Here is a 72089-nt window from a genome sequence, read left to right as displayed (position 1 = left end):
ATCTCGCTAGCTCTTTCTGAAACCGCAAAACATAAATGCAGAGCACTTTCAAAGATCAAGGGCTGACTAAACATTGTAATTCATAGCAACGAAGATCCAGTCATAGTCATACTCAATATCAATCAAAATCAAAGCATAAAAATGACAGAGGCGCTCTCTAATTGGTGCTTATATAAGAAGAGGATGACTCAACGGGAAAATAAATAGACAGGCCCTTTGCAAAGGGAAGCATTGATTTGCAGAGGTGCCAGAGCTCAAGCTTTGAAAACAGAGATAATAATTTTGGGTGACATTCTTTCATTGTCAACGCAATGACCAAGAGTTCTCAATATCTTCCACGCTACTCATGCTATAGGCGGTTCTCAAACAGAAAAGTAAAGTTTTAACTCCCCCACCACCAATCAATCACACTCCACGGCTAGCCGAATCCTCGGGTACCGTCCATACTAACATCAATCCGGGGGAGTCTTGTTTTACAGTTATGTTTTCGATTTAAGCGTGGAACTAGGCATTCCAATTACCGGCCCCTTTCTCGTGAATGACAGTGAATAAACACATGTCGAGGATAACATGCCTAACATGGAAGATATCAATAGCCCCCTGTCACCACATGAGCGGTTCGGGCATGCAAAACAGATTATTTCTTGAAGGTTTAGAGAATGGCACATGCAAATTTACTTGGAACGGCAGGTAGATACCACAAATAGGTAGGTATGGTGGACTCTCATGGAAAAACTTTTGGGTTTATGGAAGTGGATGCACAAGCAGTATTCTGCTTAGTACAAGTGAAGGCTAGCAAAAGACTGGGAAGCGACCAACTAGAGAGCGACAACGGTCATCAAGATGCAATGAGTTTGACTAACATGGAGTGCAAGCATGAACATGATATAAATCACCATGAACACGAACATCATAGAGGCTATGTTGATTTTGTTTCAACTACATTCATGAACATGCACCAAGTCAAGCCACTTGAATCATTCAAAGGAGAATACCATCCTATCATACTACATCATAATCATCTCAAAATCTATGTTGGCATTCAAGACAAACCATCATAAGCTCCTAGCTAAATAAACATGGCATCAGAAACTATGATCTCTAAGTTGTCATTGCAAACATGGTTCTCTCACAACAAAGCTGAATCTGGGACGACAAGCTAGTCATATTTACAAAAACAAAATAGATAGAGTTCATACCAGCTTTTCCAGTCTCAGTCACTTCATCATATATCATCATTATTGCCTTTCACTTGCACGATCGAACGATGTGAACAATAATAAGAGTGCTCGTGCATTGGACTAAGCTGAATCTGTAGGCAAACACAAAGGAGAAGACAAAGTGATATGGCTCTTTGGAAGCTAAACAGGTATGCATGCAAGAGCCACTAAACATTGTAACCAATATCTTCTACCTTGACCCAAAGAAAAAGAAAACTATTTACACGGGAAAGCTCCCAACAAGCAAAAGGAGAAAGGAAAATCTTTTTGGGTTTTCTCAAAAGGACACAAAACAAGAAAACAAGAAAACAAAAATAAACTAGCAAGGATAATACAGTGGCAAAGTGTAAACACCGGCGAACAAAGTGAAAACATAAGCATGAATATAAGGTCGGTGTGAACACGTACTCCCCCAAGCTTAGGCTTTTGGCCTGGCTTGGTCTACTCCCAAGGAGGGAAATAACCAGCTCCGGGATACTCCAGAGCGGACTGTGGATGCCACTGCTGTGTGAGCTCCTCTGGCTCCCACTGATAAACTGGCGTCTGGTACTCGACTGGCAGCTCGGGCACGGGCACCTGTGGTTGGGCCAAGCCCCAATATGCATAGATGTCCGAGGGCATAATAGTGTACCTGCCTGCATGAAGATCGAACAAAGAAGGAGCAGGCAAAGTAATAGTCTCTCGAGTACCCTGACTAAATACCAGGTTATAAATCATCCGTCTACTAGCATCTCTATCCAGAAAATCATGGAGAACCATGCTGTCATAATCCAGATATTTCTCAGGAAGAAGCATCTCTTCTTCCTCACGAAGTCTAATGGGTATCTCAGAGTGTCTAGCAAGACGAGTAGCATAGATACCTCCATAGACGACACCTTTGGAACGGTTTGTGTTCAACCGCTGAGCTACTATAGCACCTAGGCTATAAGTCTTAGTGCTATAAAGGCCTTCGCGCAAAACCGCAAGGTCTCGAGAGCTAAGTGATCCAACCTCCCCACGGACAATCAAACATTTTCCCACAAATAATGAGAAGTACCGAAGCACAGGAAAATGTATGCTAGCAATTCTAGCGCGAGACACTCCTCTCTCCTCCCCAACAGCAATAGTACCTATGAAGTCCTCCAAGTCCCGTGGACGAGGATCATGAATATCCCCAACATAAGGTAATTTGCATGCATTGCAAAAATTCTGTAGTGTCATGCACTAGGGGATATCATACAACATGAACTCAACCATGGGAGGATTCTTCCTCGGATAAAAGTTGAAGCTTTAAACGAAAATATTGGTGAAGAGGAGGTATTGTGAGCACTTATCTTCAACGAACGCAGTAAGACCTGCGTTCTCCACCAAGTGATAAAAGTCTTCATAAAGCCCGGCGGCGCGTAAAAATTCATCACTTGGCCACTCGCAAGCTCGAACTTCTGTGACTCGAGGAACCACGTACTTTGGGTGGTTCTTCTCATCCTCCTTGGGGTTACGGCTTGAAGAGCCTCTCAAGAACCTCCTCATCTTTTTCCTTTTCTAGCTCTAAAAAATTCTGAAATTTTTAGAGACTTCGAAAGAAAAGTGAATAAAGATTAAGCCAACTCGTAGTAACTACTCCTACTAGTGCCTAGAGACCGTATCACGCGCTAAAACTACTTGGGACCAGCTAAAATCAACATTTCAAGCTCAAGAATAGGGTCACCAAGGTAGCAAGAATACACGAAGGATAAAGCACTAGAGCAAAAACTAATTGGACCAATGGAGGAGTCACTTACCAAGGAGTAATTTTCCCAAACGGTTTGAGCAAGGAGATCGAAAATCACAGCCAAATGAGCAAGAACACGGGTTTGAGCTGCGAAACATTTTTTTCTGGAGGAAGAAGAAGAGGATGGGAGCTGGAATGAGTGGAGGGAGCCCTGTGGGCCCCACAAGCTTGCTTGCCGCGGCCAGGAGGGGTGGACGCGGTGACAGGGCTTGTGGCCCACTGGGGTGGCCCCCAGGCCAGCTCTCTGTCCTAGTATTTTTCAAATATTCCAGAAAAAATCATACTAGATTTTTAGGACCATAGGAGAACTTTTATTTTCGAGGTATTTTTCTCCGGGACGCTAAAACAGAAAACAGGGAAAACTAAACTAAATCTATCATTTTTCTTCTAAGCAAAACAAAGTGAAAGCTTAAAACAGAGGCATGTGACTCGTTGATTCATCCATTTCATGGTCATCGAAAGAAATACGTCAATGGGGTTGATCAAATCCTTATGACAAAACTTTCTCGAATTGCAAGAGAGAACGGAGAATTTTCGAATAGCCACTAAGTCACCTCAATGGGGATATGAATCTCCCCAACAAGCAAATCATACTTCATCTTGACACGAGGAATGGGGCATTCAAAGCTCCCAATGAGAATCGATGAAGTTTTTCCGATAGCATTGATGCAATGTACTTGATATTGTTTCTTTGGAAAGTGCACGGTATGATCATTACCGTTGACATGGAAAGTGACATTGCCTTTGTTGCAATCTATAACAGCCCCTGCAGTGTTTAAAAATGGTCTTCCGAGGATGAAAGCCATGGCATCGTCCTCGGGAATATCCAAGATAACAAAGTCTGTTAAGATGGTGGTATTAGCAACCACAACAGGCACATCCTCGCAAATGCCAACAGGGCAAGCAGTTGATTTGTCGGCCATTTGCAGAGAAATTTCAGTAGGTGTCAACTTATCCAGTTCAAGTCTACGATAAAGAGAGAGAGGCATAACACTAACTCCAGCTCCAAAGTCACATACGACAGTTCTTACATAATTTCCTTTAATGGAGCAAGGTATAGTGGGCACTCCGGGATCACCAAGTTTGTTTGGAGTTCCACCTTTGAAAGTGTAATTTGCGAGCATGGTGGAGATCTCAAGATCTGGTATCTTCCATTTATTAGTCACGATATCCTTCATGTACTTGGCATATGGAGACATTTTGAGCATATCAACTAACCGCATCTGTAGAAAGACGGGTCTTATCATTTCAATGAAGCGCTCAAAATCCTCATCATCCTTTTTCTTGGATGGCTTAGGAGGAAAGGGCATAGGTCTCTGAACCCATGGCTCTCTTTCTTTACCATGCTTCCTAGCAGTGAAGTCATTCTTATCGTATATCTTAGGTTGTGGGTTATCAGGATTAACCGTAGGTTCAATCTCCACATCCTTATCATTGCTAGGTTGAGCATCATTATGAACATCGTTGTCCACATTGTCACCAGGTTCATGTTCATCACCAGATTGTGTTTCTGCATCAGACGCAGAAATATCATTTGGTTCTTCAGGTTTGACAGTATTTGGTGAACTAACATGCAGGTTTCTATCATCCTTCTTCTTCTCCTTAGGAGGACTAGGTGTATGAGCATTAATTCCTTGAGAATCTTGATCGATTCTCTTAGGATGACCTTCAGGATACAAAGGTTCCTGAGTCATTTTGCCTCCTCTAGTAATGACTTTGACAGAGTTGTCATTTAATTCATTAAGCAGGTCATTCTGAGCTTTAAGTACTTGTTCTACCTGAGTAGTAATCATAGAGGCATGTTTACTCAGAAGCTTCAAATCATTGACATTTCTGTCTACACAAGCACTTAAATGACTAAGCATACGAGTACTTTCTTCCAAATGTCTGCTAACATAATCATTGAAACTCTGTTGTTTGGCAACAAAGTTGTCAAATTCATCAAAGCATAGGCTAGCAGGTTTATCAAAAGGAATATCACTCTCATCAAACCTACGCAGAGAATTTACTTCCACTACTTGTATCGGGTTATCGAGACCATGGATCTCTTCGATAGGTGGTAGATTTTTGACATCTTCAGATCTAATGCCTTTCTCTTGCATAGATTTCTTGGCTTCTTTCATATCTTCGGGACTGAGGAATAGAATACCTATTTTCTTCGGGGTTGGCTTAGGAGGTGGTTCGGGAATAGTCCAAGCATTATCGTTGATCAAGATGTTATTTAGTAGAGTCCCGCCTTGTTCTACAGTTCGTTCCCGAAAAACACAACCGGCACAACTATCTAGGTGGTCCTTAGAGGCATCAGTAAGTCTGTTATAGAAGATATCAAGTATCTCGTTCTTCTTAAGAGGGTGATTAGGCAAAGCATTCTGTAGCTGGACGAGCCTCCCCCAAGCTTGTGGGAGACTCTCTTCTTTGAGTTGAGCAAAGTTGTATATTTCCTGCAAGGCAGCTTGCTTCTTATGGGCAGGGAAATATTTCTCACAGAAGTAATAGACCATATCTTGGGGACTACTCACACATCCAGGAGCAAGAGAAGTGAAACAGGCTTTAGCGTCATCCTTTAGAGAGAAAGGAAACAGCTTAAGGATATAGTAGTGGCGGATCTTCTCCTCACTAGTGAAAAGGGTGGCTATATCGTGTAGTTTGGTAAGATGGGCTACGACCGTCTCAGACTCATAACCATGAAAAGGATCAGATTCGACTAGAGAGATTATCTCAGGATCGACAGAGAATTCATAATCCTTATCGGTGATAAAGATAGGTGAAGTGGCAAACTTCGGGTCGTATTTCATCCTAGCTTTCAGATATTTTTCCTTCCACTTGAGAAGAAATTTCTCAGTGTCATAGGCATCCTTACACGCAAGAAAATCCTCAGCTATCTATCCCTCCATAACGTAACCCTCAGGTATATCAGGCAATTCATATCTAGGAGAGCTAGATCTAGCAGGAGCAAAAGCAGGTTCTATCTCAATAGTATCGGCAGTTTCACAAGCATCACGAGCATTGGCAGTAACTCTAGAAATATGAGCATCAAGGAATACCGCTAGTGGCACATCACGCAAAGTAGTATCTCTAGCAGTATCAAGCATAGCATCATCAGGCAAAATAGCATCTCTAGCAGTATCAGGCATAGCATATCTAGTAGTATCAGGCATAGTATCATCAAGCATAGCATCTCTAGCAGTATCAGGCATAGTATCATCAAGCATCGCATCTCTAGCAGTATCAGGCATAGTATCATCAAGCATAGCATCTCTAGCAGTATCAGGCATAGCATCATAAGCATCATCAAACACAGGCGACATATCAAGATTTCTAGCAGGAGGTGATGTCGCAAACTTACTCATAACTGAAGATGAATCAAGTGCAGAGCTAGATGGCAGATCCTTACCTCCCCCCGTAGTTGAGGGCAAGACTTTGGTTTTTGGATCTTTCAGATTCTTCATAGTGATCAGCAGATATAAATCCCAAGTGACTCAGAGAATATAGCAATACCTCCCCGGCAACGACGCCAGAAAAATGCTGTTAATGGCAGTCCCCAGCAACGACACTAGAAGAATGTTGTTGACGGGTCCCTGGCTTGATGCCTTCACGAAAACAGAGCCATAATTGCTCCCAGTTGATCAACAATTAGCAATTGTCTTGCAATGGCCCACCAGCGCGTGGGTTCGCGGCAGTTTTTGAGGATAGAGTATTAGACCCAAATTTGTTGATTTGCTAGACAGGAGGTGAGAGGATACTCTTGAGTATTAGCAGCTGAATGTATCAGATTCAACCACACCTGAAAGATTATTATCTGCAAGAAAATTATCGGCAACAAAGTATTATGATAACAACGGTGTTAGAAACGATCTGTTGACGCCACACTATTCCTAACTGTTGTATCAATGGCGCCAGAAGTTGCCCGTGGACGGGAAATATTCTTCCCCGTCAATGTCGTGTGAACCAGTACTGTAGCAGGTAGTAGCAGTGTAACGAGTAGCAGCAGTGGCAAGGAACAACAGTAGTGACAGAAATAGCAAGTAGCAACAGTAGCAAGTAACAGCAGTAGTGGCACAACAAGTAACGACAGTAGCAAGTATCAATAGCAGCAACAGTGGTAACAGCAACACAGCAAAGCAAGTAACAACAGAAGTGGGACAAACTCGTAGGCAATGGGTCGGTGATTCGTTTGGATGATATTCATCATGCAACAGTTATAACACGGAGAGATATGTGGCTAGCTCCCGTTTGTCAATGTGATGTAGGCATGCATTCCGTGTGTAGTCATACATGCTTAGGGAAAAGAACTTGCATGACATCTATTGTCCATCCCTCCCGTGGCAGCGGGGTCCAAAACGATACTATAGGATATTAAGGTTCTCCTTTTAATAAAGAACCGGAACAACACATTAGCACTTGGTGAACACATGAACTCCTCAAACTATGGTCATCACCGGGAGTGGTTCCGATTATTGTCACTCCGGGGTTGCCGGGTCATAACACATAGTAGGTAACTACAACTTGCAAGATCGGATCTAAAACACACATATATTGGTGACAACATAATAATTTGAGATCTGAAATCATGGCACTCGGGCCCTAGTGACAAGCATTAATCATGGCAAAGTAATAGCAACATCAATCTCAGAACATAGTGGATACTAGGGATCAATCCCCGTCAAAACTAACTCGATTACATGATATATATAATCCTACTCATCACCGCCCAGCGAGCCTACAAATAGATTACTCACGAACGATGAAGAGCTTCATGGAATTGGAGAGGGAAGAAGGTTGGTGATGACGTTGGCGATGATTTCCCCTCTCCGGAGCCCAAAACGGACTCCGGATCTGTCCCCCACATGAAGAACAGGATGTGGCGGCGCCTCCGTATCGCAAACGCGACGAAATCTTCTCTTCTCATTTTTTCCTGGGCGAAAGTGAATTTATAGAGCTGAGTTTGGGGGCGGCAGAGCCACATGGGCCCCACAAGCTTGGTTGTCGCGGCCAGGGGGGTGGCCGCGGCAACAGGGCTTGTGGTCCACTGGCCCATCCCCTCCGGTGGATCTTTGCGCAGGTATTTTTCATATTTTCCAGAAAAATTCTTCGTAAATTTTCAGGACGTTCCGAGAACTTTCATTTCTGCACAAAAACAACACCATGGCGATTCTGCTGAAAACAGCGTCAGTCCGGGTTAGTTCCATTCAAATCATGCAAATTAGAGTCCAAAACAAGGGCAAAAGAGTTTGAAAAAGTAGATACGATGGAGATTGTATCAGTCATCACCACATAAGTATAAATCATAAGCACCTTGGTGTCAAGTGAGCTAATTTGATCGTACTTCTAACGCGCTTCAGCATTTTTAACATCACTCAGTACATGAGCGTGAACCATGGGTATGGCATATGGGTGGAATAGACTATGGTGATAGATATCAAAAGGAGTCAAAGTGGAAAAGAAAGTCTCACATCAACTATTCAGACCAACGGGCTATGGAGATGTCCATCCATCAATATCGATATGAGGAGTAGGGATTGCCATGCAAAGGATGCACTAGAGCTATAAGTGTATGAAATCTCAATGGAAGCTAAGTGGGTGTGCATCACTCTTGCTTGCTCATGAAGACCTCGAGCATTTAAGGAAACCCGCATCGGAATATACAAGCCAAGTTATATAACGAAAATTTCCTTCTAGCATATGAAAATGACAACTCACGAGATTCTCTATATAAAGAATATGGTGCTCCCGCTAAGCACAAGTGTGAAATAAGATAGTATCACTGCCCCTTCTCTCTTTTCTCTCGTTATTATTATTATTATTATTGTTATTATTATTATTGTTGTTATTATTATTATTATTATTATTTTATTTTATTTTATTTCCTTTATTTTTTATTTCTTCTCTTTTTTCTTCTCTTTTTTTCATCTGAAGTCCCATCCCGACTTGTGGGGGAATCATAGTATACATCATCCTTTCCTCATTGATATAGTGCCCTAATAATGATGATCATCATATTTTTATTTACTTACAACTCGATATAAAAACTGATATACAAGATGATTCTATATGAATGCCTCTGGCAGTTTACCACCAGGATGTGCAATGATCTAGCATAGCATGTAGGTAGTGATGAACGGTGGATTTTCTGCAAATACTATGTTAGCTACATGATCATGCAAAGCAATATGATGATGAACACAGAAGTCATCAGAGGGAACGGTGGAAGTTGCATGGCAATACATCTCAGAATGGCAATAAAAATGCCATGATATGTAGGTATGGTTGTTGTATTGTGGAAGATATAGGGTGGGTTATTTGTGGTAGAAGTATTGTTAGAGCATATTTCTCCATATGTGGTTTTGGTAATTGATGACAATTCCTATGGACTAATGGTTGCCTTAAGTTATATTTATAGGCTTTGTCCATAGGCACTTCTTGAAGTCCATCTGTTGGGTTCAAGGAGTTTATATGATGACCAAGGAGGTATTCAAGGTATTATCCAAAGAATGGTCATAGAGACTCAAGGTTGATCAAGATCTCAGACAAAGAGTAAATCAAGATGATCAACACACAAAGCGTACAAGATGTACCGAGAGGGATCAAGTGATCCCATGGTATGGTAAGCATTGTGCATTACGTGTTTGTGTACTAACCCATGGTCTTCGTGAGAGTTCTATGTGGGTTTAGGTGTGTTTCCATGGGCTTGCGTCTAGATGAAGATCTCATACAACCCATGGAGGATGATGTCAAGTGGTGGAGGATGGTGGGAATGGACTTGTGAAGATATATTGAAGAGCGGCTCACCCATAGTGTGTATGGGGGAGCAATCAACTAGTCTTCATCAAGCCAACGCAATCAAGAAAGGTGGTCCATCTTGAGGAAGCCAAGGTCATCGTCATCTAGCTCAAGAGGACGAGGTGCAAGGTATAGGTTTACCCTTGATAGGTTTTCTGTTTTAGGATAGATTGCCGTACTGTCAAGGGGGGCTCTCAAGTGAGTAGCTTGATCGTATCGTTCGTTGAGAGCTCAAACCATTTGCATCCTTGCATCATACTTCTTGGTTCCTATTTGGTGTTTCTCTTTGTGAGTTTTAGAGCTTACGGTCATCTTCATGACAAGCTCGAGTTCATCGAAAACGGAGTCCATATGCACCTTCTATGATGTTTTCGATGCTCGGAGTTTTTACCGGTCTTATTCGAAGAAGGATTCTCACCATTTTCTTATGGTACTTTTCTCACTTGCTTCTTATTGATATTTCTATCAAGATTCTGTTAGCCCATGTCGTTAGTTTTCCAACAAACTTGGTTCCGTTGAATTTGGAGTCCGTATGCGCAAGTTAGAGCAGTTTCAGTATCCAGCGGTAGTACCACTCGTGGTGCCAGCGGTAGTACCGCCCCCGGAGCGGTAGTAATTTTTTACTACCACTCCCTAGCGGTAGTACCGCTCCGTCGGACTATTTTTCGCATCCTTTTTGGCCCCAGCATGGTTGGTGAACCTACCGAGCGGTAGTACCGCTCTATGCGGGCTGTGAAGCATAACGGTTGGATTTTTCCCCACCTATAAAAGGGGGTCTTCTTCCCCATTGAACCTTATCTCTTTAGCTCGTCTTCTTCCCCCATTGTTGACCTTCTTCGAGCTTGCTATCTCTCAATCCCTCCAATGATTCTTGCTAGTTATTGAGGGAAAAGAGAGAGGAGATCTAGATTCACATTTCCACCAATCACTTTCTCCTCTAAGTGAGGGGAACCCATTGGGTCTAGATCTTGGAGTTCTTCGTGTTCTTGTTCATTCTTCCTATCATTTTCCTCCCTAGAATTAGTTGCTTTGGTGGGATTTGGGAGAGAAGGATTTGGGCACTCCGTGTGCCCTTGCCATTGCATTTGGTGCATCGATTTGAGTTCTCCACGGTGATACATGGAAGTGAGAAGTTGAGAAGCTTATTACCTTTGGGTACTTGGTACCCCTAGAAGCTTGGTGGTGCCTCGGAGCTCAATCATTGTGGTGTAAAGCTCTGACGCAAGCGTCGGGGTCTCCAATTAAGTTGTGGAGATTGCCCCGAGCATTTGTGGTCACCTCGAAGCCATATGACATTGTGGTGAAGCTTTGTGGTGTTGTTGGGAGCCTCCAATTAAGTTGTGGAGATTGTCCCAACCTTGTTTGTACGGGTTCGGTGACCGCCCTCAAGGGTCCCTTAGTGGAATCACGAAATCTTGCATTGTGCGAGGGCGTGAGGAGATTACGATGGCCTTAGTGGCATCTTGGGGAGCATTGTGCCTCCACACCGCTCCAACGGAGATTAGCATCTGCAAGGGTGTGAACTTCGGGATACATCATCGTCTCCGCGTGCCTCGGTTATCTCTTACCCGAACCCTTTACTTATGCACTTTACATTGTGATAGCCATATTGTTTCTTGTCATATATCTTGCTATCACTTAGTTGTTTATCTTTCTTAGCATAAGTTATTGGTGCACATAGTTGAGCCTAGTTGTTTTAGGTTTTGTGCTTGAAAAATTAAACGTTAGTTTTATTCCGCATTTGTTCAAGCCTAAACCTTAATTATTTTAAAGCGCCTATTCACCCCCCCCCCCCTTCTAGGCGACATCCACGTCCTTTCAATTGGTACCAGAGCTAGGTCTCTTTTTATTATATTTAAGCGCCTAGAGAGTAAGCATGTCGACTAGGGGTTTAGGATTCTCTGACACTCTTACTTTCGATGGCACAAATTTTGATGTTTGGGTAATTCGCATGCTTAATCACTTTAGGGTCATGGACCCAAACTTGGAGAGAATTGTAAATATGGGTTTTTCTCCTCCAAAGGATTCTCAAAATATATCTTTAGAGGATGAGTAAAACTCTTATCTCAATGCTCAAGCTTCTAATGTGCTTTTTGATACTTTGAGCAATGTAGTTATTTTTCAACTCATGCCATTCCGGGATGCTCATGAGTTGTGTACAAAGCTTCAAGATAAATATGGTATGTCCAAGATTTGTGGGAATTATTGTTCTCCCTCCACCTCCGGTCGTGTGGTCTTCTCAACTTAATCTACTTCACCTACATGTGGATTGCCACAAGGTAATGATATGGTGAGTAGTGGTGATCATTGCAATGATGATAGTGGGTTTATTGTGATGATCCTTCATCACTATATTATTGCAATGCTTCATCTTTGGGCATTAACACTTTGAGCACTCTTTATGTTTTACATGCTTGTGTTGATAGTCCTTGCATATCATGTATAAACTGCTTGACTAAATCTCATGATGATATGCTTCCTATATCTTGTTGCCATGATAAAAATATATATATTTCCTCGAGTTGTTGTGCTAACAATGTAGAGGAAATTCATCACTCCATGGAACAAGATGTGGCCTTGAATGATGCTTTAAGGGATCCTACATCATCATCTATTGTTACTCACTTTTGCCTTATGGCTAAGGCTTCAAAGGTATCTCCTACTTTGAATCCCAATGTATCTCATGATGATGATGTTAATGATAAGAGTTGGAATAATGATGAAGAGAGTGATATTATTGCATCCTTAAAAATTATAGGTGAAATGATTTTATATCTCTTTACAAGAATAAACTTGCTTGTTCCAACTTCTTGGAAATCATGTCTATTGCCACTGAGGGCAAGAAATACATTGAGGAGTTGGAAGCTCATCTCGAGGAGCATGAGGCCACCATTGAGACAATGGAAGGTCATGAGCGTGATTATGCTAACGAGATCGCGGAGCTATCTCAAGCTCTTGAAAATAAACAAACCACCAAGGAATCTCTTGAGGAAACCTTTGCTATAGAATTATCTAGATTAAAGGAACCTCATGATAGAGCTCTCGAGGTGGCTAATGATTTTAGAACTAAAAATGATAAGCTTGAAGTTGAACATGCTAAACTCGTTGAGGACTATGAGCACCTCGAAAATGGCTCAAGGGCTATTAAGAGTTCACTCATCGAACTCACCGAGTCTCATGCTCAACTTGAAGCTTCATATGCTAAAGAGCTTGCCAAGTTGCCTTCTCCTCTTATTGTTAATAATGACGCTTGTGCTACTAACTCTACTTCTTGTGAAGCATCCATTTTAAAGGAGAATGTTGAGCTAAGGGCTCAACTTGAGTTGCTTTCTAGCAATTATGGGAAATTGGAAGAAAGTCATGTAATGCTCACAAGCTCTCATGATGATCTTCTAGTATCCCATAATGTGCTAAAATTAGCTCATGAGGCTATTACTGTCAAGGTAACATCGAGTGAGCCTCATGTGGACATTAGCACTACTTCTAGTCAAAATGCTATATTTCCATGTGCTAGTCCTCGTAATTCATCTAGTCATAATGCTGCTACATCTTGTGATGAATTACTTTCCATGCCTTGTTGCTCTAACAATGAAGCTTATACTTCCTCTAGTACTTGTGTTGATACTAACCATGTAGAGTAAATCAAAGAGCTTAAGGCCCAAGTCACTTCCTTGAAGAAAGACTTGGAAAAGAGTCATGAAGGAATGTCCACACTCAACAATGTCTTTTGTGGGCAAAAATCCCCAAATGACAAAGATGGACTTGGATTCAACTCCAACAAGAAGAATAAGTCCAAAAGCTTCAAGAATAAGGGCCAAGAACAAGTCAAGAATTTGGCAAAGATTATTTGCTTCAAGTTCAAAATTGAAGGGCACTGTGTTAGATCTTGCCCACTAAAGAAGAAGCCCCAAAGTCACAAGCAATAAGGGAAACGGCCACAAGTTCAATCACATACTCAACTACAAGTTTAAGAAAGGCCCCTTCCCAAGAAGACCCAAGCCAACACTCCTCATGTTGAGAAATCAATAGGGAAGAAATTAAAGGGTAGATGTTGCTACTTATGTCGTCAGAAGGGTCACTTCGCTTCTTCTTGCATGAGAGATAATTTATCCAACCCAATAATTATTGATGATATCTATTCTCTTGGGAAGGATGAGTTTGGCAATGTGTTTGCCAAGTTTGTTGGTACTCGAAGTGGTGTCAAGAAAAGTACCATTTGGGTTGCCAAGCCTATTGTGAGTAACCTCTTAGGACCCAACGTGGTTGGGGACCAACAAGCTCAAACTTGATCAATAGGTGAATGTGGAAGACATTGGAGACTTGGATACATAATGAAGAATTAAGGGGTCTTCATCATTCATATTATCGCAAGCCAAGTCATTTGGATTATCGAGTTTCTATCTCATATCCAATGTGCCTCCTTACGGTAACTTGTATTTAATTGTTTACATTGTTAGTTACTTGCCCCTTTGCATGTTGTGGTTTTTTACCTTGCATGTGTTTGTATATGTTGTGCTTCCAACTTGCTTATCTTGAGTAATCGAGTATGTGTATGTTGGTTTGCACACCATGTACATGTGAGTCTTGTAGTGAGCCTTTTTGCATATTGTTTGTATTTTTGTTGGCTCTTGTGAGAGATTAATGGATTATCCCATTGTGGGGGAGTGATGTGTTTTGCACACCTCACAATCCTATAAATGTGTATACATGGGGAATACCACTTAGTATTGATATTTCAAGATTATCTAGTTTCTATGTGGTATGTCTTACTCATGAGAAATTCAAATTCTATATGGTCCATTAATTATCTCTTGTTGGTTTTAATTTGCCACTTGTTAATATTGTTGGGTTATCACATTATGGCGGAGTAATATGCTATGTGCATATTACAAGCCTAGAAAATGTGTACATTTGAGGTATTGCCACTTAGTGTTGATATTGTAAATTATCTTGTTCCTAGGTGGCATGTTAGCTCTACAAGTGTCATTTTCTTGCGTTTTAGGGCTAAATATGATGTTGGATATATTTGCAATATACCAATGAGTATTATTTCCAAAATACTTCTTGTCCTTGACAATTGGTATTCCCATCATGTGGTAGAAATTGCTAATCGTCTTTACATTGGATTTTGTGTTTCGTTTGTCTTCCTTGCCTCTTGTGGATCTATTTTAACATGTCTAGTGTTTTTATAGATATAGAGAAAGTGATGATCCCATCTTGTGCATTTTTTATTTAAATGCAAATTCTATATAAGGCACATCCCTTGGGGGATCTATCCTATTTTCTTTATAACACTCTCTTTATTCGCCCATCATAAAAGCTTTTGATCCCCATCGAGTGTGTGTTGATGGGAGACAAGTCTTGCTCTTTATTATGCTTTGTGCCATCATGAAAATTTGTCGAGGGTTTGGTTTGTTGGAACCTAGCTCTCTTTTGAAAACTAGATACCTCGTGTTTGTTTTCCTTCAATTGGTATCTTGTTTCCTTTTATTTGGCATGTTCCAATGGATATATATCTCATTCCTTGAGGTATCTTTTAATTGATATCCTTCAAGTGATAGTTTTTCTCTTGGTATCTTATTATCACTTGATACCTTGTCTTTTGGTGTCTTATCAAATTTGTGTTGAGTTGATTCTTGAAAGCCTTGAGCATGCATATTTACTATATATAGCTTCTTTTGCTTGCTTTATTTCTTTGACCCAATATATAGGGGAAACTCCACCTTGTCATAAATTGGCTAAAGTGTGCATGAAATTAAAATTCATATCTATGTGCACATATGTATGTGGAGTTTGTCCTATGTATTGTTGGTTATCTAACTCTTTGGTCCCAATGAGTTTGGGCACCATTTTGTTTGTTTTGTTGTTCCAGGAACAATTGGAGATGTGTCGGATGCTCGGCTCACCTATAAGGAAGGTGTTGAGACCATGTGATTATTGGAGCCAAGTTAGGATGATCAACGAACAACTATCTACTACATCAATCCAATTTTGTCTCGGCAACAAGTATCTACTTCATGCATTCATTTCTTGCAAAGGCCCAAACCTGTCTTTCCTTTTCCAGGTTGCATCATGGCATGAATCTCTTGATTCGTTCTTGTAGTACTTGTTTCCTTTCTCAAAGCATTCAAACGATGATGTCTTATTGCTAGTTGGGATGTCTTTGATGTTCGTATGTTGGAAGTTCATATTGTACAATAAGAAAATATTAGGCCATGTGCTATGCTTCCAAGCAAAGATCTTATTGATATATTTATGACTTCCTTTAGGATATCTTGTTTGTTCCTTCTTGTAACCATTTCGTGTATACATCCTTCTTTGTGGATATATATCATCATGATTGTCTTCTACTTACAATCATGAGAGAAGTTACATCTCTAATTGATATCCTCTTTGCTTTCACGTCCACCATTGCATTTCCTTCTTCAGTTTTGGTGGCTTCGTGAAAGGATTTGTCTTGAGTGCGTATCTTATTTTCCTACATCTTGATGCACTCTTTGGCCATGAAGATTATTTTTCCTCATGCTTGTCTTGATGAGGGTTTTGCCATTTCGATTGGTATCCCTCCTCTTGACAAGGTTCTTATTTCCTATCTTCACCATGGGTTGTCACAAGCGTTGGTTCTTATTTTGTTTATTAGTAAGCTTGTGAACCCATTTTCTAGTGTGTGTGTGTGTGTGGGAATGATATGTCTTGCACTTTGTTTCTCATTTCATCAAGACTATGTTGATGAGTAATGATCATCCTTATCTTAGTCTTCTCATGTGCTTTGCCATGACTCACACACATTATTTTGGTTGAGCCTATTCTTAAGTTGCTTCTTTTACATGTTGCTCAACCATTTGTTTTGTGCAAAGTGATATGTTTATTGTCTCATCTATCTTCTTGCAATCGTTGTGTGTTTTTATTAATTTTGGGGGAGCAACGACCCTATTTTGTGCACTTGTATCAAATACAAAAATCTCTTATTAGTGCACAAATCATGGGGAGCTTCTCTAGCTTTGATAAAACACTCTGTTGCCTTTATCATAATATCTTTTATTCATGTGGTTCGAAGGACCATATGATTGTTTGTTCCATCTGGTATCTTTTGATTGCTTGCCTCTATTTTTGTATGTCTCTGTGGCATACGATCATTTTATTTGCAATCTTTAGGTCCTCGATATAGTTCGTTTTCCTCCAACTTCTTATCATTGTATATGTGTATTTCTCTGCACTCATTTGTTGAGAAGTACACACCTTTTGCAGGACCACATACTATATTGGCTTTCTAAACTTTCTGTCCATTTTGGCAATCGATGCCAATGAGGGAGAAGTTTAGAGAGTTTAGTTTGGTTATGCTTAGAGGGTTTTTCTTTTATTGCATAAGCATTTACATCTTGTATGCATGCATTACTGCTTTGCATGTGTGTGATTGGTTATGGTTATTTCCTTATATAAACTCTCTAAAAGTGCTTGTCATCAATTACCAAAATGGGGGAGATTGTTAGAGCATATTTCTCCATATGTGGTTTTGGTAATTGATGACAATTCCTATGGACTAATGGTTGCCTTAAGTTATATTTATAGGATTTGTCCATAGGCACTTCTTGAAGTCCATCTGTTGGGTTCAAGGACTTTATATGATGACCAAGGAGGTATTCAGGTTATTATCCAAAGAATGGTCATAGATACTCAAGGTTGATCAAGATCTCAAACAAAGAGTAAATCAAGATGATCAACACACAAAGCGAACAAGATGTACCGAGAGGGGTCAAGTGATCCCATGGTATGGTAAGCATTGTCCATTACGTGTTTGTGTACTAACCCATGGTCTTCGTGAAAGTTCTATGTGGGGTTAGGTGTGTTTCCATGGGCTTGCGTCTAGAGTAAGATCTCATACAACCTGTGGATGATGATGTCAAGTGGTGGAGGATGGTGGCAATGGACTTGTGAAGATATGTTGAAGAGCGGCTCACCCATAGTGTGTATGAGGGAGCAATCAACTAGTCTTCATCAAGCCAACGCAATCAAGAAATATGGTCCATCTTGAGGAAGCCAAGATCAACGTCATCTAGCACAATAGGACGAGGTGCAAGGTATAGGTTTGCCCTTGATAGGTTTTCTGTTTTAGGATAGATTGTCGTACTGTCAAGGGGGGCTCTCAAGTGAGTAGCTTGATCGTATCGTTCGTTGAGAGCTCAAACCATTTGCATCCTTGCATCATACTTCTTGGTTCCTGTTTGGTGTTTCTCTTTGTGAGTTTTAGAGCTTACGGTCATCTTCATGACAAGCTCGAGTTCATCAAAAACGGAGTCCATATGCACCTTCTATGATTCTTCACAGCCCGCACCGAGCGGTAGTACCACGAGTTCATCGAAAGCTCTGTGCGGGCTGTGAAGCATAACGATTGGATTTTTCCCCAGCTATAAAAGGGGTCTTCTTCCCCATTGAACCTTATCTCTTTAGCTCGTGTTCTTCCCCCATTGTTGACCTTCTTCGAGCTTGCTAACTCTCAATCCCTGCAATGATTCTTGCTAGTTATTGAGGGAAAAGAGAGAGGAGATCTAGATCCATATTTCCCCCAATCACTTTCTCCACTAAGTGATGGGAACCCATTGGGTCTGGATCTTGGAGTTCTTCGTGTTCTTCTTCATTCTTCCTCTCATTTTCCTCCCTAGCATTAGTTGCTTTGGTGGGTTTGGGAAAGAAGGATTTGGGCACTCCGTGTGCCCTTGCCATTGCATTTGGTGCATCGGTTTGAGTTCTCCACGGTGATACGTGGAAGTGAGAAGTTGAGAAGCTTATTACCTTTGAGTACTTGGTACCCCTAGAAGCTTGGTGGTGCCTCGGAGCTCAATCATTATGGTGTAAAGCTCCAACGCAAGCGTCGGGGTCTCCAATTAAGTTGTGGAGATTGCCCCGAGCATTTGTGGTCACCTCGAAGCCATATGCCATTGTGGTGAAGATTTTTGGTGTTGTTGGGAGCCTCCAATTAAGTTGTGGAGATTGCCCCAACCTTGTTTGTACGGGTTCGGTGACCGCCCTCAAGGGTCCCTTAGTGGAATCACGACATCTTGCATTGTGCGAGGGCGTGAGAAGATTACGGTGGACTTAGTGGCATCTTGGGGAGCTTTGTGCCTCCACACCGCTCCAACGGAGATTAGCATCCGCAAGGGTGTGAACTTCGGGATACATCATCGTCTCGCGTGCCTCAGTTATCTCTTACCCGAACCCTTTATTTATGCACTTTACTTTGTCATAGCCATATTGTTTCTTGTCATATATCTTGCTATCACTTAGTTGTTTATCTTGCTTAGCATAAGTTATTGGTGCACATAGTTGAGCCTGGTTGTTTTAGGTTTTGTGCTTGACAAATTAAACGTTAGTTTTATTCCGCATTTGTTCAAGCCTAAACCATAATTATTTTAAAGCGCCTATTCACCCCCCCCCTCTAGGCGATATCCACGTCCTTTCAAGTACCATATCACGGGTTTAGATGCACCGGCGAAGGCTGCACCGATCCTAGAGGTTTTAATGTTGTACCATATACTTCTCTAAATAAGAAAATTCCGACAAATTAGGAAAACCTAGGGAAATTGTATACCAATGTTGTGTACAATATTCATATCAAAAAGACATTTCAGTAAAATCAGAGAAATTCTGCACTAGACGTAAAAGTTTTTATTTTTTGCACATGATCAGTTCTACTATCATCCAAATCATCCTGAAAGCTTTACTTGACACGAGCACTAATTGAAATATAAAAAAATCATTACAATAGAAATAATCATGTCAAAGTAAAACAAAAAAATAAGATAACTATTGGGTTGTCTTCCAACAAGCGTTATTGTTTTATACCTCTAGCTAGTCATAATGCATAGTATCATGTGTTGTCATCTTTCATGTTCAGTCCATAGGTGGCCCCCATGATTGATTCATAAGGTGGTTTAATTCTCTTTTTAGGAAAGTGTTCCATCTGTTTCTTTAATGGGAATTGAAATCGTACGTTACCTTCCTTCATATTAATAATAGCACCTATAGTCCGTAAGAAAGGCCTGTCAAATATTATTGGACAAGACAGATTGCATTATATATCAATCACAATAAAATCTACACGCACATAATTTCTATTTGCAAGAATAATCAAATCATTTGTTCTACCCAAGGGTTTCTTAATATTGGAATTCGCAAGATGCAAGTTAACACCCGAAATTTGCCGGCATTGTCTGGTTCTCTTTGATTTTTGTTTTTTGTTTTAAATAGCTGAACTGTTCAAACATCTGAAACCTAAATGAGCTTTCGCCGCACAAAACAACAATCGTTACTAACTTGGCAACATACAAAATACTGGTGCATCACCAGCTTCTTAACATGCAAAATACTGGTGCATTATTTCAAGTAGTAATTTATTGCTAATACAGTAGCACCCATATTTTTGGAAATTAACAAGTACACACTTTTCTTGACATAGCAAATACGGTGTGTGTGTGTGTGATGATAATCTTGGCGATGGAGCAAATAAGCACGACATGGCACGACATTGCCATGGTGCAGCTCACACATCAGACCAAATGATCTTGAATTCTCCAATGTTCTTGTTGAGCCCCAGCGCCTTCCATACCGCTGGCGACCCGTCCACGATGTTGTTTGCACATGGCGGCTCAAAGTTGTGTTCCTTGTCACAGCCATGCACTGAATCACACTCGTCGACGACCTTGGCCAACACAGACCGCCTATTCCCGCTGATGCGGATCATCTTGTTGCACCGCCGTGTGCCGTCGAGGCGCAGCCACCCAGTAGACAGCGCCACCACCAGCTCGCTATCCTTGTGGTAGCGATCGTCGCAGAAGGATGGCCCGCCACCATCACCCCCACGGGCAAAGCTGTTGAGCGTCAAGGTTGCCGTTGTCTTCAAGGACACTGGGGGCGAGCACCTGAACTGCGGGTAGCGGTGGCGGGGAATACAGCAGTCGGAGCCATTCTCCTTGTTGCACTTGCCAGCCTTGCCGTAGAGGAAGCCGCTGATATGGCAGCGGCCACCACTGGGCTTTGGCACGTGCTTGCTAGCTGTGGACGATGCGGCACCATGGATATGGAGAGTGATTACCTGCAAGAGAGCAAGCACAGCTTGTAGCTTCGGGTTAGTCATGCTTAAGCTTATGCGGCTTTTGGTTGAACTATTGCTTGATGCTCAAGTGGTTATGGGTGGGCACTTTATATAGAGCTCAGAAATATGGAATTGCTATGCAATTTCATGGGCGCCAAGTTCTTGATGATTGGCTGCACATATTTGGCGTGCCATCATATAGAGCTCTGGGCAAAATATTTCAGCAATTCCTATGCTACTGCGTGTTCACCGAACTATACCACTGGTTTAACTGGGCATGTAACATACTGTCCCTTTTCTTGGTTTGTCAACTCCAAGGTAAGTTTCTGAGCAAGAAAATTGATGTCTAATTGTTCCATCACCGTCACATTTTTTTCCTGTGTATGTTGTAATGTGAATTACATTATTAGTCGGTAGTGGCTTTAGTGATTCGTATTTCGAATAGAATGGTAGTTGATGAAATGCGAGCAACTCATTTTGCTGATTGAAACTGGCATTGTATGGTTCCTGTAACTTTGTGTTGTTTAATATTTAAAACAGAGACTAAAGGATGGAACATAAAATTAGTTTTTGCTTTGATACAACCCTCCCTTAAGAGTTTGCACGAATCTTGAAGTTACTAAAAAAGGCTATCGCCATATTAACCTGCATACCGAACTTATTGAATAGATTGATTTTGGATACAAAAGACTATAGTATTATCCTTTTTTATTGAAGGGGTGCCTTCTAATCTCCACCTTTAATCTGCACCGAAATCCGCACCGAAGCGAAGTTCAAAATTTAAATGGAGAACTGAGTGCATAACTGAACATTTTGGCCCAAGAAAGGCAGCGGGTTTGATCGATTATACTGGAAATATGGTCGGATTTTTTACTGTCTCAGATTTTCTGGACACCGGAGGATTGAGAAAAACCGCATCCAAGTGCGTGTTTCTGGATGATTCGGCTCCCTGGATTGTCACAGTGTGTCTTGCTTTCGACATCCTGTGCAGTCGCTTAATTCTGTTTTTTCGGATAAAGGCATTGGAACTTTGGGGGTTGTCCATGCATCGCAAATTACTCCCATAGAAGTAGCTCTAACATACTGAGCACAAATTACATAGTAGTATATCATATTTACAGGGACAATGCATATTCCTACTTTAACTCTGTACATGATATATATCACTCACTTATCTTGCATGCCTAGCCACACGGTTGCGCTGTTTACTCCTCTGACCAGGTGATACCCTCCATGCCGACGTCCTGGTCGAGCCCCAGGGCATTCCACACCGCCGGTGAGGCGTCGACGATGTTATTATCGCACGGAGGCTCGTAGTTGTGGTCGGCGTCACAGCCATACACGGAGTCGCACTCGTCCACCACCTTGGCGTGCACGGAGTTGCCATTGGCAGTGATCTTGATGCGGTGCCCGCACCGTGCCATGTTCTTGAACCAGCCGGTGGAGAGCGCGACGACCAGTTCCTTGTCGCTGTGGTACGAGTTGTCGCACTCTGACGGGCCACCGCCATCCTTGCCCTTCTCGAAGCTGTTGAGCGTCAGGACGGCCTTGGTGGTCGCGGTGACCGGCGGCGAGCAGTGGTACTGCGGGTACCTCTTGCCGTCTTCGCAGCAGTCCGGGTCGTTGCTCTTCTCGCAGTTGCCGGACTTGCCCGGAAGATAGCCGCTGGCACGGCACACCCCTAGGCCGGGGCGAAGGGAGGAGGCGATGTGCGACGTGGAGAGCGCCACCAGGAGGAAGACCGCGGCGGTGGCGAGAGCTCTGAAGCTGGCCATTTCAGTTGCCCTATTTACCTTGTATATATTCTCTCTGTTGTGCTTGGTGTGTTTGGCCTTGTGTTTCGGAATTGATGTGTGCGCATCCGGTTTTTGTACTACCCTTGCTGCTAGTAGTGCTAGGTATGAACATTGCCAGGTTGTTTGCTACGGCAATTCTTTGCCGTGTTTAGATTATGAATACTTGGTGTGTGGACGTACCGTACCCTCTCGTATGGGCTTCTGATTGGTGTTCCAATGTTATCTTGCTATATAATTAATAACCAGCTAAACGGGCCAAACACGTTTAGTTGGTGTAGCCGATCACACTGTCGCCTTTTTTAATACAAGGGGTCGCCCCACACCTCACTGTTTGCACACTAAGAACAAGTATAAAAGTAGGCTATAAGCAATTTTGCTTATGTTGAGGAAAGAGATATGACAAAGTAAGGCCTATGTCAATGCTAGTTTCTCTTAAGGCGGTTTCATAAGCATTTTGCTGACGTGGTATATTAATTAATGAAGAAAGAGAGTGAGGTTGTATCTTAACTAACATACAACCTTTCACGTTTTTATAGACAAAAAATGGTTCTAGCCCAATAATATGCATGCATTATCCCAAATTATTAAATATAGATACAACTCATATGAAACAATGCATTGGCATGGTTGTATCTTAAATTATTAATGCTTTTATGATAACGTGATAAGAGACGATGCATTGGCACGGGTCTAAGGAAAGTGGGCTCTTATGCAAGAGCCTAGCTCTATGTGGATTCCTAGACAGATGCAATAAATGTGAAAAATGAGATAGAGAAAAGATGAGAAAAAATATTAATCGAATAGCCAACCTTATAGCTAACTTCAGATCTGGCCAAACGGGTCGTGCCTGACAGGCCGGCCCGACTGCCCGCAGGCCAGGCACGACTTAAACGGGGCGTGCCACGCACGCGGCACGCATCGGCCCATGCCTGGGCCTGGAGGCTGGGCACGCGGACCGGCACGGCACGGCCCGTTTAACGTTTTTATTTTTTATTTTTATTTTTTTATATATATGAGATAAAAATAAAGCCCAATAGGTTAATATTAACCCAAAAAATATCCCCAAATGTCAAAACCGGTCCAAATAATAGCCGAACAGGCCGAAATCGGCACAAATAGCGGCCTAAAATATTAAGATCCTAGCAGGCCAGCAGGCCGGCTCGATTAGAGGGCGTGCCGTACTTGGGCCTGGTTGCCTGGCACGTGGGCCGGCACGGCCCGTTTAATAATCAGGCCCAAGCGTGCCGTGCCGTGCCTGGCAAGATTGTGCTGGACCGGTCCGTTTGACCAGGTATGGCTAACTTTATTGTATGAGTGAATGTATGTTGGCTATGGATATGGCAACATCTTTCATCCACAGTTAGCTATATTATTAACCATGCCCTAGTGTCACTGTGTATCTCTGGAGTCGAGCTTGTAAGCAGAGGAGGAGTCTCATCGAAGCACGGTACGCAAGACACGTCGGCAAGGTCTTTTGAAAATCTGAAGCCCCATACATCCGAGAGAGACCCCATCGGACATGTATTGGCTATGGCTCCCCCAGCTCAACCTGATTGCCCCTAAGGTCTCGGGTATCGTCACCCTCCAGCACGAAGAGTGAGAAAGAAAAAAAACAAGGAAAGAGAAAAGGTAAAGGTAAAAAGTGATAGATTGATCGATTGATTGTGTGCGTCTAGACTTCCCATACAAGAAAAGACTCAAATCCCATCCAAAACATCAAAATCTAAGAGCATCTCTGGTAGAACCCTCAAACCCTTAAATGTAAAATCAGTTTTAAGGGTTGAGAATTGCCCATTTTTGATACTTTTAAGAGTTGAAAAACAGGGGCAAAGACTAGAACCCTCAAACCCAACCCTTATAACGGAATATTTCCGTTATAAGGGTTGGGTTTGAGGGTTCTAGTCTTTGCCCCAACCCCAAACCTTAAAACTGTCATTTCATATATCACACATTTCATCATATGACATATCACAAATTCAATCACATTTGACATAAAACAATAATCATTCTAGTTATTATTACAACACCGAATAAAACAATAATCATTCAAATCATTACAACAATGTTTGAGCAAATAACAACAATTGTTCGAATCAAATAGGACATAGAAAAGTAAAACAAAGATACATCATGGGCCAATACGCCGCCCATCCAACTGCCAGTGGTGCTCTACTAGATCATCCCGGAGACGACCATGAGTGGTTGCATCCTCAATCTCACGATGTGCTTCAAGAAAGGCGTGTATGCGAGAAGGGTTTCTTTCCAGTTGCACACGCGTACCAACATTGTCATAGAAACAAGGGAGGTTTAACCCTCTCTCATCCTCTAGGATCATGTTGTGTAGAATCACACAACATTTCATGATGTTCACCAAGGTTTTCTTGTCCCAAAACCGAGCTGGACCCCGAACTATGGCAAACCTTGCTTGTAAAACACCAAAAGCTCTCTCAATATCTTTGCGGGCTGCCTCTTGTGCCTTGGTGAAATGAGCCTCTTTTCTTGTTAAGGGCACCCCATTTTTCTCCTTGATGGACTTCACAAGAGTTGCCCATGAGGGATAGATGCCATCGGTGAGATAGTATCCCATTGAATACTCATTGTTCATGATTTTGTAGTTGCAAGCTGGAGCATCCCCAGAAATTAAACTTTTGAACAATGGAGATCTATTGAGGACATTGATATCATTGAGTGTTCCCGGCAACCCAAAGAATGCATGCCAAATCCATGTGTCCTCCGATGCTACGGCCTCAAGCACAATGGTAGCATCACGGCTTTTACCGCAATACATTCCATGCCATGTCGTTGGGCAATTTTTCCACCTCCAATGCATGCAATCAAGACTACCAAGCATCCCCGGCCATCCCCTTTTTTCATTCATTTCCATTAATCTCTTTGTATCTTCCTCGTTTGGTGCCCGAAGATACTTCTCACCATACAACCGGATGACCAACTTGGCAAACCTACGGACGGACTCCGTGGTTGTATCTTCCCCAATGCGAAGATACTCGTCGGTATAATCCGCGGGTATGCCATAAGCGAGTACCCGCATTGCCGCTGATATCTTTTGATATGCACTAAACCCCATGATACCGGCGGCGGATCTACGACGTTTAAAGTAATACGAGGCGGCCTCACAATCGGTGACAATCTTCACAAACAAACTACGTCTCATCCGGTACCTTCTGCGAAAGAGACGGGGAGGGTATGTAGGTACCTCCGCGAAGTAGTCTCGCATCAAATGCTCGTGTCCGAGAGCGCGGTTCCGGTAGATGGTGAGTCGCCCCATCTTCGACCCTCTCCTCTGATCCAAAAGCTTCACGCGGTCTTCAAACGCTTGCACGTCGACGAGGAGGCTCATCATCTCGACGTCGTCGTCTTGCAACAACTCGTCAATGTCGGAATCGTCGGATGACGACCAATCCGACGAATCCGACAACGAGTCCATGTCGGCGTTGTTCAACTCCATCTACAATATGAGTGTCAAAATGTAAAAATGAAGAAAAAAGCAAAAATGTAAAAATGAAGAAAAAAGCAAAAATTCGAACCTGCAGAGGGCAGGGCCGGCCGGGACGGGGCGGCGGCGCTGGGAGGGGCGGCCGGCGTGGAGGCGGAGGCGGAGCGCCGGCCGGGGCGGAGGCGGAGGCGGAGGGCCGGCGTGGAGGCGGAGGCGGAGCAGAGGGCCGGCCGGGGTGGAGGGCCGGCCAGGGCGGGGCGTGGCGGAGGGCGGGGCGGGGCGTGGCGGAGGGCAGGGCGGGCCGGGGCGGGGCGCTGCGGAGGGCGGGGCGGCGGCGGCAGAGGGCGGCCGGGGCGAGGCGTGGCGGCGGAGGGACGGCCGCGCGATGCGGGGGGCGCAGGCGGCGGAGGGCAGGCCGGCGGCGGCAGAGGGCGGCCGGGGCGGGGCGCAGGCGGCGGAGGGCGGCCGGGGCGGGGCGCAGGCGGCGAAGGGCGGGGCGGCGGCGGCGGATCGAGGGCGGGGCGGCGGAGCGGAGCTGCGGCGGCGCTGCGGAGGGAGGGAAGGAAGCTGAAACTTCCTCCCGCGCTCGCGAGAAAATGGATTGCAGGTTGGGGGGAGAAACTCCCCCCAACCCTCACTTCTACAGGCTGCGATGACGTTTGAGGGTCGGACCTCTAAAAATATTTACGGGTTTAAGGGTCTAAGTCTACGCCGTTTTCCGGACGAAAACTGTATAAAAGCGGTTATTTTTAAGGGTTTGGGGGTTTGAGGGTTCTACTAGAGATGCTCTAACCTTACTCGGAGAAGGAGAGCCGAAACTTCCAGCCTTAATTTGTATAAAATAGCTCTCTTTGGCGGATCATAGAGGTTGCATATGATCTCGAATCGCAATGATCCCAAAAGCAAACTTGTTCTTCTCATCGAGGTGGATAAATTTCATGTTCAATACCTTTTCATCGACGTCATCTTCACAACCTATCTATGCCCACAAAATGGTAAAACAATATTACAACTCCAGTCTTCGGACCCACCACATGCAAATCTTCTGTTTAGCCCGAATTTGCATTGATAAGAAAAGGCCACTACATTTATCATGGTACTTCTAAGTTGTCTCTAGGAGTAGAAGCTAAAAATAACTGGATTTTGTCCCTCAGTTTCCTCCAAAAAACTTCCACAATCGTTGTGCAACCCAGAATCGACGCCCTCCAAAAAACTTCCAAAATAAATAAAAAACAGGCATTCACAACACAAGAATGAATTGAAGAAAAAATTATGTTAAACTATACAGTTATTCACATCAAATATGACAGAATATGGATAGACATGGTGTAGGTGTCGCTCTTTGTTCTATATGCTACAAAGAATGAATTACTCCACTCTTTTTGTGACGGGGATTTGGGAGGGTGAAGAAATTATTCCCAACCCAGCCAACAAAAAATTGGGAGAAAAGACCAATCTATCTAGGAAAGAATGATGATTTACATGGCACAACATAACTGCAGGGCAGAAGGGAAACCCTAGGTTGAATTTACAACATTGATGAGGAAGAATACATAGATCTGCTGGCACAGTTCAGCAGAACATGTCCAAGGGAATGAACAGACAGCATCTTGGAGGGCTCGATCAGCTTTTCAAGAATTGGGAAGAGGGCCTGGTCAACTTTTCAAGAACTGGAAGGCAGACATTGCGACGAGTTCTGATGGTGGGGCCACGTTTTGAAATTCCTTAACATCCATGGAATCTGCTATCTCCTCAAGTGATATCGGCATGCTGCAAGCAAACAAACAAAACCCAAAAGCCCAGTGTTTAGCATATCCTTGGAAGTATGCCCGGCATAGTAAAAAAACACGTGTACCTTATTTCATCATCCAGTAAAAAGGCACCCTCTGAAGCATTATGGTCCGATTCCTTTGTCATCAAAGTTCTCATTTCATCAAGAACCTACAATCAAGAAGCAAATCAATAAGCCCTGGCCTACCCAATGTCATATAAATGGATGAGAAGTCGATTAAAAGTTTGAAACCAGGATAACAACACGAAAATGTACAAGCGCTTTTGGAGTGATATTGGATAGATTCAAAAGTTTGAAGTGGCACTTCATAGCAATACAAACTTTTCAAACGGCACCTCGATAGGTTTGCATGAATGTTGCTTATATAAAGGCATACTGTGTTTTCAATCTTCTTTCAAAATATAAGACCTACTATGTTTTCAATCTTCTTTCAAAATATAAGGCTTGCACGTAGATTAAGATTGCTTCCCTCTTTTGACCCCAATCATCATTTATGGTTAACATGCATACTAATTATTCTCTCTCGTATTTCCTACACAATAACACCATGGGTACCACGGTCATTTTCCTCTACAATTAATGGCACGGACTGTTATAAACCCAGGTTGTTAGCTACATTTGGTGGAGTTGGAAGAACTGCCAGAATTATAGATGTAAATTGCATTTTAGGTATGTGCTGCTCACAGTGAAGTGCAAATTTAACCTGACTATCGCACTCTCCGAGCATAGCAAAAAGCATGTGCAGGTTGTGCTCAGCTTGGTTATCTAATTTTGAGTACAGAGTGGAAATTTTAGCTGTTTGGGCTTTGGGGTGCTTTGCAATGTAGGGACTGGATATGAAAACCTGGAGGAACCAATGTGGGAACTATTTTGTACTCCCTCCGTCCCAAAATTCTTGTCTTTGATTTGTCTAGATATGAATGTATCTATTCATATCTAGACAAATCAAAGACAAGAATTTTGGGACGGAGGGAGTAATATGGAGTAAAAAATTGCATCACATTCAGTAGACAAAGAAGACCAGCTTTCATGATAATCATTTACATGACAAGATTGGACTTTCTCCACTTACTTCTTCAGATACACTCTCTGTGTTATATTTGTCATCCCAGTACTGTGTGCATATTTTGTAGAGCTGCTGGACACTTAGCACCTGCATAATAACATAGAAAATGCAATGTCTAATTATTTGTTCCTGCATATGTGACATGCGAATGTCACCCCCAACACACAGAGGGAGGGAAATAACTCACTGGGCAGAGATCATTGACTATCTCATCATATGAAATTCTGAACTTCTTGAATATGACCTGCATAACAACAAAAATATGTGCATTGACTATTTAGCATTCATGTCAAACCCCATGGAAGACATGGAACATAAAATACAAGCATCTACTGGCATATCAGGTTTATCAACGGAAGCCAGGAAAAGAAACTAAATTCACATCATTTTTTGCATCACCTTATCAAGCAGATACGATAACAAGTATTGCCAATTTGCTGGCTAGGGTGACATACCAAAAGGGCCTAGGCTGCCCATATGTAGCACTATGAATTTGGTGCATGAGCTTAAAACATTGCTCCGGTAGCAATATGGATTTGGAAAATGTGTAATTTTATTAAGTTCTATAAAATGTTACTCTGGTAACTTAACTTTCGATCAGTTTCCGGAAAACACAATATAAATATTCAACCTATAGCCTACTCCTCTGTCTCTATTTACATGGTACCCTCGTTGTTCCTGCATGTGAGAATGGCATAACTTTTGTGAGACATACCCACATTTTGTTGGTCAAAGTTGAACCTTGAAATACATGTGCGCCATTTAAATAGAGAAAGGGAGTAGTACATAAGTATGAAACATAGATATATTTCCTTTTCTCCCACTAAAGAAAGCAGTGTTACAGCCTAGAAAACTAACTATACTGATCACACTCATACATTTGTACGGTACGGATCAACATCTTGGACTCTAAGACCACCTATGAACTGGATTTAATCCGTAATATATTTTACACTGACCATAATTATTGAATGTGCACATTATCTCTTGATATTTGTTTAACAATCTCCACACTTTATCTCTCGCAACAGCTTCACCATTTGATATGCCGTACGCAACTTGGGACAATGCAAGTTAAAGATAGGCAATGATAATACGTGGGAACTAGTCTAGTAATAATGAGTGGATCTAAAAGCACATGTCTAGTAACATACCAAGAAACCAACACCTTGCCTTATGTGCCTGAGTTCATGCAATGCAGATCCTGCATACTGTTAGTATTTAACAGTTAGGTTGGAGCAGGAAAAAAAATGAACATCTTTGAGTGTTAGCAATATCATTACTGGATTATGCCAATAATGCACTTGTACTAGAATCTCAAATATATGCAGCAGTGTCATATGATTACCTCTGGTTTCACTTCTCCACACCACACCTCTAGTTGTGCCAATCCTTGTTTTACATATTCTCCATTGCTAAAAGAGCAGCACTCATGGCGCACAAGTAGACTGCAGAGTAATGCATTGACAGAACAACCAATTTATACATTGGGAAGAAAATGGCAAAGCTAATGCAAGAATCAGCAGATAATTACCTATTGAAAAGTTGAGCATTGATAAATGAGAAAATCTGGGTAAATATCTTCCGAATAAAAATAGCAGGGACCTAAAATGTAAGAAGATGTTAAGAGTACTATTCACTAATTGCAAGGATTTTATGTATAGTTAGTAAACACTTACACAATTTTCTCGCAAGATATTCAAGAGTTCATTCAAATTGTCAACTATCGCCAGCCAATAGCTACCTTGATTTGAAAATGAACGCCCCCTCAAACTTGATGACCCAAATGAACGTCTTACCATACTGGCTTTCATAATTCTCGGGACCTGCAGTTCCAACATAATCCAAAAATTAATCCTAATAAAAGTAAAATAGTAAAACATTGCAAAGACGTGCAGGTGAATGCATCAAAATAGCAAAATTTTGAATGTAATAAAGGACAGCCTAGTCAACAAATAATGGGGGCTTAGTGAAACAAAGATGCATATCCTGAATGTGCAATATATGAAATTAACCGGCCAAGATCACACGAGTACCTGAATAGCATGCAAGAGCAATGCAGATAATTCTTTCTTGACATTGTCACGGATCATTCCATATAAGCCTTCCACAAATGCTGTAAGTTGCTGCTTGAAAAGAAATGCAGGATACTTGGCTTCGATTTGACGCACAAGATCCATATCGACAGTAATGGTGGAAGAACGAAATACCTGCCATATAACACCACATAACAGCACAGCTATCAAGTACTGATCATCTGATCACAGGAAGAAGTAAAACAGTAGTGCCATGCCATGCTAAGAGTCAGAGCACAAAATGTCTTACTCATTTATATTGAAAACAAGATATAAGTATTAAATGGGAAGTGTAGCATCTCCAAGAGACGACCAATTCCACCCCCAATACCTAAAAACTGCCCAAAAGCCTACTTTTTGTGCTTCAGCAGACTACCAATTCCACTTCCAGTAACTATAGTTTTTAGGGTGATGCACTATATTCTCACTTGACCCCCTCCATGTAGGGTGTGACACCCCACACCCTAATACCAACATTTTTTTTTGCAAGCTGATATTTCCTCCCATCAAGCCACCCACCGTGCCACCCAGACTCACCACCTCCAGGCTGCTGTTTCCACCACCAAGGGCAGCAACCGTCTGACATGGATCCGACGAGCAGAGGTCACTGCAGCCAACGTCGTCATCCCAACCACTGCCTCCGCCGCTCCCATCCGCCCCCTTGGCACCGCTACTCCCGGTCCTGACCCAGTGTGATAGGCGGCTCGGAAAACCACCACATGCAAGATGGCACCGCCAAAACCACAGACCCCCCCCCCCCCCCCTGTCCATCACCGCCAGCTGCCGCGGTATCCCACGCCGGCAACCATATGTTCATGTTGATGTTGATGAGGAGAGCGATAGAAGGTGCACTCCGAGCTCCCTGACGCCAATGAGTAGACCTCCCAGGGAGGAAGCAAGAGAAAGAGAAGTTGAAGAGAGGAGGACAAGGTGCTATCTACATGGATGCTGTCCACGATTTGATCTCAGCAACGAAAGAAATGGAGGCTGGGGGGAAGCAAGAGAAGGAGGCAAGGTGGATGGAGCCAAAAGGTCATCGAGGAACGCATGCCATTGAGGGTCATGATCGAGAAGGTTCTTACCAAGATGGAGATGAGCACGGATGACCATGATGATCCACAGATATCATATGTGAATGTTATGTGTGGTTGGCAGTGGAAGTGTGTGATGCAATTTAGGCGAACGATATTTTGTTTTGGATGATCTATGTTAATACATTTGGACCCTGTGTTATGTTTGAATTTAAGAAATTATGGATTTGAAACGTTGTTAAATTGTACTCCCTCCGTTCCTAAATATAAGTCTTTCCGAGTTACAATATGAACTACATTCGGAGCAAAATGAGTGAATCTACAATCTAAAATACGCCTATATACATTCGTATGTAGTTCATATTGGAATCTCTAAGAAGACTTATATTTAGGAACGGAGGGAGTATGTGGTACAAACATAAAAGTTTAAATTATTATGACGTGAAAATGGCGTTAACATGGTGTAGATGCACAACATAAGGGAAATAGAAGAAAAAGGAGATATAGGAGGGGTGTATTATTGGTAGTCCGCCGAGGCAGGAGGCCGAAAAGTGCTCTCCCTATTATAGGGTGTCACCCTAAATTGCATATAGGAGGGGTAGTTTTCGGTAATCCCCTGGAGATGCTTTTAGTACGCTCAGAACCATCACAAAGACGCATAACTAGGAAAGATATCATCCAATGTAAGGATGACCTAACTAATTCTACAGGAATATTCTAGCATCAAACCAATGACAATACCATGTTGTCAGTTTAGATACTTTCGGCATACAGAGTTATCAGAGATTCAGAGAACAAATTTCAAAGAATTTGACTGCATGAATGTAAAACATCACTCATGGAATTACGGATGGAGTACTAACTATTAGTTACACGCTCAAGATCTTTCATCCTTTCATCAAATATGACATGGTGAAGGTAGTATCAACAAATCTACTAATGTCATTTCACATGCTCATTTTTATGAAAAATAGGGGCCATTCAGAGAGAGTGATCAAAAAAAATATTAGTTAAAAAAAGAACAGAATCAGTATTGATAGTTTAGAACACAGGTTGCTCCAAATTTCAAGGGCTTCCCAACCCATATGATTGATATGCTGATCCTATAGTACATAAGCAATGGAACATACCATCCTCCCAAGGAACGATGACTGACTCTGTGGTCTTTTATGTGGAGTGGTTCCGGTTGAGCCAACAGCTTTTAGGCTCTTTTGTAGTATAATCAATAAAGTCGATGAGTTCGATAGCCAGTATGCAAGATCCTCATTGCTATCATGATACTGAAATACAGACAATGCCATGCTTTAAGAACAGATTGATTAAACTGGTAGAGATGCATGAGAAACAAAAATCTTGTGAAACAATTCATTGTAAAAAATAGGATCAAAAGCAGCAGAGAATACCTGCATCGCCGAACCAAAAATTTGAATAAGCCTATCAAAAACAGATGTTTTTTCTGTTTCAAAGATCTTCCAGTGAACAAGACATTTGTATATGGTTATTGCAGCAACTGGTTTTCCTTCGCTAAAGCCAATATTTTCAGTAACACAGTTTATAAGTGTATCCACACTCTCCTGCAGAAAAATAAAAGGGCAAAACCAATCATCATAAGGTATATGTTTTTATAACTTCACTACGTTGTTTAAACATTTAAATATAACAAATTCAACGTACATGCTGCCTCTCAGAAAAGGATGCCCTTGGATGTGCGAAGTTCCCATAATCCTTGGGTGCTCGAGGAGTGCCATGAGGTGTCTGGGTAGAAATGACAAGTTTAGATTCAAACATAAAAACAAACAGTGAAGCGACTTAACATATTGTATAAGATAATTTCTTCTGACCATCTGTTCCTCATAGTGTGGGCTGCCATTAGTCGAATTCTGCAAAGGTGGAAGGCAATAGAAGTATGTCAATAATAAAAACGTGGAAACATGTATAAATGGAAAATAAATACCAGCAGACCTATCTCTGTGTTCAAACACTTGCGTGTAAATAAAAAAAAAGCGCTATAATGGACAAGGTTGGGACAGAAGGAAGCAGGGTTAGACACAGAGACCACGTACAGATTTGGGAGAAGTATTCTCAGATATTGTTTTCAGACTAGAATGCAACATAGCCTGCTTCCGGAGAAGTTGATTTTCAGCTTCCATATTAGTCAACTTTTCTTGAAAACTGCCGGTCACACAATATAAAGAAAATTGTGTAAGCTAATTGGAAAATCAATGCCTTTACAAGATTTGTCCACATCAAGGTAACCTTAGCATTGTGTTGGTCAGTCCATTTATCTTTGACTCGGCATCTGTAGCTTTCTTCAGCAATTCTTCTCTGGCTTTCTTCATTTCTTCAAACTTCTGTTCTGTTTCATCAATTTTTGTCTCGAGAGAAACCACCAGTGTCTAAAAATATTGAAGGAAATTGTTTCAGTCATTCACTAGAAATAACATTATATAGATATGAATAGGAGAAATTAATTGATAATGTCACTAGGTTTACTGTAAGGACCAAAAAATGCTCAGGAACACATTTGATCAGCATTACTCGCTTGTCGAGTTAACTTCCCTTCGAATCAATGGTGCAAGATTAGGATGGGTATTTCATCATGGTCCTTTTAGTTATTATTAAATAAGTTATGACAGTTTCTCAGGCGTTTATTCTAAAATATAGGTGTATGAAGCCATGCAGAGGCAGCAAAAACAATTGGAGAAGAAATGATTATTCGCATAAAGTGCCAAACAAATTAGCTGTTTTTAGAACGGATTCAAAGTCCAACCACTTTTAACAGATCAAAGAATTTAATTAGACAATGCATTTGTTCTCAGTTTCTCGTTTTCACTACTGAAGCGACTAAGCTAATTTGCATAAATGGTAATCAAGCCTAATACCATGACTTCCAAAAATGATTGAAGTATTGTGTTAGCTCCAACTTATGGTTTTGCATGTGTAATATGTTCATAAAAAATAGTTCAGAGAAAATATCCATTAGGACCTAACAAGTGATACTATTAGCACGGGATAATGTTTTCTACACTGGTCAAGGTAGCAGCACCATTACCAGCTAGAGAATCGTCATGCTTGGGGAGTATATTTGTCAGTGTCGATGGCCCCGCTATGCCACATACAACTAGGTAGCTCATGCTTAAAGTTAGGCCGTGAAATATTGCACTCTCTTAATTTTGCTTGAACTCTCATCACATATTGTGACGCATATATTGCCTTCAATCAACTCAGCTCATATAATGGCCTGACTTTATACAATCCACTCATGGCGAATGTATTTGCAGGTTACCATGACTCCACCAGAGTGGACAGACTGAGAAACACAATGAAACTACTGCAGTAAAGATAAAAGATGATACTATCAGTATCACATTCACCTTAAGATTCTCATTTTCAGCAGTAAGCCTGTCAACATGAGTTGTATCAACTTGGATCTCTGGTACTAAGGCAGCTTTCTCCAATGCTGTTTTTGCATTTTCCTGTTCCCTTCTTAATATATCTTTTGTCTCCTTGGACTGGAATTGCAATTCCTGTAATTGTTGTTGCAACTTCTTATTTTCTTGTGTCTTGGCTTCTTCCATGTCGGTCTGCAGGCCAGCAAAATGCATAAGGCACTTAAATAATGATTTAAAAGGGAAACTAGATTGAATGCTTATTACGACCTAGGTTGTGCCAACAGTACTATCCATTTTACATAGTTGCACACTAATTTAACTTAATTGTGTATTAGGTTAAGTGTGAATTTTCAGTTATTGTGATATACCGTGTTAGTACAACTTTTATAATGGACTACTTGATTGACATAGTGTGATTAGGAGTTCGATACTAGGAACAAATCTAACAGTTGACAAGATGTGCAGATCAGATGCAAAGAGTGACTACGATAAAGTATCACTATAAAGAATAGTTACAATTGCTCTAAAATGGACTGGAAAGGATCTACATTCAGTTAGCAATTCACAGTTCAAAAATAGGAGAATGGTTGTGATACACAAACATTCATTTAAATGTATTCATGTGTTCAAGCAATTCGATGTCCTGGGGAAGAACAGATAAATTGTCTAGAGAATGTACCTACTATGCTTTCAAAACACATTGATTGAATATAGAGCGAAGTGCACTCTTGGTCCCAAAACTTATACCGCATTCACAAGTATACCCACAACCATCAAAATGCAGATTTACCTCCTAAATCCGTCTAAGGCTGCATTTGTCATTGGGGTGGATATTATAATCTGAATCCAGCTTTTCCAACCAACCTTTGCTTATACTTTCGTTTGTCTAACAACCATTTTCTTGCTTCTGTGTCAATTTCTCAACAGCCGATTATAAAATAAATTTAGCACAGAATAGTTTAGCAACCGCAAACGGAGCCTAAGTGGGTCTTTACTCTTCCCAAAGTAACCCGCTGTGCTGATTTCGGCAAATTGCGTCCAATCTTGCCGCATAATTGAAAATAACCTCCTCCTCGAGAAAAAGCATGGTCATACCCTGTGCCAGGCTGGGTTTGCAAAACCTGACCTCAAAGTGCCAAGCCCGGCCTGGCCCAAGGCCCGGAAAAACACTGATTTCATATCAAGAAAATATTAAATTATTGTTTTGGGATAAAATGATGAAGTCGTATTATAGCTAATTTCTAGGGGGGGAATGGCTTCTCCCAGGATTTTTTGGGCTCTCGCATATGGCTTCTGGCGAAAAAATGAGGCCCAAGCCAGCCTGAGCACCGGGCTTTCAGGCCAGGCCGTCGAGCGAGTCTGCCCATGCGCAGCCTGGACTGGGATAAGTTTGAAGGCCAAGCTAAATCACCTCGATAAAACGACAAGATGAAATGGCTACAACGGCATTGTCGATTGTATATGTCATAGAATTAGAAGCTAGTGGCAGATTTACTATTATGCTTTCGAGAAATCTAATTCTTAACTGTGCAGCCTTGTGCGCTACGGAGTGTGTGCTCGTTGCTGCCATCCGATCTAATCAGGCGGACGTGAGCACACGCACGCGTTGGTTGGTAGGGACCGGCCAATCTGTCCGTGGGGTGGAAGAGTCACGATTGATGAGGGGAAAACGACAGGAGATGCGTTCACACAGAGCGAAAAGATCAGGCTGGCTCACATAATCCTGTCTTTTTTCCTTTTGAGGCATCTCCTTTCTCACACACACAGACACATCCAAGAAACCAGCCGGGGCAGCACAATGTGAAGACTAGGAGGAGCAGGCTAAATAGTATGTAAGACAGTAAAGTATGTATGAGATAATAGTAAGACATCAGTTTCTTTCATTTGGACATGGAGACACTGATAATAGCTTATTGAGAAGAATAACAATCCGGTATGCATGAGATAATAGCAAATACTATATCAAACATAGACCTCTGCAACATAAATAGTAAGACAGTAAAGTACACTAATCCAGTAGTTTACCCTCATGCGTTTCTCCAGTTGCAACCGCCAAGTGAGCTCCTCAACTTGCTTCTCCAACTTATTCTTTGCAGCTTGCAGAGCACCACTTTCTTTTGCAGCCTAAAAATAACAAAGAAGAAATCATGTCAATAGAGCATGTATTAAACCCTGATATATGCGCTCATTGATGATCCAGACTTCCAGAGTACCAGAAGTGTGACAGCTGTGGACATATTGGACATTAAGTGAGCTTGCAGGTAACAGGGTTTTAGGAATAACATTTAAGCTGGCATGGTGATATTTTTCATCTATAGGAGGTAATCTAAGGTACAACCTATAATTGGAGAATGTTCAACATAAACTAATGAAGCTATAAGTTCTAGTAGCACTGGTGGAGTTTCAAACTTTCAAATAGCATTGCCACATTATAAATTGACCAAGTTTTGAACTTCCTGTGACCAACAGCAGTTCACAATGAGCAGCGACAGCACCACATGTCACTAGAGATACTTGATTTCTTATGGCACATTACTAATGAATCAAATAATCAAATAATACTATAATAACGGGGCAATGTATGGCCATATGCATCTCTCGATGCAGAGAGTAAGGTTAACGATGCAGAGAGGCTTAGCCTCCTTTTCTAAAAAATAACGGGGCAATGAAAGATAAGGATAGCCGGGACATTTTTTTCCTACCATTTTAAGTTTTCTAAGTTCTCTTCTGGCCACCCTTCCTCTCCAAGCACACTGGGTTGTAATCGCTGCCTTCTTTAAGCCCATGTACCGTGAGCTTGCTAAATCACTACGGCAGCAACTCTGTGGTGAACGAAATCATTGAGAGTAAGGTTAAGATGATGTAACATATATGAGGTTAAGAGTGAACAGTAAGAAAAGGGAGATATACATTTGGATAGGCTTGAGTATATCACCAAGACAGATACACACTTGAAGAAGAAGAGATATTGGAAATGGGAGAATGTTATGGCAATTAAGACAAATGGCAGGAAGGTTTAATTTGTTTAACATGAACAAAAGAACCATGATTCATGGACCTCCTTTACAGTTTTCCATTCAGAAAAAAAAAGGATTCATGTATTTTGTACTAGCTAACAGTTATTTCATCGAACTACGTTCAGTATATTACATAGTTACATTAATAAGATGTGGTTGCATCATATAATGTGTAGAGTACTTCCAATTAGACAAATTTATAGTTTATCCAGTGTGGCATTTAACATATCACCTAAATATGCATGTTTCGTTGGGAGCACAAATGCCACAAATACAATTTAGGGTAACAAAAAAAAATTGGATACTGAAAAACCAACACCGTAATATCTAGGCTGTATTAGAATTGTGATCCAAAATATTTACTCATAGAAAGAGCACCACATGAGTTTGAGTAGCAAAAAAAAAAAACTTGACCATTCTATTCTGAACATCTTATTACACGCGATAACATGAGACCCGAAAACACACCTGAATAATCACTGCCGCTTTTGTTTGCTGACGGAAATGAAGTTCATTGCGAGCAGCTATACCACGTAGACCTGATTGTATAGTAGTTGATGCAGAATAGAGATCTTTGTAGTTTTTCCTTGCAAAGTGCATACGATAGTAGGTCTGAATTTTTAATGAAGCCGCCTTCCTACGGAGATCTTCATAATAATGCCTTGCAATTTGTCCTTCAGTTATCACAGCTCAAAAGTCATTATCTCCACAGAAAAATCAAATGCTCAAATGTGATGCTATTTGCCACATTAATCGAACAAAATTTACCTCTGCACATTGCCTGAAGCTGAACAGAAGACATTCGCAGCTGAATGAAATTTCTGCGAGCCAGGAACGACCGAACTTTTCGCTGGATTTTACTAGCAGAATAGCTCAAGACCTCAGTCCTCCGAGCATCTAATTCAGCCATCTGACCAGCACGCAGAAACACTTTTGTTTTCCCTATCTGTAGATTGGACATCAGACCATCGGATAAACCAAAAGGAATTAAAACCAACATCAGCATTAGAAGTATAGAAGAAATAATTTGTGCAGATACGGATGGTGATACCGCATTAAACTTATTATTCATCCTACCAATAAATTTGATGAATCTATTGACAGAATAAACATGAAACTCTGTGGTCAGTGATTCAACCTTTCTGGGATGATTGATAACATTTTTATCATAGTACCACACAAGATCCTGTGTCTGAATTGGTTTTGGCCAAGTCTGGTTTGCATTCAACCAAGAAAATACAATAACACTGTTCCAAAAAGTAACCTCTGTGATAGAATAATATGATATCTACAGCACATATCACTATTATTTTAGGCATCTACAGTAGCTCGCGTAAAGGCTGAGTTCGCAAACATATATACAGATAGACCATGCAAGATGCAACTTAAACTGCTTATCTGACTGGCATGTTTACAATATGGAAAATAGGAAATAAATTGCGGCCTTGACATTAGAGGAAAACATCTGAGAAGCCAAAGAAAGACTAATCTTGTAGAGCTGGAACAGGATATAGATTAAACTGAACATATCACCACCACTCATTTCAGTACTTAGTAGTCACCTGATAACCTGTGAGATTTACTTTCTCAAGGAGCATGTTTGTGGCAGTAACTTCATCATGACTGCCAATGAAGGATTAGTTTAGAGTGCTTAAACACAAAGAAAAATTCCTAAGAACTCGAATCAAACACCTTAGAATTACCATAAACCAAGAACTTCTGGTCGTAAAACACTAAAGCGATCAACAAATTCTTCAAATGTCCGCCTTGTCGGATATCCTAGACAGCTTATTCTTATTGCCTCTAGCACCCCCTGTATACAAAATATAACAGTGTTACTCTCAAAACGCTAGTTCTTAGAAAACTGCAAAAGGCCCAAATTTTGGCATAGTGACCCCAACGGGGGTCGGTAGAAAAGTTTTCATAATTGGCCCAAATTTGTGAAGCACAACCCCCCAGAAACCTTAGGCCTGCACTAAGCCACACTCCCAAGCGAGTGCACTGTTACTTCTCATTCCCGATAAGTAATGCCTCAACTCTCACTGCCCACTCTCCCACATGTACCACACGATAACACAATGCAGCAGCTGAAAATCCCCAAACCCGACCTTGCTAGGCTGCAAGGATAGCCACTCCCTCCCAGGCCAACATAGTGTGCCAGTTAGTTGCACCTTCCTTCAACTCTTCCAATGCCGGTGCTTATGTTTCCTCTTGGTTCTCCACCTTTCCTCCTATTCTATGATAGAAGTTGTATTTATGTTTGTGAAAAGAACAGCTACACCGAATGTATAATTCTACACCACGTAGAAGATTTAGGGATAGATGGTGGCTGTTAAGCTTCATGAACTAACCAACGCAACCAAAAGTCCGAACTGGTGGAATGGGCTAGTGCAATCCACATATAGTATAACACCCCCTCTCACGTGTGACGTGGAAGACAAGTCAACACGTGAAATCGGAAGAGAGCGACGGCGCGCGAAACTCATGTATGACTCAAGTGGACCTTGTATAAATATCAGTGTGTACACTGCAGTAAGAAGAAAAAAATCAAGTACATACTTCCAGTAAATAACTAAAAATGCTATAATTTCTTACCCCACATCGAAGTTGCTGGAGAACATTACTGTTCTCAAAAATTGCTGGTTTGAGAACATTATTAGGCTTTATGCAGCGCATGTAATGTGGTTCTGTTGCGCTGAGAGTTTCCAACAAACCTTGTAATTGTTGCTGTTATGTTACAGATAAAAAATTTATAAATTGTCATAACAAATCTAGTACAGACTGAAATAAAATAAGCAATGACTTCTTTACCTTAAAGCTCGAACCTATTGATGTGAACTTTGTGGATTTACTCGATTTAGTCGATTCTTCAGAAAGAGGAAAAAGACTTGAAACAAATGGACATGTAGAAGCATGTAACAAATCTTGATGCTCGTTTACAGCATAATCTATGTTCTTATCTAAGAATAGATCCGTTTGGTATGTAACCTACAAAAGAAAGAAGTTATTACATAAGTGTGTCAACCTCAACTGTAGAGACTCAAATGTGGTGGCACTACCTTACCCAACTGACTAATCCATCACCAGTGTAGAAGTACAGATTCTATGTTGTACGATTGTTTTGGGGGGGTTCTTCTTTTTACAGCATTGATTATATTATAGTTCATGTCCAAGCGAAAAGAGATGAAGACATATATGACTGGAAAAGGTGGTCAGTGTACTATCACAAATACTCCATCCGTTTCAAATTAATTGAAGTTCTAGCTTTGTTCTAAGTAAAAAACATAGATTTGAACAAGTCCAAAAAAATATTAACATCTACAACACCAAATTAGTTTCACTAGATTGATAATAACGTTAGAAGTATATTGTGTTTAAGATAGAGATAGGAGTTAGAAATAGAATATGTTTAACTCATGTACGACTTGCCCTCTACTCCAAGTCTCTCTCCCCTCACATGTATTCCTATATATACCCCTAGAAGGGTTAGATCAACACAACAACACAAATATTAGTCATCTATATTTTCCACATGGTATCAGAGCGGTTAGTCTCACGACGCCGATCCTAGGACCTTCCACCACTTCCGCGACGCGCCATCCCCCGGGGAGATTAATCTCCTCTTCCCGGGGGCGCGGCACCCAGTCTCGATCAAAGATCGGATTGGTTCTTTAGATTAGATTAGATCCCAATTTTGATAAATTTCAATTCGTAGATTAGATCCAATTAGCCACAAATAAAATTCCTAGATTAGATCCTCACGACCCTCTAATCTCCGGTGAAAATCAGTGCAAAATCGATGCATATGACAGCGCATGACACGATCCGTAAGGTCTATGTGCGCGAGATTATCCAAGCAAGATTCAATCTCCGCCTGTGTTGAGCCTCCCAAGACATCGACAACACATCGCACGCCAGCACAGGACACGGACGCGTAGCTCGTCGGAACACCAGCCAGCTGCCACACCCGCAACGAATCACGCAGGGTACTGCATGCAGCCATGCATGTGCTCGGCGCTCCTCCAGTGCATGCATCCATGCATGTGCTCGGCGACTCCTCCAGAGCATGCAAAGCTCCAGGCCATGACTCCTGCGCCTGTCGTGGAGCACCGAGCCGACTCCAACGCATCTCGTCGGCCGCGCACCTCTGTGACACAAGCAGAGCCCATGTGTTCACGTCCATGAATGGAATCCAGGCTCCATCTAGGCTCAAGGCTGCGTACGTGTACAAGATTAAGAGGCTCCACCTGAAGTACGTCTGATCTGCATCGATCCTCGGCATATCATCAAGTTGGACAACTACACCGATCGTTCTGCGCTGCATCAAGCCAAACTACATCAGATTCATCGTCGAGCACACTACGAGAAGCAACATCGACATGCATCACCCACACGCCAGGCCGGTGTGGAAAGTGATGCAATTCTTCATCGACTTCTCCGGCACGACACGGCATCGACACTTGGTCGCCGCAAGGGATGCCTTCAAGCGACACATTATCGTCGACACGCTGATGCAACGCCATCGCCGACGCTTCATTGCCAAGGTCTTCATAAACATGGTCTTCATCAACATCTTCGTCAACACACCGCCGCTGCCTTGTCCACAAGATGGACACCTAGCGTCCTTTGACAGATTTTTTGTGCAAGACGCGACCTCGACGTCGACCACGTCATCCACGACGACACTAGTGCATCGACACGGCGTCACTATATTGACATCCCCTACACGGCCTCACGATTCTGGCAAAACCGATGTGTGCTCGATGGGTTTCCTCCGGTCCTGGCAAAACCGGTGGACACATCGCCAACGGCACCCTCTGACATCCGCAAGGTGCATCGTCCACGTCTGCAGCTCCATCATAGCGCATTTTTTTGTGCCTCCGGCTTTGTGCGGCTTCATCATCCACGACGATCACACATTGACCACGTCTACCTCGACCACGGCTACATCACCATGATCGGCTACCTCGACATCGACATTAATGGCTTGGTCTACAACAATTCATCGGCAAAAACTCCAGTCAACAGCGTCCGCGTCGTCACTAGCGTCCACGCCACTCTCGTTGTGACTGCGGGGGGGAATAGAGGAGACACAAGGAAGGCACCAGAAGGGGACGCAGTCACCGCCCTAGGTGTCGACCCATCAAAGACGCAGTTGATGATGGCGCGGTGGAGGAGATGACAGAGGTGCAAGACTTCAAATTCAATCGCAATTGTCCGCTTCACCCCCGCTACGACTGAGGGGGAATGTTAGAAGTATATTGTGTTTAAGATAGAGATAGGAGTTAGAGATAGAATATGTTTAACTCATGTACGACTTGCGCTCTACTCCAAGTCTCTCTCCCCTCACATGTACTCCTATATATACCCATACAAGGGTTAGATCAACACAATAACACAAATATTAGTCATCTATATTCTCCACAAATAAAACAGGGTGTGACTAGGGCTCAGTCGACTTAGACTTGGTTAAGCAGATATCAGCATGTTTTGTTAAGTATTTTTTGTATTTTATGTTTTTGTGTTTTACTTATTTCAATTGCAAGTGAAAAAATTAGGAAATAAAAAATCATGCCCCCAACACGCGGTGAAAAAGAAGAACCAAAAGACAAGTGAATCACATTGTTTATTGCCTTCGTTAGTCTCAGGTACATATATAGAAGGGAGTCCCTACATGCAGGGCACTACCTAGGAGATGGCGTTGGACTACGAAACACCCTGGAGACTAGGTCTATCGGTTATAACAAACATATCCAGATATACATCATAGGTTGTACATAACGTGACAGTTCAACACCCCCCACCCCTGCAGTCCGAACGGCGCCCGGTAAGACGTTCAGACTAGAGCGAAAGTCACAAAAAACTGAAGGCGACAAGCCCTTGGTGAACACATCAGCAAACTGAGATGTGGTCGGGACCTGGAGCACTTTGACCTCACCAAGGGCCACGTGATCATGGACAAAATGCAGGTCGGTCTCCACATGCTTGGTGCGCTGATGTTAGACGGGGTTGGAGGAAAGATGCACATCACTCACATTCTCGCAATACACGACTGTAGCTCTGTGAGGAGGGCGATGAAGCTCAGCGAGAAGTTGGCAAAGCCAGCATGACTCAGCCACACAGTTAGCAACTGCATGGTACTCTGCCTCAGCGTTGGAGCGGGAGACGGTGTGTTGGCGTTTGGACGACCAAGAGACCAAATTAGAGCCGAGGAACACACAGAAGCCCGAGGTGGATCGCCGGGTGTCAGGGCAACCCGCCCAGTCAGCATCACTATAGGAAATGAGGTCATGAGAGGAGCGGTAGAGCTGGAGGCCGAAGTGGGTCGTACCGCGGATGTAGCGAAGGACACGCTATATTGTATATCCATCGGGGCATGCATGACCAGACGAAGTTGTTGCACGGCATAGGAGATGTCAGGGCGGGTGAGCGTGAGGTACTGAAGAGCACCGGCAAGACTGCGGTAGTGGGTGGGATCGGAGTAGGGTGTGCCGCCGGTGCCGGAGAGCTTACTACTCGTGTCGACTGGTGTGAAGATGGGTTTGCAGTTAAGCATGCGAGCACGGTCAAGAATCTCGAGGGCCTACGGCTCCTGTGAGAGAAACAAGCATGTGGTGGAGCTGTGGACATTAACCTCGAGAAAGTGGTGTATGTCACCACGGTCACTCATCGAGAACTCACGAGTGAGGGAGGTGACGATGGATTGGAGGAGTGCGGGAGCGCTGGCAGTGAGTATGATGTCGTCAACATAAACGAGAAGATAGGCAAGGGCGTCACCACGCCGCATGATGAAAAGAGGTGTCACACTGGGAGGACACAAAGCCCAGGGAGTGAAGGAACTTGGTGATTCGTAGGAACCACGTGCAGGGTGCTTGCTTGAGCCCGTAGAGTGATTTGTTGAGACGACAAACGTGGGAGGGATGAATGGTATCGAGGAAGCCGGAGGGCTGCTGGCAGTAGATAGTCTCGACAAGGTCACCATGGAGAAAGGCATTCTTAATATCCATCTGTCTAATGGTCCAAGCGTTGGCCGTGGCGATGCTGAGGACGACGCGAATGGTGGCCGGTTTGACCACGGGGCTGAACGTCACCCCGTAGTCGACCCTCGGCTGCTGTGTGAAGCCATGGTGGCCGGTTTGATCACAATGTATTAATTGGAAAGGAGCACTAGTGTAGGTGGTGGAGGTACGGAATGGAAGGAGGGTGTGCTTGCCAAGCTGACACGCCGTACATAAATGGGAGGGACGAGGTTCATTATTACATGCGGAAAGAAAATCTAAAGAAAAACAAGAAAATATCGAGGAGCTGGGGTGTCCAAGCTGCCGGTGCCAAAGATCACGCGTAGAAACCACTAAGGCGCCGGTTGGAGCTCCATTATTTCCGGTGAAGGGGTAAAGATCGTCGTCATTGTTGACCCTCAGAAGTACCTCCTTTGTGGATAGGTCCTTCACAGAAAAACCAAGAGGGTCAAATTCAACCGAACATAAATTATCGCAAGTAAATTTGCTAACGGAAATAAGATTCTTGACTATGTTGGGAGAGAGGAGAATGTGGCGGAGATAAAAGGGTTTCGGAGCGAGAGTGGCAGTACCGGTGCCAAGAACAGGGAGGCGTGAGCCATTGTCAACAATAATATGACGAGTATAGGGCTAATAAGGGATGGAACGTAGACAAGGTACATGGATCGCCGGTGACGTGTGAGGCCGCGCCCGTGTCTATGATCCATTCAGCTCCGACAAGGAAGGCCGAGCAGTAGCTGGGCGCGGCATGGAACATGGCAGAGGCATCCCAGGCGGGTGGCGCTGCAGCGTAGGGTGTTGGAGCGGCAGGCATCGAAGGACTGGAGTACAGGACGGGGTAGGCCTACGTGGACGGACCTGGACGAGGGGCGAGGATGCCGCTGGAATTGGGAGGAATCCAGGGGGCTCGTTGCGGAGGGAAGGGCATCCCCATGGGGGCGAAGTAGCCCAACCACAGTTGCCCGCCCGCACCACGTCCAGCGGGGGCGTCACCGCGCCCACGGCCGCCGCCTCCAGTGGGTGCACGGTCGCCGCCGCGATCCCCGTGGTCGCCACGGTCGTCGGAACGATCGGCACCACAATCCTCATGCTGGACAGCCAGAACCTGGGCGCCCTCGGTGCGAGCACACCGGTCCATGGAGAGCTCGGCGAGCACCAGGCAGGACCGCGCCTGGCTGAAGGTGCGCAGCGGCACATTGGACTGGAGGATCGCCGCTTGCATCGCAAACCGCGGCCCCAGCCCATCAAGCATCTACAGGGTGAGGGTGCGATCCGAGGAAGAGGAAGACAACAAAGGATATAGTAGAACTTATGGAATTGACTATGACGAGGCGTTTGCTCCCGTGGCAAAGATGAACATGGTAAGGATATTAGTCTCATGTGCTACAAACTTTGGGTGGAAGATGCATCAATTAGATGTCAAGAATGCTTTCTTGCATGGTGAGTTGCATGAAGAAGTGTACATGGAGATACCACAAGGTTTTGGTACTTCAAAGACTACGGGGAAGGTATGCAGGCTGAATAAATCCCTGTATGGACTGAAGCAATCACCAAGGGCATGGTTTGATAGGTTCAAACGTGTTGTCCGTAGTATGGGGTATGGTCAGTGTAACGGTGACCACACGATGTTCTACAAGCACTCTGATGGGAAGATCACCATTCTCGTTGTTTATGTGGATGTCATTATCATCACTATAGATGAAAGGAGGAAATAGAGAGATTGAAGGGCTGTTTGAGCAAAGGAGTTTGAGGTAAAGGATTTGCCTAACCTAAAATACTTCCTTGGCACTGAAGTGGCTCGAACAGAGAGGGGAATCTCTTTGTGCCAACGAAAATATACCTTGGATCTCTTGAGTGACATGGGCATGATGGGATGTCGTACTGCCCCTACTCCAATTGAACAAAATCACCAAGTGACAGCACAATCAGGAGAGCTAGTGAATAAGGAAGATTATCAGAAATTGGTTGGGAGGTTGTTGTACTTGTGTCATATCAGGCCAGACATTACGCATGCTATGACGGTGGTGAGCAGATACATGCATGAACCAAGGAGTGGGCATCTTGATATTGTGCACAGAATCCTGAGATACTTGAAGGGGACTCCGGGTAAAGGGTTGTGGTTTGGGAAGAGTGAACATCTTGAGGTGGATGGCTATAGTGACTCTGACTGGGCCAGTTGTCAAGGTGATAGAAGATCAACTTCTACCTACTGCGTGTTTGTGGGAGGAAATTTGGTGTCATGGAGAAGCAAGAAACAGCCGGTTGTGTCTAAATCAACAACAGAAGCTGAGTATAGAGCATTATCTCAAGGGTTGTGTGAGATGCTCTGGATGAAGTACCTACTGAGCGAGTTGAAACTTCTGAGGAAGGGATCCTTGAAGGTGTGGTGTGACAATCAGTCACCTATAGCCATCGCTAATAACCCAGTTCAACATGATAGGACAAAGCATGTGGAAATTGATCGCTTCTTCATTAAGGAGAAACTTGATGCTGAGATCATCAGCCTTACTCATGTCAGCTCTGGGCAGCAGTTTGCAGATTGTTTGACAAAGGAACTGGGAACAAAGGACTGTAACTTGGCATGTGATAAGATGGAGTGATAGATATCTACAACCATCTTGAAAGGGAGTGTTGAACCGGCATTGGGCCCAACCCATCCTCTTATCTCTTAGGGCTCAAGCCCACGTAGTGGGACTGACCTAGAAGGAGGCACCCAACCATCCCGTCCCTATCCCAGCCGCCACACACACACACACACACACACACACACGGGAGGAACACACGCGAGGTACCGCTCTCCCTCTCCATCCCAACAAATACAAATCCCATTATGGGGCAGAATTATGTTTATTTGTTGTTGCTCTCGATCATGTAGAGCTCCAAGTAAGTTTGAGCTATATTTCATTCAAAGTAGTATAGTCTGAGATTCCTCGTTTTGCTGTCACTACTCAGTACTCACTACGATGAATGCATCAACAGTACAAATCAAATCCAACATGTGTTTTACACAACTGTTTATTCACTAAGACAGACTTGAGAAATTTGTCACTTACATTTCCCGCATAGTGATGAATAGTAAAATCAGACCGTGAAAATTTTGGCCTGCTGAAGTGTGGATTGTCCTTGAATTTTTGATATAGCTTTTCAGCGAATGTTTCATGGTTCGAATTTCGCAACATGCTGAAGTACAAGATAAGGTATGTTAGGAAGAATCAGATAATAATCAAACAGAAAAGGAACCTACACCATTGCGTGTACATACCAAGTCTCATCCAGTAGAGCAATTATCCCCCCTGGTTTCTGCATTGCAGGAAATCAGAAATCAGACATAAGATCTCATCGCATGGCTCCACCTCATTGGAACTGATCAGTGGATTCTATGTAATCACAAGATATGCATATAACTGAGATATTCTAGTCTGTTCACTAATTCTGACCAAAAACCAATTTCACATCCAGTTCTGGGTTTTACTTCTATATAGAAACAAGGATCAAAATGAGAGGTTAGTGTGTGCCAAGAACTATCAATATAGGAAAGTGTATATAGATAATAGCAAGATGTTGCAACAAACACTAAATGTTGTAGCAATTGGGCCTTAGATTATTTATTATTGGGCCAAAAGGCCGGGATATGCACATGTACAAGAGTATGGCAAAAATGCAAGGAACACCATATGCAAGAGAGAAACTACACAACTACAGTAGTATGACTAGTATACTTAGCAGTTCACCTTCTCAATGAGATCAAGAATCTCTTGGTTGTCCACAAACTGGATGTAACTCCAATCAATCTCTTCTTTTGTATATTCTTCTTGCTCCATCTTAAAAACATGCTGCTCGCGGAAAATTGTAGAATTAGTGTAAAACTAAATTGTCCATAATATAACATAAGTACAACATTTTAACAGTTAGGCCTCAACTCCCTAACCTGATTGAAGTGTTGCTGGAGCTTCTCATTGGTTAAGTTGATACAGAACTGTTCGAAACTGTGGCATAGCAAAATATCAACATAAAGAAGGTATCATCCCCCATATTATGTGCAGATAATTTCATGCCAATTGGTAGTAATTATTAATTAGAGAATTATTCGAGTTGAAAATACTATAGTGACCTATCTCTACGCTATTGTATTTTTCATGCCTAAAAGCAAAGGGTTGTGTAGATAGCATCGAGTTGAAAATATTTTGCACGCTTCCCTATTTTTCTTCCATATTCACATGCTTTCACAAGTTTCCTCTGAGGCACATGCCATGTGTTATGTTAGAGTGCTATATATGTAGCCATTTAACCTTTCGTATTTACCCTATTGTATAAGGGGTTTTCTGCATATTACACACCTGTACATGTATATATACTGGCCTATGGCCTCCTGAAAATATAAGTTGCATATTTTCTAACATGGTATCAGAGCATCATTTTCTACTTTTTAGGGCAATCAAATGGGAGCTCTTTCTTGCCCAATAAACGCCATCAACAAATCTAACCAATGTTGGTTCAGTTTCGTAATACAGATACCCAGCCAAAGCAAAATCGCAAAATCACACTCAATCTTTCGTAGCAGTAGCATGTGTCTGGGCAACTGAGCAATTGACTATAGCAGCTTGTAGCAACAGCATGCAAAGATGTGAATGCTACCATCCAATAATGAGATCTTTCCAAAAATGCCAATGCTATATTAGCAACCCTGTTGTTGTGTTGCTACTACCAGTCGACTGCAAAAAAAGAACGCATATAACTTCCAGCCTACATGATGTCCTCATTAATGTCAGCTACACAATGTTTAGTCCATCAAGGTTTTCCTCTTAGGGGTAATGCTATAGAGTAAAAATCGTCCTGAAATCTTAACTATGATTCTGATTCTGCATATATAAGTCACTGCATACGTTTAACATACTAGCAAAAGGGCCCGTGCGTTGCAACAGGAGAAAAGAAATCATAATCTTCAATGACCATGATCACATTTTACTGCATCACCAAGATACACTATCACTCTCAGTTTCGTGAAATCATAAACATTTTTTGAACTCGTGAACATATTTGAAATCATGATCATTTTTCGAATTCATGAACACCTTTACAAATTTTCAAACGTTTTATAAAATCAATAATAGTTTTTGGATTCATGAACATTTTATACTATTTGTAAAGATCTATTTAAAACTGTGAACATTTTTCAAACAATTTTTTTGAATCGGCGAACATTTCTGGAATGGACGAAATTGGTGGAACAATTTTTGAAATTCACAAACATTGTTTTTATTTAACGAACATTTTTTTAAATGCATGATCATTTTTTGAATCAGCAAATATTTTATGAATGAATAAACTATTTTGTAAATCACGAACAGTTTTTTGAATTTTTAGGATATTTTTCCATTCATGAACATTTCTGAATTTGCGATATTTTGTTCAATTTCATCGACATTTTTTAATACACAAACTTCTGTAAAAATCATGAACATTTTTTTATTTCCCGGAAAAACAAAATAAAAATTTGGAACATTTTGAATAAACATTTTTTGAATCTGCAATCATTTTATGATTTATTAAACATTTTATTTCAAAAATCCCATTTAATTTATTTTTCAGAACTTTTTTTAAGTCCCAAATTATTTAAATTAAAAAATCAAAAGAAAAAGAAAAAGAAAAAAGAAAAAGAAAAGGAAAAAGAAAAAAAAATAGAAAACAAGCCGCCCGGACATGGGCGAGCTCAAACAGGTTGTTGCGTCTTCTCCTAGCGTGAGCGCAGTATAGGAGGTCCCTACTGCATGGGTCGGCCAGGCGGGGGATTCCCCTGTGTGAAACACTTTTAATCACTTATAGATGGCATTGGTGGGTAATATTCTATAACTTTGGGGACAATTTTCATGACGTACCGCAAGAAGCAAAAAGCCCTTTTATTATTAGGTATAGAATAGCTATATCTCATTTGGTGGAATAAGCCAAGTTTCTCTGTTTTGCAGAAGTACAACCTAAGCAGTGAAGTTAATGAGATATTTGAAATACAACCTAAGCAGTGAAGTTAATGAAATATTTATACAATGACGTTCCCGCTGACTGAAAGGAACTCAATGAATACTTCTTTGCAGCAAATATTCTAGTTTATTGTTTTATTAAGATTAAGACTGCATTTAGCATAGTGGTGGATGTGATAATCTTATTAGACTAACCAGTTTTTGTATGTATTATGTTGGCTAACCAAATTATGTTTATTTTTGCAGCCATTTTCCAACAGCAGATTATAAACAAGTTCAGCACAACACAGTTCAGCAACCGCAAACTGAGCCTAACACAGGGCCAAATGCAAAAGCGTTCCAGACAACTACCTGTTTGTCTTGAAACTTTCAAATCCATAAATATCCAGCACACCGATCAAAAGCTTTGAAGTAGGATCCTGTCCTATTGTCGTATTGATCTTATTCACAAGCCTAAAGAACAGAAGTGTAAGTTATTGTTCTGCCAATGGCAGTGAAATACTAGGTGGCAACATGACAATTACCTTCTACACTAATGTTTTGAAACTTACCAATCAAACAAACGGGAGTAAACGATTCTGGCCAATGCATCTCTACTAAGAGCTGCTGCTCGTGAATCCAAGTTTCTTACAATACTCTCACCACGTGTTACCATAACACGCTTACATAAAGATTCCTCCAGAGACTTTTCATCACACCTGCACAGTATTGCCAAATGCATGTCATGTCAAAGATGACCGAAAAATATTGTGGACAGAACCCTGGACCAGGAGTATTACATGAAAAGCTCCGCAGCTGTCCGGAGATGGAACTGGGATTTGTCATCTTTGGGTACAGAAGAATCTTCTTCGCTCCCTTCTGAAAATTCCACATTGCCCAGATGAAGAATAGCAGCTACAACTCTGAATATGGCATCCTGCGATGCAACAGACATCCTAAGCAAAGATGACCTTTCTGATGAACTAAGCTAGTTTCAAACAAAACCTTGGGCTTACCTGCTCATCAAAACTAATGCCTACAATATCCATTGCTCTCCTGGTTGCTATATATTCTGAAGAATCATCCATTCCATCAAGCTTAATGCAGTTAGACTGATTGAGATAATGAAACAATGAGGCATCTCCCAATTTATATCTCTCACGGTCCTGAAACACAAGTATTTGAGTACAGATCAGAAGTTGTAGTTAATGTGGTTCACCAAAAAAGATAAATGGCAACTAAGAGCGCAAATTATAATGGCTACCCTAACTGAAACAGGTAAAGCAAATAAGAGGCAATACCAACACAGTGTATTATATATTTTATGCTTGCCGTTAAACGCCTGAAGAACTAATAGCAAAGAACTATTTCCTACAGAGAAAGTAATTTAATAATGTGGCATGTCAACTGACTAAGTGTATAACGCGGTATCTCTGATGGCACAGATTATGTGCAGATGGTATGTTTGTACCCAGTTTGCAGTTTTCTATTACACAGATTATCCAGAAACACATTCATATCATAATCACAAAAGCACCCCTTCTGATGACACGCAGAAAATTAGAAAATATAGTGATTCCACAAATTTTAGTTACAGACTTACAGTATCCTACACATTAATTTAATCGTGATGGCCATGTTACCTCTGGTGGCGCAGCACATAGCATGTAAAAGCAGTGATAATTTCTTTCTGGGTCAGATATTTGACAGACGCGAGATCTTTCCAAAAGGTAAGTCCTTATAGCAGCTCCTGAGATCTTCCCAGTCTGATCAAACTGAAGCTCAACAAATTTGCCGAAACGACTGCATTATGAGGCACAAGAAATGTGTAGAGCCATATTGTAAGAAGAAAAACGTAAACTTCTGCTAAATACACAAATACTATCAATGAAAACAAGGTAAAGTAACAGAATCATAGTTCCATTGAAGTTCATTACCTTGAATTATTATTCCTGACTGTTTTTGCATTTCCAAATGCCTCGAGAACAGGATTGGACTATGGTAATCGAACAGGTAAATTGGAAAACAAAAGTCAGTGATATAACATTATCTTTAATTAATGAAATACGAATTTGATGCAGTCCTGAAGAATGAAAGGATGGATTACAAAATAGTCAAAAATGATAGCCCATAATCCGCGTATCCAGTATTTCATGGTTGTTTAAGAGAAATAGAGCAATAATGAGTGCCTCACCTCCAGCACTTGTTGTTGCACTGACCTTCCACCAGATTCAACTTTGCCACCCATAAAAGCAAGATATTGCATAAGCATTTTAGTGCTTTCTGTCTTACCAGCTCCACTTTCGCCACTCACCAAAATGGCTTGACTGATACCACAATTCATCATAAGCCTGCACCATGGATATTTTAAGATATATATACAAATTCAAGCACACATAAAAAACTCAAAAGCTCGTTGTTTTCTGAAAACACACCTATATGCACGGTCTGCCATGGCAAAAGGATGGGGACTCAGCTCACCAAATTCGACTCCTTTGTACATTTCCATCATATGATCATTATAAAGGTGAGGAAGTCTTTGAAACGGATTTACAGCTATCAATATGTTCCCAGTATAAGTCTGGAAGAACAGTTTAATCAATTAAATTGGGTGAGGATGTTACCATATTAACAACTAACCAATTAGAGCAGGTCAAACATAAATAGTGTTGATAAATTCCAAGTTCCATAATTGTACAAACTACAAACACTAAATAGTAAGCACAACTACACAAGTGAAATGTTGTAGACTACAAAACATAAGAACTGACAATTGTACAGGTGTAAATTCATTAAATAATTTAACTACCAGCCTAGAGAAAATATGTGCATTATCAAATATCAATGGCATAAGAAGAAATGATATGCTGCACCACTTAACTCACATATATTTCATTCATTCCATATCTTGACTTCAAGTTCCGGAGGACTCCTGGTTCATGTAGATAAGCTAGCCTTGTCATATCCTCAACACCACAGCGTTTTACTTCTACATCCTTAGGATAGACGCTTGACACATTTGCAGTAACCTGTAATAAGATAAGAAGTTGAGAGTAAGTACACAAATGTTCGATTTTAGTTAGGATTTCTTTCAGTGCATTACCTTACAATTAAGAGCTACAGGCATAGGATTCTGGCACTAGCAAATTCACAGTTGGAAGCTAAATAATGATTAACTGAGATTCAACAAGTATCTCAGGAGAAAAATGTAATAGCCCTGGTAGCATGAGTAGAAATGATCCACATTTGGTCTATACACATTAATAAATTTTAATTTTCAAGGAAGAATGCATATTATCTAGAAACTGAGAGTACCTTCTTCCCAGAAGTGCAGTTTATTATTAGTTCATCCCCATGGACCTCCTCCACCAGACCATCAATCCAAGCCACATCAGCATCCTCGACCCAAACATGAGAACCCACTGTAAAGCGGCCCATGGATGCCTACAATTGAATATTCATAAACGCATGAGGAGGGCATGGTATCGTGAACCAATGATATTGTTACCTGACTGAATCAAGACTGAAAATAATAATAATAACAATAAAGCCAAAATATCAACGAATGATCACAACCCTGGAGCAACATTACTGACAAACAGAGAGTCGAGCAGTTATGGAATACCAAGTGCTACAGCCCCATTGTGTCGGTGTTACAACTAGTAATTACAAAATACACAACCTAAGTTCGTTGATCAAAGAATAAAACGTAAACTGGAAACGGAAATAAATTTTCAGAAAGCATCACTGTACATTATCCCATTATTTAGGTGGACATTGATTCAAGACGAGGAACAGAAAAGAGAGTATACAAATTCTAATTTTCTCAAGTGATGCTAGCCAGTAATATCATATAACCCCTATGTAAGTGCCATTAGGCTCAATTCCCTATGTAGAGTCCTAAAGTGAACATTTCTACTGAATGGCATTGTACTCATACTCCCTCCTTTCCGGTTTATAGGGCTCATCTCAAAAATTTCAGATTTCCATTATATTAGGCTCATTTTGAGTCTAATTGAATTAAAGTGCTTTGAGTCCCACGTCATATTTAATTCATAGAGTTTAGAGAAAGGAGATGGTGGCTATGCTTGCATCGTTTTTTACATCCATCATGCAAGTCCAATGAGAAGGAGGATGCTACATTTATTGCCTTGGAAATTGAATATGTGAGAAATGTTTCATTGGCTAGTTAAAACTAGTGTCATCCACTCACAATTCACCTTGGTTGATGAGATTTCAGATTTGAGCCCTATAAACCGGAAAGGAGGGAGTAAGACTTAACTAGTCAACTGCCCAAAGTGGAGTAGAAACCAGCTACGGGGATTTGTCGCTTGTTGAGGTTGACGAAATGCCAGTTCTTTGTGGCTGATGCGCATTGTTTCATGTTTTTGGCACTCGTAGTTTGGGTTAAGGTGGAGTAGTTGTGAGGCCAATTGAGATGCATGTAAAAGCATCCTTGAGCTGGCAGCCGAGGCCTGGGAATATGTTAGCTAGGACCAGTGTGTGTGGGATGTGTGCCAGGTACAATGTGGTGATGTTCGAGCTCACTTGGGCAAGGGAAGAAGTGATGCGCCAAATCTTCAATGCATTTGACAAACTGAGGGATACGGAGATGTTACCCAATTGTTAAATACTGTATGTGTTTGCAGGGGGGGCAACACCAACATGGGCGAAGCTTAGCCATCAGTAATCAGTTACCGACTGGATCGAACTAAAGCAAGAACTACTGCAATATGTGTCTGATTCAAGCATTTCAGTTCTACACTGAACCCACTCGCTCTGTTTTTAAGCTATTACAACCAACAAAAACCAGAAAATTCATACCAAACCAGAAGCTACTGTCATGGTCAGACCATCGTACGATGAAACATATGTATCAGAAAATGCACTATTGGTGCTTTTCTTCCTCTTGAAGCATACAAGCACGGTCATCGGATTGTTCAGACCACCGTGGAACCCCGATCCCGGGACTGATCCAGATCGGGGCTCGAATTCGCTGATCGCCGCTCGCACGGAACAGAAGCAACGTACCATGTGCCCCGCCGAAATCCTCGTCAATACCGCCGCTCGATCATGCGGTCACGGTCGCCGTCGCCGTCGCCGTCGCCGCTGGATCACCGCCCTGCCGCCAATGACGTCGTCGTTGACGGAGGGCGGCGCAGCGGGGAGATGTGCGGGTGTGACGGTGGGGGCGGGAAGGGGCAGCAGAGAGCGAGGCGAGCTTTGGGAGAAGCGGGAGGCGGCGCGCTGGGAGGAGTAGGTGGCGCGGGGCGTGGACGGAGCACGGTGGAGGCGGCGAGCTTGGGTGTAGAGTCGTAGAGAAGAGACGACGACTGAGCCGTGACGGGCTCGGTTTTTTTTTCTTCTTCTTCGGTACGAGTAGCGTGCGGCGTACTGTCGAATGGAATGTAACCAATCAGAAGGGAGATCCTCCCCTAATTAACCTTTCGGCCCATGTCTCGACCTCTTCTTCGCTTCGCCTCACCAGTCGAGGGGGGCACGTGCGGCGGCGACCGAGCAGTCTAGTAGCAGTAGCACCCCGGCCGAGTTCGGTGTTTCGCACGTGTGCTTGTTCGGCGACAAGGGCATCTCCAATCTAGACCCACGAAAGACCCGCATACATTCCGGCGCAGCAACTTCTTTTTTTTTAAGAAAAAGATTGCGATTATATTAGTAATAAAACATCATCATCGTTACAATCAGATAGCATCAGCAATTCCAGATGCAGAGGTAGTTGGCCCAAATAGATCACTCTCTATCACTGATCTGAGAAAGCTTAGCTAGTTCACGAGCACACTTGTTGCCCTCTCTCCCTATCTTTCGAAAAACAATGTCTGATCTAGTCTGCAGCAGCTTCCTAATCACTGTATAATGCTTTCTTCAACCTATTAAAAGGGTTGCAGGTGATAGGATGTTTGAAATAACCGTCACGCAATTAGATTCAATGATGATCTTTTCATTTTCCAATGTCAGAAGAACCTTCAGCCCAGTGACATAAGCACAAGCATCAGCCTCTTCTACGCTCGCACAAGCAAGACGTTTTATGCTCTCAGCTCTTATCAGTCTGCCCATATAATCTTTTATAATGTACCCAACACTAGATTCTCTTCAACCCGGTGATTCAAATGATCCGCACTTCGTTTGCATAGAAACGAATCAAAAGCAAATCACCAACCTAATTTCAAAATGCTTCCATTCATTGTTTATCCGGACGCATTTCAGGCCCGCGTCTGGTTTACATCCACACGAATACGAGACGGATGTGTCGTGCGTCCGTTTGGTGTCCGTTATGGACCCACCTGTCGGCCACGCAACCATCAACAACGGTCGTAGTCAATGTGGCCATTCAACTCGGACCCGCATGGCAGCATGTGGAAACATCCGGATGGTCGTTTTTTTAAGTGCGAGCGTGCGAGATGCCGGCCTCATCCACTTTTCCTGGTCCACATCTGGCCACGCGTGCTCTCTAGTCAGTGACCACAAAACCCTAGCTCATCGTTCTTCCCCGTTAATATCTGACCGCGCGTGCTCGCTCGCCGGCCACCACAAAACTCTAGCTTGCCATGGAGTTCTTCAGCAAGGGCAAGCTCAAAACCGACACCACCTCTTCTCGTGTGCCACCCTCTCATATGCAGTCGCGTGTGCCCAGTGATAGTCAGCCGCCACGGGACATGTTGTATATCCCGGCTCACCAAGAGGTTGGCACTGTACTGCCAGCCGCTGACGTATCTGTGTGTCAACATCCCCACGGCTCGCATCTAGACCCGCACTGCATCCCTGTGCAGGCGGTGCCTCGGTTGTCGTGGGCACACATAGAGGAGGTGCGCATGTGTGGCGCCCTCCTCACGTCGGAGCAACGGCGTCACCCTACGTATGCATCAGACTCCCCTAACGATTGGCATATACCGAAGAACACTAACTGCGATTTTGGTCTGCCTCTTCTCACCCATACGGTTGTCTACCACAAGATACCTGCAAGACTCGCAATTGGGACAATAGTCCAAGTGTGCATACTCCTTCCTAAATAAGACACATCCTTTCTCACATGCATCTATCTTCTCAGAGGGCATCTTAAGTACACGAAGTATTTTGTCCGACTGGTACAGGTTTGCAGGCATGACATGGCCTTTGGGTAGGAAGCGTCCAAACAGTGTCATCATCGCGCCGTAGCATTCTCTTACCAAGTTGAACTGAGCCTTCAGAGCCATTACTTGTGCAATTGCATCCAGCTGACAAAGCTCAGTGTGCTCATGGAGAGGACGTTTTGAAGACTCCAACATTTCATAGAAGGCCTTTGCAGATTCCTCCATCTCATCTTTTGAATCCCGAGCATCATCGGAGTCTTGCACCATGTCTTCGATCTTGGTACCATGCTCGTCGGTGCGACGACGGACCACCTTAGTTGTGGTGCGTTGTATAGACACACGATGAAATGTCCACACCGTATAATTAGGCTTAAAACCCCTCATGTGCAGGTGTTTAATCATTACAGCCTCTCTCGTCTTTTTATAGTTGTCGCATCCAGGACAGGGGCAATAGTTTCTTTCCTGGCCATTTGCAAATGTGGCTTTCACAAATTCCTTGGTTTTTAGAAACCATTCTTTCGCCATCTCTTTCTGACTAGGGTGACCCGTATACATCCACGCACGATCACTCATCTTGCCTAGCTACTAAAGACACAAGAAATATATTTATATATAATTTAGCATATATATTCATCGGTCAATCAAGTTCGCCATTTTTATTACGTCCATGCAACCCACACGCTAATAGGTAAAGATAGGTCCTAATCCCACCCGACTATGTGTAGATTGGGTTCGTTTTCCCATGCTCTGCTTCGGATCCAACGCAAAATTTCGGCAGCACCTCCCTGTTGTTCTCCTGATACACGTCTCCGCAATAAACAGAGAGGATGTGTATCCGGAGAACAACAGGAAGGCACTGACGAAATTATGTATCAGATCTGGAACAAAGCATATGGAAAAACGAACCCAATCTACACATACTTGGGTTGTCCATGGATAACGCTGGACAATTAGAAAGAATCACGGTTATAAATATAAGCAAATACATGCATATTTATAACTGTAACCCTTTCGAACGGGAGACGCGTACTGGTCACGCATACTGATAAATTAATTTAATTACCTAAATCTAGCAAGTTTCATCCGAAAACCGACCCATGGTAAATGAAGGGGCGAGGAGGAGATGACATTTGTACGGACCCACGAATGCAAGGGCGGAGCTCGTACAACGCACGGGGCGGTCTTCGCACAATAGACCTCACAGCGACGAGACAACTGTCACATGTAAATCCACCCGATCAACACAAATATGCCAATTATGTCTAATTATGTCATTTTAGAGGAAAACAAGACAAGAATATAATATTCCTAAGCTAACCAAGGTTTTTATGCCATTTTGAGCTTATTATGTCATTTTGGAGGATAATTAGCTAACCAAGCTAAAAAATAAGAAGGAGGAGAGAAGAAGGAGAAGAAGGAGGGCTCCTTCTCATCCTCCTTCTTCTTCTTCTTTTCATTTTTCCTCTTTCTTCTCCACTTCTCCTCTTCTTCTTCTTCTTCTTCTCCTCCTCCTCCTCCTCTTCTCCTCTTCTTCCTCCTCCTCTTCTTCTTCTTCCTCTTATTTCTATTTCTATTTTTCTTTATCCTCTTCTTCTACTTATTCTTCTTTTCTTCTTTTTCTCTTCTTCTCCTTCTTGTTTTTTTCTTATTTTGTTCTTCTCTTCTTCTTTTCTTCTTCTCGTTCTTATTTTTTCTTCTCCTCATCTTCTTCTTCTTCTTCTTCTTCTTCTTCTTCTTCTTCTTCTTCTTCTCCTCCTCCTCCTTCTTATTTTTTCTTCTCCTCTTCTTTTTCTTTTTCTTCTCCTTCTTCTTCTTCTTCTCCTCCTCCTCCTCCTCCTCTTCTTCTCCTCTTATCCTCCTCCTCTTCTTCTTCTTCTTCTCCCTCTTCTTTCTATTAAGCTAACTAACTAGTGGCAGATGGTCTTTATATGAAAAGCTAAGAACTAAATAACAACCACAATAACATCAACCACTACTACAACAAAAACTACAATAAGAACAACTACTACAACAACTACTACTACAACAATAAAAAATCAACTTTGTAGTTACAATCTAATTCCCAAAAACTAAATAACAGCAAGTTAATTTCCCATGGGGGGTGGGGGTGTGGGGGCTCACCGGCAAGGGCGGCTGTGGCGTCGTGGGCGGCGAGGCCAGGGGTATTGGGCGGCGGGGCGGCGCCAGCGGTGTTGGGGCTGCGGGGCGGCGCTGGTGGCGGTGGGGCGACGGTGGCGGGGGGCTATGGGGCACCGGGGGCGGCGACACGATGGGGGCGGCGGCGGTGGGTGTCAGGGGAGAGGAGGGGAAGAGAGTGGCCGTTTGAGAGAAAGAGAGAAAGCGCCGGGGTGGATCGGGATGGTCATTACATAATTCCTAAGCTTTGTCGTCTGCTGGCGGACGACAAAGGGTCTAGACGCTTTGTCGTCTGCCTCCGGACTCTTTGTCGTCCGCTAGCACACGACAAAGAAGCGACTCTAGTTTGACCTAATATTCCATCGGCCAGGTGGGCCCAGTCCAAAGCTTTGTCGTATGTTGTCCTAATCTTTATCGTCTGCGGCTGACGGCAAAGAAGTGACTGATGGCAAAGACATTTTATGCCATCAGCCAGTTCTTTGTCGTCTGCTTTGTGGGAGCTGACGACAAGAAACTGAATTCCAGTAGTGCTACTAGCTATCCTACGTTATAGGTTACAATAGGTACATAGTCATTCTATTTCCCATCGTGAACAATAACCAACTAATATACAATGGTTTACACTAACTGTTGATACGAGCTTTACGTAAACAAGTGACTTAATGTTGATCTGCCTAATTTTTGAAATTGTGCCCATAAAGATTGTTAAAAACATCTTGAGTACACTTCAAAAATCGTCCAATCATTACGTTTTTACGCAACATCACTTATCATGTTGTTTTTTGTATGGAGATTTTAATGGATTTACTGAGATCGTCGAGTGTGTATAAGGGGGCGATTTATTTTCTCCCGTTGCAACACACGGGCATGTTTGCTACTACATTCCTAAGAGCATTAGTACACCTCGTACCAAAAGAAACGAAGACCTCAAAACGATTAGTGTTCACCCCAACTTCGTTTTCTTTATCGTGTGAGACACGGTTTTTTCTTTCGGTTTTTTTTTGTGAAAAAAAGTTCGTCAAAACCTATCAACATGGATCTAGTTTTGAAGATCTCGACACGAGAAAGCGAACGGTGGAAACGGTTTGAGATTTTGACACACGGTTTAGGAGATAAAACGTTTTGAAAATACGGATCTACGAAAAAAGGGAAAACTCCTAGGTTGCGACAAGTGACACGCATGCAGTGCGCCACTTGTCGCAACCTATGAAGGTGAGAGTAATCATTGGAAGGTTTATTCGTTAACTAGTGATTTCGCGTGGGCAGTAGTCCTTGTCTGTCTCAAACTAGGCATCCTCCTCGGTCTCTCGAAATAAGGCTGGTTGTAATGGGAGTATCATAGGTAGTATCATGCATGCCAACTATGCAAATTTGAATAAAGAGAAGATTGAGTATCATATCATGATACTGTATCATATTAAATGTTGTAATACTATGTGTCATGCATGGCAATAAATCAACTATCCTATGATGCTAAGGCTACTCATAGTGGGGAGTATCGTATAGTAGTATCATGCATATGATACTATGGTATGATACTACCTTCATAGTGCATAGTATAATAAACTAGTATTATATATGGTCTCATTTATTAACATGCATGACACATAGTAGCATAACATTTAATATGATACGGTATCTATCTATGTTAGTCCAACCCTCTCTCTTCTTTTTAATTATGCGCCACATCAGCATGTTTGCTAATTTCAAGGTTATGATACTAGTTATGTTACTCCCACTATGGTCAGCCTAACATATGATACTATACATTACGGATGTAGTATCATACACTAGTATCATATGCATGATACTAGTATATGATACTCACCATTACAACTAGCCTAAGACTTTCCTTGATACCGATCGAGATCTATCAATCCAGCCCTGAACTAACAAAGTGCGGTGGCGCATGGAGAGGGAGATCAGCGTCGTTATCGCCTTGTTTCCTGCCCACAGAAACAACTCGCTCTGCCGGCATGAAGAATTCCTTCTACAGTTCTGCTGGTTGTCGGTGTCCGTATCCTAGGTGAGGGCATCCCCGATCTGTCAACTAGGTGTGCTCAAACTAATTTCCTATTTAATTTAGTATTCTGTCTTGTTGAATGATTACATTAGCTAGTATATTGTGTGGATACGCATCAGTTTATTAATCCTTTCTTAGAGAAGATATATAGCACTCCCTCTGTTCCATAATATAAGTCTTTTTAGATATTTCACTAAAGGTCTACATAAGAATGTATATAGACATACTTTAAAGTGTAGATTCATTCATTTTCCTCTGTATGTAGTCCCTTAATGAAATCGCTTAAAAGACTTATATTTAGGAACAGAGGGAGTACTAGGCTAGTTGACCAAGCTGTCAAAAACACCAAGATTTACAAGCTAGTTGCTCGTTTAAAATTCAAGGTCGAGTCTTTCCTTTATCTTGGTAGGCCCATAATTTGTGCAGTATTTGAATTCAATCATATTTCTTTTTATAACAAAACATCTATTCTAGAGATTTTTTGGACCTTGTTTAGCATTTCGCACCAGGGCCCCAAATTCGTGGAGACGGCCCTGCTAGTCAACCTATTTTTTCAATTTCATGTATGAGACATGTGTTTTCGTACTACAAATCCTAAAAATTGATCGTGGAATGAGAGTTCTAGGGTTCTCAACTGCAAGTGCTTCTTCTTTTTAAATCAACTATGCTACTTTCAAATCTTTATGTGATGGAACAACAAAATTTAAATTGTACTCACATTTCTGCAACAGGTGGATTTGTAAGCTATGAGCGAAATATTCTTGTATGAGATTGCAACATACAACAGTAGCGAGTGATGACGAGTTGATGGATATACTTCTCGCCCCTCATTGGTTACCCCAAATGGAAGGTGGAGATGTAGTCAGCAGCAGATTTCCCTTACATGGTGACTGTAAGGTTTATCGAACCAGGAGGACTCCGAGGATCAACAAGTAGGTGTCCGCTGCTCTAGCGCCAGCAGAAGACGTGGACCTGCACACACAACAAATAACTTTGCTCCCAACGATTTCAGAGAGGTTGTCAATCTATCCGGCCTTGTAGTTTGCAAAGGATCAAAACACAAGCGGGAATAGTGATAGTGATTGCAATGGAAAAGTAAATAAAATCAGTAAATGGTGGAGGTGTAAACAATGGTGGTAATATGGACCGGAGTCTCATGATGTTCACTAGTGATATCTCTCTCCCAAAAGACGATAAACAACTATGCTGGGTAAACAAATTACAGCTGGGCAATTGACAAAATTATAGACGCACCACAATGCTAATCATGCTACAAGAAAGTTAGAGGCTCAAAAGTAATGTGCAGTACGCCAAGACAAGTAGACCGTTTATTCATCAGCATCTACTTACTAATCATCCACCTTGAGATATTGATACGTCTCCAACGTATCTATAATTTTTTATAGTTTCATGCTATTATCTTGTCAAACTTTGGATGTTTTGTATGTCTTTAATATATTTTTGGGGACTAACTTATTAACTCAGTGCCAAGCGCCAGTTCCTGTTTTTTCCATGTTTTTGACCCCTTTCAAAGGAGATTTTGAAACGGAGTCCAAACGGAAGGAAATCCCTGAAAAGATTTTATTTGGAACGGAAGAAGATCGGAGAACTTGGGAGCCAAGGCAGGGGAGCCCCAAGGGCCCCACAAGCCCCCACCCCGCGTCCAGGGGAGTCGCGCCATCCAGGCTTGTGGGCCCCCTGGAGGTCCCCTGACCTAGGTCTTTCGCCTATATAATCCCAAAGATTCTAGAAAAAATCGAGAGATCATCGCAATCGCTTTTCTGCCGCCGCAAGCTTCTGTCTCCGCAAAATCCCATTTGGGGCACGCCCTGGTGCCCTACCGGAGGGGGGATTCAGACACGTAGGGCTTCTCCATCAACACCATGACCTCTCCGATGATGCGTGAGTAGTTCACCATAGACCTACGGGTCCATAGCTAGTAACTAGATGGCTTCTTCTCTCTCTTGGATCTTCAATACAAAGTTCTCCATGATCTTCATGGAGATCTATCCGATGTAATCTTCTTTTATGGTGTGTTTGTCGAGATCCGATGAATTGTGGATTTATGATCAGATTATCTATGAATCTTATTTGAGTTTCTTCTGATCTCTCTTATGCATGATTTCATATCCTTGTAATTCTCTTCGAGTTGTGGGTTTTGTCTGGCCAACTAGATCTATGATTCTTGCAATGGGAGAAGTGCTTGGTTTTGGGTTCATACCGTGTGGTGACCTCACCCAGTGACAGAAGGGGTAGCGAGGCACGCATCGTGTTGTTGTCATCAAGGGTAAAAAGATGGGGTTTTCATCATTGGTTTGAGATTATCCCTCTACGTCATGTCATCTTGCTTAAAGCGTTACTCTGTTCGTCATGAACTCAATACACTAGATGCATGCTGGATAGCGGTCGATGTGTGGAGTAATAGTAGTAGATGCAGAAAGTATCGGTCTACTTGTCTCGGACATGATGCCTATATGCATGATCATTTCCTTAGATATCGTCATGACTTTGCGCGGTTCTATCAATTGCTCGACAGTAATTTGTTCACCCACCGTAATACTTGCTATTTTGAGAGAAGCCTCTAGTGAACACTATGGCCCCAGGGTCTACTCCACACCATATTTTCAGCCTTACACTTTTTTACTTCGTTGCACTTTCCGCCTTCAGATCTCACTTTGCAAACAATCTTGAAGGGATTGACAACCCCTTTGAAGCGTTGGGTGCAAGCTTGTTTGTGTTTGCGCACGTACTCTGGACTTGACGAGACCCTCCTTCTAGATCGATACCTTGGTTCTCAAACTGAGATAAATACTTACTGCTCCTGTGCTGCATCACCCTTTCCTCTTCAAGGGACGAACCAATGCAAGCCCAGCCTCTGTCAACGTATCAACTTCTGGCGCTGTTGTCTGTGGGATAGTAGAAGAATTTCTGGCGCCGTTGCTGGGGAGGAAGATCAAGTCAAGAACTCATCCAAGTAGGTGTCGCAAACTCATCTCTTGCATTTACTTTGTTTGCCAGTTGCCTCTCGTTTTCCTCTCCCTCACTTCACCAATTTGCCTTTTTCGTTCGCCTTTTCGTTCGCCCTTTTCGTCCGCCCTTTTTCTCGCCTGCTTTTTTGCTTGTGTGCTTGCTTGCTTGCTGAAGTCACCATGAACGAAAACACCAAACTTTGTGACTTCTCGAATACTAATAACAATGATTTTATTAGTACTCCGATTGCTCCTGCCACTAGTGCGGAGTCATACGAAATCAATGCCGCTTTGCTGAATCTTGTTATGAAAGAGCAATTATCTGGCCTTCCTAGTGAAGATGCCGCATCCCATCTCAATACCTTCATTGAGCTTTGCGATATGAAAAAGAAAAAAGATGTGGATAATGACGTGATTAAATTGAATTTTTTCCCTTTCTCGTTGCGAGATCGCGCAAAAACTTGGTTTTCTTCTTTGCCCAAAAATAGTATCGATTCTTGGGATAAGTGCAAAGATGCTTATATATCCAAGTATTTTCTGCCGGCTAAGATCATCTCTCTCCGTAATGATATCATGAATTTCAAGCAACTTGATCATGAACATGTAGCACAAGCTTGGGAGAGAATGAAGTTAATGATTAGAAATTGTCCTGCTCATGGCTTGAGCCTTTGGATGATTATTAAAATCTTCTATGTTGGCTTGAATTTCGCTTCTAGAAATATCTTGGACTCCGCCTCAAGTGGAACGTTCATGGAAATCACGTTAAGAGAAGCCACAAAGCTCTTAGACAACATCATGACAAACTACTCTCAGTGGCACAGTGAAAGGTCACCTACTAGTAAGAAGGTACACGCTATAGAAGAAATTAACTCGTTGAGTGCTAAGATGGATGAGTTAATGAATTTGGTTGCTAGTAGAAGTGCTCCTTTGGATCCTAATGATATGCCCTTGTCTTCTTTGATTGAGAGTAGCAATGCTAGCTTGGACGTTAATTTTGTTGGTAGGACTAACTTTGGCAACAACAATGCCTTTAGAGGAAACTATGTTCCTAGGCCTTGATGTCCCACAAGCGTATGGGATCGCAGCAGTTTTCGAGGGTAGAGTATTCAACCCAAATTTGTTGGTTCGCACGACGGGAAGCGAAAGAATATTCTCAAGTATTAGCAGCTGAATGTGTCAGATTCAACCACACCTGAAAGATTAGTGTCTGCAAGCAAAGTATCAGTAGCAAAGTAGTATGATAGCAACGGTGCCAGAAACGATCTGGTGACAAGGCAGGCTATTACTAACTGTTGTATCAATGGCGCCAACACGTTGACGGGGGATTATTCTTAAGAAGAATGCTTCCCCGGCTACGGCTCCAAAAAAGTCTTGCAACAAGTAGTAGCGAAGTAGCAAGGAACAACAATAGCAACAGCAGCAAAGTAACAAGTAACAGCAACAACAAAGTGGCCCAATCCCTTTTGTTGCAAGGGACAAGCCTAGGCAAAGTAACGTAGTGAGGACTAGTAGTAAAAGACTCGTAGGCAGTGGATTGGTGATGGATGAGTATGACGGTTTTGATTCATCATGTAACAGCTATAACACGGAGAGATATGTAACTAGCTCCCGTTCGTCAATCTAATGTAGGCATGTATTCTGTATGTAGTCATACGTGCTTAGGAAAAAGAACTTGCATGACATCTATTGTCCATCCCTCCCATGGCAGTGGGGTCCTAATGGAAACTACGGGATATTAAGGTTCTCCTTTTAATAAAGAACCGGACCAACGCATTAATACGCGGTGAATACATGAACTCCTCATACTATGGTCATCTCCGGAAGTGGTTCCGGCTATTGTCACTCCGGGGTTGCCAGGTCATAACACATAGTAGGTGACTACAACTTGCAAGATAGGATCTAAAACACACATATATTGGCGACAACATAATAGGTTCAAATCTGAAATCATGGCCCTCGGGCCCTAGTGACAAGCATTAAGCATAGCCAAGTAGTAGCAACATCAATCTAGAACACAGTGGATACTAGGGATCAATCCCTGTCAAGAACTAACTCGATTACATGACAGATCTCATCCAACTCATCACCGTCCAGCAAGCCTACGATGAGATTACTCACGAACGGTGAAGAGCATCATGGAATTGTCGATGGAGAAAGGTTGATGATGACGATGGCGACGATTTCCCCTCTCCGGAGCCCGAAACGGACTCCAGATCTGCCCTCCAGATGAAGAACAGGATGTGGCGATGCCTCCGTATCGCAAAACGCGATGAAACCTTCTCTCTGATTTTTTTTCCAGGAAAAACGGAAGATATAGAGCTGAGTTTGGGGGCGGTGGTGCCACGTGGGCCCCACAAGCCTGCACGGCGCGGCCAGGTATTCTTCTTTTATTCTAGAAAAAAACTCCGTAAATTTTCAGGACATTCCGAGAACTTTTATTTCTGCACAAAAACAACACCATGGCAATTCTGCTGAAAACAGCGTCAGTCCGGGTTAGTTCCATTCGAACCATGCAAATTAGAGTCCAAAACAAGGGCAAAAGAGTTCGGAAAAGTAGATACGACAGAGACGTATCAACTCCCCCAAGCTTAAAGCCTTGCTTGTCCTCAAGCAACTCAGTTGACAAACTGAGAGAGACAAAAGAAAAACTTTGACGAACTCTGTTTGATCTTGTTGTTGCAACTATGTCTAACTCATAACCATAGTTTCAGCAACATCACAAGCAAACCACATAAGCAAATGACATCTAGGTCTCACAGTAAACTCATATCAATGGCATAATCAACTAGCGAGCAAATAATAATAAGTCTCAAACGTCAACACTTCAATCAAAACAACATGAAGCAGTACGAATAGATGGTATCTCGCTAGCTCTTTCTGAAACCGCAAAACATAAATGCAGAGCACCTTCAAAGACCAAGGGCTGACTAAACATTGTAATTCATGGCAATGAAGATCCAATCATAGTCATACTCAACACAGTTAAAAGCAAAGCATAAAAATGACAGAGGTGCTCTGCAATTGGTGCTTTTGTAAGAGGAGGATGACTCAACAGGAACATAAATAGACAGGCCCTTCACAGAGGGAAGCATTGATTTGCAGAGGTGCCAGAGCTCAAACTTTGAAAACAGAGATAATAATTTTGGGTGGCATGCTTTCATTGTCAACGCAATGACTAAGAGTTCTCAACATCTTCCACGCTACACATGCTATAGGCGGTTCCCAAACAGAAAAGTAAAGTTTTGACTCCCCCACCACCAATCAATCACACTCCACGGCTAGCCGAATCCTCGGGTACCGTCCATACCAACATCAATCCTGGGGGAGTTTTGTTTGCAATAATCTTTTCGATTTGAGCATGGAACTGGGAATTCCAATTACCGGCCCCTTTCTCGTGAATGATAGTGAATAAGCACATATCGAGGATAACACGCCTAGCATGGAAGATACCAATAGCCCCTTGTCACCACATGAGTGGTTCGGGCATACAAAACAGATTATTTCTTGAGGATTTAGAGAGTGGCACATGCAAATTTACTTGGAACGGCAGGTAGATACCGCACATAGGTAGGTATGGTGGACTCATATGGCGCAACTTTGGGTTTATGGGAGGTGGATGCACAAGCAGTATTCCCGCTTAGTACAAGTGAAGGCTAGCAAAAGACTGGGAAGCGACCAACTAGAGTGCAACAACGGTCATCAAAATGCATTGAGAGTAACTAACATTGAATGCAAGCATGAGTAGGACATAAATCACCATGAACATGAACATCATAGAGTCTATGTTGATTTTGTTTCAACTACATGCGTAAAGATGCGCCAAGTCAAGCCACTTGAAACATTCAAAGGAGGATACCATCCTATCATACTACATCATAGTCATCTCAGCATTCATGTTGGCAACCGAGACAAACCATTATAAGCTCCTAGCTAAGTAAGCATGGCATAAGCAACTATAATCTCTAAGTTGTCATTGCAAACATGTTTCTCTCACAACAAAGCTGAACTAGGAATAGTGAGCTAGTCATATTTACAAAAACAAAATAGATCGAGTTCATACCAGCTTTTCCAGGCTCAGTCACTTCATCATATATCGTCATTATTGCCTTTCACTTGCACGACCGAACGATGTGAACAATAATAAGAGTGCTCGTGCATTGGACTAAAGCTGGAATCTGCAGGCAAACACAAAGGAGAAGACAAAGTAATATGGCTCCATGAAAGCTAAACAGGTATGCATGCAAGAGCCACTAAACATTGTAACCAATATCTTCTACCTTGACCCAAAGAAAAAGAAAACTATCTACACGGGAAAACTCCCAACAAGCAAAAGAAGGAAAGAAAATATTTTTGTTTTTTCTCAAACTAGACAGACACACGAAAATAAAACGAGAAAAAGAAAATAAACTAGCATGGATGATAAAGTGGCAAAGTGTGAACACCGGCTAACAAAGTGAAAGCATAAGCAAGAATGTAAAGTCGGTGAGAACACGTACTCCCCCAAGCTTAGGCTTTTGGACTAACTTGGTCTACTCCCAAGGATGGTCCTGGCGAAACCCAAATTCATAATGGGGGTTATACGGGAGCGCTGCAGCCACTGCCTGAATAGCTGCCTCACGGAGACGAGCAACCTTTGCCTCCCTCTCATACTCCTCTGCCTCTCCTCTGGTTATGTAATATCTCTGTTTTACCTGAAAGTCAAAGAAAGCAGGAGCAGGAAGGGTAATATGGAAAACACGCTGTCAGTTAAATATCAAAAAGTATAGGAGGGATTCATCATCCCTCTCAAGGAACTGGTAGCGTGTCAAAGCGACGCGGTCAAGGAAAGCTGTATGGATCGGGGGATCTCCTTCGCGAATGGGTACTCCAAGAAAATTTGCTATGCGAGTGGCATAGATTCCACCAAAGAAATCCCCTTCAATACCATTCTTATTCAGCCTCCTTACTATAATAGCTCCCATGTTGAAGCTTTTGTCACCCGTCACTGCGCTCTTAAGGATACTAAAGTCGGGTTCGCAGAGGTGACAATGCTCAATCTTGCCATTAATGCATCTGCCTATGAAGAGGGCAAAGTAATGCAAGGCAGGAAAATGAATACTCCCCATGGTAGCTTGCGTAATGTCTTTAGTTTCTCCAACCGTAATACCAGCGCAAAAATCTCTAACTGAAGATTTAGGAGGATCATTGAGGTTACCCCAAATAGGTATTTTGCAAATTCTACTGAAATCCTCTAAATCCATGGTATACGATTTATCATAGAGATCAAACAGTATCGATGGCTCACGGCCAGCTGAAAATTTGAATCTACGAACAAAAGAGGCAGTGAGAGAAACATACTGTTCACATTTATCGGAGATGAATTCTTCGAGTCCGACGTTGTGAACAAGTGCATCAAACTCATCTTTGAATCCTGCCTCAATCATAAATTCATCAGAAGGACATTCACATGGTTGTACCTGCGCGTCCCTAGGTTGGTAAGGACCAGGCTCTCGAATCGCAAGACGGGGACCTCTCTTGCTTGAGGAACCACCCTGAAAGTTTCTCCTGAACATCTTCCTTTTCTAAAATTTTCAGTGACCCAAAGGAAAGGTGAACAAGGTTCAAATAAACTAGTAGCAACTACTCCAACAAGTTCCTAGAGACCATATTACGCATCAAAACTACTTGGGACGAGCTAGAATCAGCATGCAAAGCTCAAGAACATGGTTTCCAAGGCAGCAAAAATACGCGGAGTATAAGGCACTAGAGCAAAAACTAATTTGACCAATGGGGGAGTCACTTAACAAGGAGTAATTTCCCCAAAACGGTTCGAAGAACGGTGATTTGAGCAAAGAGATCGAAAATCCCAGCAAGAGGAGCAAGAACACGGGTTTGAGCTGCGAAACGATTTTTTCTGGAGGTAGGAGAAGCGGATGAGAGCAAGAATGAGTGGAGGGGGTGCCTGTGGGCCCCACAAGCCTGGGTGGCGCGGCCAGGGTGGTGCATGCGCCCCTAGGGCTTGTGGCCCACTAGTGTGGCCCCCAGATAGACTCTTTGTCCCAGAATTTTTCAAAAAATCCAGAAAAAATCATACTTGATTTTCACAGCGTTCGGAGAACTTTGATTTTCGGGGTACTTTTCTACCGTACGCTAAAACAGAAAACAGGGAAAACAAAACTAAATCTATCATTTTTCTTCTAAGCAACCTAAAGTGAAAGCTTGGAACAGAGGTTTGTGACTCCTTGATTCATCCGTCTCATGGTCATCGAAAGAAATCCGTCAATGGAGTTGATCAAATCCCCTCGACAAAACTTTTTCGAATCGCAAAAGAAGACGGAGAATTTTCGAATAGTCACTAGGTCACCTCAATGGGGATGTGAATCTCCCCAACAAGCAAGTCATACTTCATCTTGACACGAGGAATAGGGCATTCAAAGCTCCCAATAAGAATCGATGAAGTCT

General features: G+C 42.4%; 2 protein-coding genes across 2 annotated transcripts; both read right to left on the bottom strand.

The window, feature by feature from the left end:
* Positions 1 to 20287: 20287 nt before the first annotated feature.
* Positions 20288 to 22770, bottom strand: LOC123398750. Its single transcript, XM_045093209.1, has 4 exons — positions 22049 to 22770; positions 21577 to 21583; positions 21100 to 21216; positions 20288 to 20839 (listed from the first exon to the last, which is right to left on the bottom strand). The coding sequence occupies exons 1-4, from the start codon at positions 22612 to 22614 to the stop codon at positions 20288 to 20290; spliced, it is 1242 nt and encodes a 413-aa protein (XP_044949144.1). The 5' UTR covers positions 22615 to 22770.
* A 4558-nt stretch (positions 22771 to 27328) lies between these two features.
* Positions 27329 to 56838, bottom strand: LOC123432495 (myosin-8-like). The gene is made up of 39 exons (XM_045115395.1): positions 56467 to 56838; positions 54751 to 54879; positions 54321 to 54464; positions 53871 to 54016; positions 53630 to 53786; positions 53373 to 53431; positions 53079 to 53238; positions 52452 to 52601; positions 52236 to 52372; positions 52008 to 52154; positions 51808 to 51909; positions 49410 to 49467; positions 49213 to 49314; positions 48744 to 48781; positions 48535 to 48661; positions 41274 to 41450; positions 41058 to 41189; positions 40166 to 40275; positions 40025 to 40085; positions 39231 to 39408; positions 38931 to 39136; positions 38148 to 38267; positions 37471 to 37569; positions 35428 to 35637; positions 34310 to 34449; positions 34117 to 34225; positions 33895 to 33933; positions 33728 to 33808; positions 33457 to 33627; positions 33184 to 33333; positions 30984 to 31157; positions 30627 to 30773; positions 30482 to 30552; positions 30296 to 30395; positions 30102 to 30158; positions 29135 to 29191; positions 28954 to 29034; positions 27945 to 28030; positions 27329 to 27859 (listed from the first exon to the last, which is right to left on the bottom strand). The coding sequence occupies exons 1-39, from the start codon at positions 56467 to 56469 to the stop codon at positions 27745 to 27747; spliced, it is 4530 nt and encodes a 1509-aa protein (XP_044971330.1). The 5' UTR covers positions 56470 to 56838; the 3' UTR covers positions 27329 to 27744.
* Between the last annotated feature and the right edge of the window lie 15251 nt (positions 56839 to 72089).

The sequence above is a fragment of the Hordeum vulgare genome, chromosome 1H, assembly GCF_904849725.1.
Source record: "Hordeum vulgare subsp. vulgare chromosome 1H, MorexV3_pseudomolecules_assembly, whole genome shotgun sequence".
Lineage (NCBI taxonomy): Eukaryota > Viridiplantae > Streptophyta > Magnoliopsida > Poales > Poaceae > Hordeum > Hordeum vulgare.
This window is presented reverse-complemented; position numbering and strand designations above follow the sequence as displayed.

What these genes read in the sequence shown, in the direction of transcription:
- LOC123398750 (XM_045093209.1), bottom strand. Translation starts at nt 22,614, where the DNA reads ATGGCCAGCTTCAGAGCTCTCGCCACCGCCGCGGTCTTCCTCCTGGTG. An exon ending in CATGCCCAGTTAAACCAGTG is followed by an intron (nt 20,840 to 21,099) that starts GTATAGTTCGGT and finishes GCTCTCTTGCAG; the next exon opens with GTAATCACTCTCCATATCCA.
- LOC123432495 (XM_045115395.1), bottom strand. An exon ending in CAATAGGTTCGAGCTTTAAG is followed by an intron (nt 41,190 to 41,273) that starts GTAAAGAAGTCA and finishes GTAACATAACAG; the next exon opens with CAACAATTACAAGGTTTGTT. An exon ending in CAGAGAGTGTATCTGAAGAA is followed by an intron (nt 28,031 to 28,953) that starts GTAAGTGGAGAA and finishes TCTTGATTGTAG; the next exon opens with GTTCTTGATGAAATGAGAAC.